This window comes from Sus scrofa, chromosome 15 (genome assembly GCF_000003025.6).
Source record: "Sus scrofa isolate TJ Tabasco breed Duroc chromosome 15, Sscrofa11.1, whole genome shotgun sequence".
Taxonomy (NCBI): domain Eukaryota; kingdom Metazoa; phylum Chordata; class Mammalia; order Artiodactyla; family Suidae; genus Sus; species Sus scrofa.
The window spans coordinates 136,783,715-136,855,026 of NC_010457.5; the positions used below are offsets into that span (position 1 = coordinate 136,783,715).

A 71,312-nucleotide genomic window follows, 5' to 3' on the forward strand; every position below is an offset into this window, starting at 1 on the left:
ACCTATTTAAATCAGGAGCTGGTGCCCTGTGCAATTAGGTATTTAACAATTATTCAGAGTTGACGGTGACCTTGTAAGCCTGCCAAGGTCATCTTAAACCTAAGGAACCTGAGTTCCATGCAAACTCTAAACAACTGCTTATCAACAGTTTTGACGTGCTTCGAACAGGGTGAGTTCGTTGGTCCTCTAACTGCGCCAGTGAGCCAAAATAGTTCTGTTACTAATTTTTCGATGATTTCTTAAGTAATGAGCTTCTGAAACCCCTGCCTGTCAGACACACGTTTAAGGCTTTATAACTGGGTAGCATTCTCCAAATGAGCTTTTTTCCTGCCTTTATATCATCTGTTCTCCTTTCTTCCTTAGGATTTTCTTTTTTCATCTTTTCAATTTCATCCATCATCCACGTGTCTCTTTTCGTCTCACCAGGTCGAGGTACTTGTTACACTAAAGACTGACATCCTCTGTCACCAGAAGGTCTTGATCAAGCAGCGACATTTATCTGGACAGAATAAGGAATTTACCATAAGGTTCTAAGTATGCATCCAGTGCAGGAACAAGTGAAGCACAGCTTGCACCCCTTAGCCTTTCCCTGCACATAAAAGATGCTGAGGGTCCGTTTAATTGCACTTATCATTTCTCTTCCAAATCCAGCTCGTTAAACGCTTTCCCAGCAGAGCCCTCACCAGGAGCTTTAGCCTGCGCCGAATCCTAGAATGGTTAAACCACTGCGGTGGCATTCCTCTGCGGGGATGTTCCCAGTTATTCATTTGTGATGGGACACACACAGCAATGGACCTTAGGCATGGCTCGTCCACAGGGGAGGGCTGGACGAGTGCCCGTGACTGCCCTGCACTTGACTCCCATGACAGCCTTGTGGGGTAGGGAGTTATTCCCATTCTGCAGTTGAGGAAGCTCAGGGTCAGCACACATAGCATTTAGCCAGAGTCACACAGTTGGTAAAAGCAATGAAGCCAGATCCTAGGTGCCCACAGGTCTGAGTTAAAACCTGGACAAGCAATGTGCTGTTTGTGTATCTAGTTTCCCCTTTCATCCTCCCAGGCAGCAAACATGACATGACTGCCTTCCTTTTTCCCCCAGTGCTATCCGAGGACCCTCAAAGCGGGAAAACTGATTTGTGCAACTTCCCTGGCACCAGCTCCTTACAGCTGGAGAACCCATAGACCGCCCGCTTGGTGGACTCAAGCAATCTGAGAGCAGAGCTCTGAGCAAGAAGTCCAAGCATCATCTCTCAAACCCAGAAATGACAGACTGGCCACCTGTACCCCTGGAGGCTGTCAGACTCTCTAAATTCTAGCCTCTGACTCAATGCTGAGTTCCGGTAACTCCCTTGATGCTTTATTAATTGAAAAGACACAACACAACAAAAAAGCAGACCTGCAGGAAATTAGATTCATGGAATGCTTTGGCACCTTGGGAGTGCCTTGCACTCTGGACCCCGTGTGTTTCTTTACACCCCCTTTTCAATCCCGTCTTTAAAAACCGCTCTATTGAGCCCATACCGCTCACCAGCTGCCGCGCCAAGAGCTTTCACACACACAATGGGGATTTCAGTCGTCAGCGGCTAGATGGCTGGAATGCTGGGATGCTGGCTGACTCAGCAGGCTTGCAGCAGAGATTCTGCAGCGCGTGATTGACAGCAGCACCCATCTCCCAAAGCCGTGATGTTTGAACAAGTGAAAAAGGATGCACGCTGGCTTCCAAAGCTGCTGCCCTTCTTAATCCATCTGAAGAATACAGAACATTAAGAAAACTGTCACCTGCATTGTGTTATGTTTGTGGTCATATGCTTCTCTCCCTCTAAAGAAGAAGAAGAAGAAAAAGATGAGAAAGAAGAAAAAGAAGAGGCCTTGGAATATACAGATCTTCCCAGGGAAAAACAAAGGAAAAGATGGGGCATTTAAAAGCATCCACAGACTGACGCATTATTTACATGCCTCTGATGGTGGTAGGGCTGGATCTTAAAGGTTTTTTTTTTTTTTTTTTTTTTTTTTTTTTTTTTTCATTTTTAGGGCAGCACCTGTGGACTACGAAGTACGAAGTCTCCCAATCAGAGCTGCAGCTGCTGGTCCATGCTACAGCCACGGCCACGCCGGATCCGAACAGCATCTGCGACCTACACCACAGCCTGTGGCAAGGCCAGATCCTCAACCCACCAAGTGAGGCCAGGGATCGAACCCACATCCTCACAGAGACTACGTCGGGTCCTTAACCTACTGAGCCACAGTGGGAACTCCAGATTTTGAAGTTTAAAGAAAATTGTTTAGGTGCTTTTGTTCATTGACAGGAAAACATCCTGTGGCCAGAGCCCAAGGGAATTTCTTCTCGAGACAAAAGATTGGTGCAGGAAGAGCGCTTCATAAGGGGCTGCTTTTTCAACATTATTTTGTAACAGAAAAGACCGGTCCATTTGGGTTCCTTATCTCTGAAGCTCATCCCATGCATCAGACCTAAGGTTGTTCTCAGCCCAGCACTTGGGCCCCATGGCACAGAGCAGGCATGTCCTAGGATCAGTAGAGGTTATACGTGTGGCCTCTGGAGAAGGGAGCAAACCCCACGGCAGTCCCCTCCCGCTCCTTGGCCTCCCCCCTCCTCCTCCTCCTCCTCCGTTCCCTGGCTTCTGTGTGCATGTGTCCTCTACATGCACGCAGGTGGAAAGAGTCATCTTTTATTCTACTTTAGTCTTTTTAGGGTCACTCCTGCGGCACATGGAGGTTCCCAGGCTAGGGGTCAAATTGAAGCTGCAGCTGCGGGCCTACACCACAGCCACAGCCATACCGGATCTGAGCCGCGTCTGTGACCTACACCGCAGCTCATGGGAACACCAGATCCTTAACCCACTGAGCGATGCCAGGGATTGACTCCACGTCCTCATGGATACTAGTCAGGTTTGTTACTGCTGAGCCACGATGGGACTCCAGAAAGAGTCATCTTTTAGGACCGGTCAGGCCCTTGCTTTCCCTGGATAGTCCCAGGCACACCCGCCCGTGCCGCTCCAGCCCACTGTCCCCATAACAAACTGTCATGGACTGAGGCCTCAGGTGGCAGGTGTTTATTTCTCACGGTTCTGGAGGCTGTAAGTTCGAGATAAGGATGCCAGCACGGTCGGGTTCTGGGGAGAGCCCTCCTCCCATCCTGCAGGCTGCTGCCTTCTCACTGTGTCCTCACTCGGAGGAGAGAGGGAGCTTCCTCTTCCTGTAAAAGCGCCAGTTCTCTGGGATCGGGGCTCCGCGCTCATGACTCCACTTAACCTTAATCACCCCCTTCAAAGCCTTGTCTCCAGTCACAGGGGGATTAGAGCTTGGTTCTATGGATCTGGGGAGACACAAAGCCCATAGCTCCCACCCAAAACAGCCTCCGCTCAGAGGCTTCACATGCATGACTCAGACTCCTGCTCCCCAGATTGCAGAGGATGGGGCCAAAGGTCCCACGCGTCCCACCAAAGCCCCTTCACCTGGCTCCAGGCGGGTAGGAACCATCTCTTCTGTCCCACCCAGAAGGAAGGATGCTCAGCACGTTGGCAACTGTCCCCCCAAAGGAGACCCAGCTCATCCCCCTCCCCCACCACCTGGTCTCAGTTCACATAGACTTGGGGCCAGGTCCCTGCCTGGGAGGTTTCATCACCAGGCCATCACCTGAGCAGACGGTGGCTGGCTTGCTCTCTGCTAAAACTCCAAAGCAAAAAAAAAGTCCCCTTTTTAAATATCCTGTGACCATCATGAGCATCTAAGTGATACAAGCGGATCATAAAAGAAAATGGATGGTTTCACATCATTTTTGCCTCATGAAAGTCAACATTTATAGAAACCCCCTCAAAGAATAGGTATTAAAAAATGGTGTGGGAAATAGGAATATTCCAAGATTTCTTCTCTGTTTGCTTGTCTGTCTGAAACAATTACTTTTTGCAAGGGACGTGTGTTTCCTTCATAATCACAGGAAAATACTGAAAATGTGGTTTTTCAAAATTTGAAAATAACATGCAGAAACCACCACAATGCCATTAGGCTGTACTGCTCAAACTTGAGTCATTTCCTTTGAAAGGAAAATAATTCTCATGGATTCCTATGGCTGACAAATTCTTTCATTACAGTGTTTCTTAAATATGTACAAACCTAAAGCTATAGTTATCACCTGTTATTCACTAGCAGCTGGCATTTATAGAGACCATACAAAAACAAAGGCCTTAAATATGAATAACATTCAATCAATGATATTCATTAGATATGACAGACTGTGTTATTTTGCTAAAACGAAATTGCTAGTTCTGGGTCTAAGAGTAGAAAAATGTGTTGGTGGCTTCAAGTTGACTTGTCATTGCCTGGAATATGTTTTGTTGTTTATCTTGATGGACCACTGTTTGAATCACCAATATTATGATTGTCATAATTTACCCTTTTCTTTTTTTTTTCATAGTCTCCTAGTTATTTTTAACTGCCCATCCATTATGTTGACAGGCCAATCATTTTAAAAATGTATTCCAAATGCAATGATGGGAAGTCAAAATATGCCTTTTAGTGAAAACACCCCCCCAGTCCATCTCCTGCTACATTTACTGCCAACTGACTATTGCACTGGTTCCCCGTGATGCACACACAGAGGGAGCTGGGAGTCACAGTCTCGTGAAGGTGGGGAGTCGGGACAGCCGGGGTCCCCCATCCTCCAGTCTCCTCCACCAGGTGCACTGGGAGGTCTCAATTCACCCACCCTGCTTTTCTGTCTAACCTCTGCAAATCTTTACTGTTAAGTAAAATAGGACTGCATCTTTGGCTGGTGCAGTGGTATTGCTTTCACACAAAGTATGCCTCAAACTGGGACAATGATACAAGTATCACCCCAGAAGTTCCTGCTGTGGTGCAACTGGATTCTTAATCCAATGGCTGAGGTCACTTCGGAGGTGTGGGTTAGATCCCCAGCCTGGTGCAGTGGGTTAAAATAGCTGGCCTTGCTGAAGACGTGGGGTAGGTTGCAGCTGTGGCTCAGATTCAGTCCCTGGCCCTGGAATGTCCTTATGTGTGGGTGCGGCCATTAAAAAAAAAAGGGCGGGGAGGGGGTATCACCTTGCAATTCTAGGTTTTTCAAGCTATGTCAAATCAAAGTCTTCACTGCTTAAATAACTTAAGAAATCAAAGTCTTTGTCTGTGCAGGTGGTCATGGCCTAGGAGGAATTTAGCCTTTACACCTGTTCAGGAATTCAACTCCACACAATGGCACACGGGGAAGGATGTCTCCCTGTGAAATTAGGCTTATTTTATGAGGCCACAGGGCATGACGTGGTGATAAATGTCAATGTGTGGCTTCAAATAACCCAGCAAAGGGGGTTCCAGATGATCCCAAATTTTCAAAAATGAGCATCAAAAGAGAAAACAAACTTAAAATATTCAGGAGTTCCCTTTGTGGCGCAGTGGTTAACAAATCCCACTAGGAACCATGAGGCTGCGGGTTTGATCTCTGGCCTTGCTCAGTGGGTTACGGATCTGGCGCTGCCGTGAGCTGTGGTGTAGATTGCAGACTCGGCTCAGATCCTGCATTGCTGTGGCTGTGGCGTAGGCCAGTGGATTCGGCCCCTAGCCTGGGAACCTCCATGTGCCGTGGGAAGTGGCCCTAGAAAAGGCAAAAAGACAAAACAAAAACAAAAACAAAAACTTGAAATCTTCATGAAGACCTTCCATTGTGAAATTTCCACAAAACTCATTTTTAAGCTACCCGACCCAGTAGCATGGCATGACTTGGAGGTCTTTAATTGGTCGATGCCTCACTCCACCTGTCACCTCACAGTGTCTCTGTCATCACGTGAACTTCTCCCTGTGTCTTTGGCTCCAAGTGTCCCTCTTCTCCTGAGAACACCAGTCACACTGGAATTCCCTGGTGGCTCAGCGGTTTAAGGATCGGATGTTGTCACCACTGCGGTGTGGATTTGATCACTTGCCCAGGAACTTCCGCGTGCCACAGGTGCAAGTCAAACAAAACAAACAAAACAAAACACCCAAACACCTGTCACATTGGATTTAGGACTCATCCTACTGGATCATGACCCCATCTTAACTTGATTACATCAGCAACAACCCTATTCCAAATAAAGTAAGAGTCACAGGTTCTATGCAGACATGAGTTTTGAAAGGACACCATAAAACCCAGTAAAACTATCAGCAAATTTTCTGGATCACCTGCTTAACATGGAAGAAATAATTTCATAACTCTTAGTTTCCCAGATTTCACATTCCAATGTGACAGTTCAAAGAAAACATCTTTGTACTGTCTTAGCATGAATGTCAACTCTGTTTTCAAGTTAAAGAATACTAACACGATATTGTAGATGAACTCCAATAAAAAAATTTAAAGAAACCCCTGTAAAAATTATTAATTTTTTAAAAGAATACAGTATAATTGTCAAAACATGAGTTTTACTGGTGTTTTCCTACTTTGGGGGAATATGGTGGAAGAACAATTTACTCATTCTTCATCCAATTAAAATTACTATTTTTTTTAGTATAAAGATAACATGATTTGCATATATCTTGGCAGGGAAATGTTTCAAATTCATAAGACAAGTCCTTGATCTTAAAACACTTATTACTTTTTAATAAGCCCAGGCCCAGCTCTCAACCCTGCTACAAGCAGAAGCAGCCTTCCCTACTCAGGGGATGGAATTCCTGTTTCAGGCAGCAGGAACTTCTTGCAAAGAAAGAAGAAAGAGAGCAGAGAGTCGCTTTGTTCAGGGGACTGTTTGGTAAATGGAACCTCTCAAAGCAAACTCTTCCCCCTGGAAGTCTAGGATTTCCCAGTGGGACAAAAAAAAAAAAAAAAAAAAAAAAAAAATCAGACTTCTTATTGTCAGACAGATAAAGCAGTGGTTTTTCCCACTCAAGAAGGTGTGTCCTCATTTGCCATGAGAAGACTTGTAGGATTGCCTGAAATTGGTTAAATAAAATTTTTGAGAAGAGGGAAGAACAGACCAGAGAGAATGTTTGCATAACATCAGGTAGTGATTTCAACCCCTTACGATGTTTACTTTGTCCATGCAAACATCATCATCAGTTACTTCGTGCTTTTCTTTAAGTTGATTCTTTTGAAAATTTAAATAATTGATGTCCATCATGGCAATAAGATCCATGGAAAAAACTGGCTTGATGTTCCTGTTATATGGTTTAGTTATATTTTCCAATTATATTTTTCCAATTTAAATTAAAACAATATGCAACTAAAATTTTTTTTAAATATTCATGCATCTGTCATGTAAAAGGCTCTCGAGCATCATCTGCGGAAGGCTCCCAGACTGGAGAACGCTGACTTAATGCAGCTGTAATGGTCTTGAATTCCTGCAATGAGCAACAGCGGCTCTGGACCCAACAAGAAGACATGCAGGTCACAGCCGAGGACGGGGCGAAGACAGCTCATGTGACAGCAAGCACATCCGGCTCTGCCATCCTGCAGCCCTGGCTTTGGCGCTAGACCTACGACTGAGCAGCCACCCTATCTTCTTTAGTCCTCGGTTTCCTCATTGACACAGCTGGAAAAATTCACAACAGGAATGGGAGTATTGACCCCACTCACCTGCAGGCTCTCCTTGAGCACCTCTCGTGGAGTATCGAGCACAGCACTGGACCCCCAGCCCCAAGCAAGTACCCCGTCCATGCAACTTGCCCCTGTCATCCATCATCTCTGGGCCAGCAGACCGCTCTCTATTCTTGTGCATTCCTGAGCATAAGTTAGTCGCTTTCAATCAACATCCTTTTTTTCTAATTTTCCATTTAAACCACTTCCATTTAATCCTGGACACGTGTGGACCCTCCTTGCCACTGGATGTTAATTTTTATTTGTTACACTATAGTTGATTCACAATACCATGTTCGTTTCAGGGCACAGCTTCAGATTCTTCTTCATGACAGGTTATTACAAGATGTCGGGTATAGTTCCCTGTGCCGTAGTTGTTGCGTATCTGTTTTGTGTATAGTGGTGTGACTCTATTAAACCCATACTCCTAACTGACCCCTCCCCCTCCCCAGATGTTAATTTTAATGCAGACTAATTTCTGCTTGCTTGGAGCTCCGTGTCTACACGAATCAACTCATTTCACAAGTGCACATATAATTACGATCCAGGAAAAGTCCAGGGAGCAGAGAGGCATCCAGGCATATAACCCAAAGGCCTTCCTTGGGCCAAGAACCAAATAAGATACTGTGTACAAAGCCCTTTGGAACCGCTCATTGTCCACAGTAAGCTGGTGTTGATGGTGAAACTAAAGCAGGAGGAGGAATTCCTGGTCTTTGATCCAGGCCAGAGACGCTTCTGGTGGGTTTAAGAAAGAACCCCACCCAAGCTTTCTATTTAGAAGCTAATTGTTTATTCAATCACTCCGTGAATATGGTCCCCTATAGTAAAACTGAGTTTATTTTCATTACTGTCTTTAATGAAGACTTTTCCAGTTGAGAAAAACACCTTGTCCGAGTTCCCACTGTGGCTCAGTGGGTTAAGGATCCAGTGTTGCTGTGGCCTTGGAGTAGGCCAGCAGCTAGCTGCAGTCCAGTCTGACACCTGGCCGGGGAATTTCCATGGGCCGTGGGCTCAACCATTAAAATTAAAAAAGGAAAGAAAGAAAAAACACTTTGTGATACTGCATCTAGGAGAATGTCTGGATAGTGCAGTGTAGACGCTGCAGCAGATTTCAAGTCACCACACTAATGCTCAGGAAGAGCTGACTCCATAGGGAATTTACATCATGCTGTAACAGGTGGCATCTTTTCATAAAAACCCAGAACACAGGAGTTCCCTGTGGTTCAGGGGGTTGGGGGTCCAGCACTGTCACTGCTGTGGTCTGGGTTCAATCCCTGGCCTGGGAACTTCCACATGCCTCAGGTGCAGCCAAAACAAAACAAAACAAACAAACAAAAATCAAGAAAACAAAACAAAACGAAAAACCCCAAAACCTTGAGTACATCATCACCTGCCAGTGGAAGGCCATGGAATTTGCTGGAAATATTCCAAATGTCTGCAGGTTACAAGCTTCCATCTGCATTTTATCTAACTACGATTGTAGGGCAATTACTCTGATAACACAGTCGCGATTTAAAATACTTATTTCTATTATATCTTTGATTCCATTAGACTTCAAAGCATCACCTGGGCTCGCCCACTTTGCTGCTGTAATCATGCAAATGTAAACATTTGGATTATGACTTGGATGACTGAATGGCTTTGAAGTTTGTGATGTTTTTAAAATTTCCCTTTCTCTTACAAAGGTACAGGAAAGGCAGTACTTGTTGAGAATCTTTGTCTATGTCCAAAGGGCAATTTATAATCCTTCACGACTTTCAATGTCACTGTTGCTGAGTCCGCAATCTCCCCTGTTAGCGGCCGAGCCAAGAAAGGAAATCACGGAGGAAACTTTGATGTCAAAGAAAAGCAAGTTGAATGGCAAGGAAGGAGACAATGGGCATTGCTTCCTTAGAAAAGACACGAGTGACATAAACCAGGGTGCAGAGGGCAGTAAGGGAGCCTGGAACTTCACATACCAGAACTCAGTGTTTACTTTACAATAATATCAAACAGCCATCCCTAATGTTGGACGCCACGCAATTGTACACTACTTTTTCCGACAGTATGCTCAGTTCCTTTCTTAGAGGTAGAAGCGAGCCAACTCTTATAGGAAAAATCTAAAAACCCAACACCACCTAGCTTTTGCACGAAATAAAGCGAGAATTTTGGCTCATTAAATTTTCCCAAAGAAATCTGACAATGTGACACTTGGATAGTTTTCCTAGCACCTTTTTTTCAATGCTCATCATTTGAATGGTGCTGCTAAGCTGACAGATGAGAGTTGTACAATCTGCAGACCTTCAATCAAGGAAACTTGAGAACTCCAGGAAGAGCTGACCCCACTTTGTAACTGTGTCATGTTGTCCTTCACTCATTGATGCAATCATGGATCCAGGGTTTGAGGAAACAGGTCAGCCTAGCCAGAGCGGAGACTTTGTGGGTCACCTGGACCCTCCTGAAAACTCCCCAGAGCTGCTTCTGCCTGCCCCACTCCCATCACTATCTCTCCCTTCACGTGGACTCAGACACGCTTGATGACCTGGCGGCGCGCAGAAGCCGAGGAGAAGGGAAATAGTCTCAATGACAAGAAAGGTCAATTGCGGCCAGGGGGAGAAAGAAGTTTTCAAGTACAAAGGGAAGCCTTCAAAGGAATGCCCACCAAAGCTCTCCAAGCCAAAGCGCTTGTCAGGTGCACAGCCTCGCACTGACTGATTTGCAGAAGGACTCTTCCGATTCGTAACAGGCAGGTTAAATTAGAATTGTTTCCTCTATGTTCTGCTAGATCTGTTCTATGTCGAAGTCCCATGAAGGTGTAGAGTGTTTAAAGTTTCGTCCATAAAAATTAGGTTCAATTATCTGATCATTTTTCGCAGATGAGACAATCCAGTCCCAAGGAAGGCAGATGGGGTTCCGGAATCAAGAAGTTAATGACCTGGGTGCAGCCCATCCCAAAATCTGTGCATAGACTGATTAAACCACAAACAGTGACTGAGCACCTACCATACGGAGGAGGATGAGAAGTTCTTTGCAACAAGTGGGGTGACCATTCAGAGTCCCCAAGAGGAATCCCAAGGGGAGCATTTCAGCACGACCTTGGAAGAGCTATTGGGATGAGGGGAGGGCTTGCCTGGGTGTCCACAAAAAACCTCAGGGACTATGCAAGGGGCAGTGCCCTAAAGGAGAACAGGGGGAGGAAGGAAACAAAGAGCAGAAGCCCACAAGCAGCATGATCCAAGGCAATTTTCTAGAATATTCTGAGCCCTCCCATAAGACTTTCCCTTGAGAGTCATACCCGACCCAGTGACCTTCCATGCAAGGAAAAAGGGGGTCATCTCTGTTGTGCAAAAAGTAGAGGCAAAGAGGAGGGTGAGTCCATATCATCCTTTTCCCAGATAGTAAGAACAGCAAATCACTGGGGTCCCATGTCCTGCAGGAGGGAGTGAAGGGGGCAGGGGTGTACACAGAGTGTTTGCTGACAGAAGAAGGTCTTATAGACACGGACAGGTCAACAGCCCACCTGAATCCCTCCTCCCATAGAGAAAAGAAAGGCCCCAGCACGGGTGACAGAGGACAGAAAAGGACTCTGCGAACAGCCTGTCCGCACACTTACTGCATAGTCCCCACAGCTCTGTCTAAAGCTCTGACTTACTTTTGAGAAGATAAAAGGCATCAAAAGCCAGGCACTTAAAACATATTTGAAGAGTCACCTTTACCATGTGGCCTTGGGGGTGTTTTGAAACCCTCAGTGGGCTCACAAATTTCAGAGAAAAGGCCCAGTCACAGACACTGAGCTTTCCTTGTTAAGTGGAGCCAGTACTTGAGGACGAGAGCCAGGTGCTTCCTCACCTAAGAATTTGGAAAGAAAGGAAGTGCTCTGTGGCTCAGGTAAAGAGAAGTTCTATCCCTCACGGGGATGCCCATGGCTTTATCCTACATAGGCTGGTGTCATCTCAGTGTGCAACACGGCAACTATGAAGGCAGCCATCAGACCTCAAAGAAACTTGGTGATGAGCCAGCACACAGCCAAGACAATGGAGAGATAGACGGTCCCCAATCACGTTTATCCTGCCATTTCCAAGAACAAGGGACGTCGAGTAAGGTGGACACAAATATCTGCCTTCTGAAATGATGTTCTCCGTTATGACATGAGGAGACTTCAGCTGTCATGGTGTCTTCCCTGATTTTCCCTGAATCAATATACTAACCTGCCCACTTTGCCATCTCTCTTGACTGCCCAGGTCCACGAATCCTGAGCAGGGGTCCTAGCTAGCAGTCTCTGAAAGGGAAATGTTGCCAATGGAAAAATAATAAATCGTCTTTCTGATTTATTTCATTCCTTCATACCATCAACATTTATCATAATTTCCTCTATGCCCAGTACTGTGCTACAGTTTGCTGGCATCCAAATTTGAATCAGGCACAATCCTAGCCCTCATGTTGGCATGAGACTTATAAAATCTGGCAGCACCACAGCTATATGGACAGAAGCACAGAGAAGAGCCACCTAACCAGCCTGCATGTTGGTCAGAGGTCTGAGCTAAGGCTGGATTCCTGTAGGAGGTTTTGTCTGGGCTAAGTTCTTAACTCAGCCTATCCTTTAGTGGGTAAAGGAGAAGAGGAGGTCAGAGAAGAACAGAAGAAAAAGCAGGAAGCTATGTTTGTAGCATGGCATGTTTAAAAAGGCTCAAGAATGTTGGCATAGAGTTTGAAGTAGTGAATGATGAGAAATGAGGATTAGGATACAGGAACCAGATGCTTGCAGGCAAGAGCTTCACAATAAACACGCGTGGACGCCATGGCAGGGTGGGGTTGATGGCAGAAAGCCATAGGAAAGAGATGAATGCTTGGCAATTAGAGGAAAAACCTAAACTTTAATGGAAGACATCAAAGAATCCCAAATAAAGGATGGAGATACATGTTTATGAAAAGGAAGGCTCAGTATCACAAATATGTCATCTTCCCCAAGTCAATCCAATGCAATTCTCTTGAAAGGGATTTTCTTGGTGGAACTGGAAAAACTGATTCTAGAACAAGGAGAGGAAGTTCTATGGGCTGAATTGTATTCCCCTCAAAATTCATATATTGGAGCGCTAATCCCCTGCACCTTAGAATGTGATCATATTTGAATAGAGAATCTTTATAGAAATCATTAAGTAACATAAAATCATTGCAGTGGATCTTAACCCAGTGTGACTGTGGCCCTTATAAGAAGAGGAAATGTGGACACAGATGTGAACTGAGAGTAGGGGGTGGGGAGATACAGGGAGAAGATGTCCTTCTAGAGGCCAGAGAGAGACACCTGGAACACATCCTCCCCCACTGCCTCAGGGGAAACCAACTCAGCCAACACTTTGATCTCGGATGGCCTCCAGACTTGTTAGAAAATAAGTTTCCAGTGCTTAAGCCATGCCATTTGTGGTATTTTATAATGGCAGCCCCAAACAACCAATACAGAGGATATTGTCCGATAGCTATCTAAATTTATTATAAAGCTATATAATTTAAACAGTATCCTATCAGGAGAAAGCTCAAAAAACAGACAGTGCAATAGAATAGAACATCTAGATTCCTTAGAAAGGCAACATTTTAAATTTGACAATGCTGGGAGTTCCCCCTGTGGCTCAATGGAAACAAATACGATTAGTATATATAAGGATGCAGATCCGATTCCTGGCCTTGCTCAGGCATTGCTGCGGCTGTGGTGTAGGCAGGCATCTGTAGCTCCGATTTGATTCCTAGCATGGGGATTTCCACATGGCTTGGGTGTGCCCCTTAAAAGAAAAAAAAAAAAAAAAAAAAAGATTTCGACAATGCTGGTATTGACAGGGGCTTTCCAAACGTGAGCACCTTGGCAATACAAGTAAAACTGAAGATGCACTTACCTAAGACCCAACAATTCTCCTGTTAGGTACAAATCTGAGAAAATTCTCACGTGGACAAAAAGTAATGTGTCTGTGTGTGTGCTCATTACCCCATTGTATAGCAGAAAAAGAAAGGGAAACCGCCTATCCATCAGTAGAGAAATGGATAAGCACATATATTCACTTGATGGAATCACTTTTGTGTTCTGAAAAAGCCTTTATTTCACCTTAATTTTTGAAATACATTTTCACCAGGTAAAGAATTTTTTTCTTTCCAAACATTAAAGATGTCACTCCAGGAGTTCTCTTGTGGCACCGCAGATTAAGCATCTTGGGTCCCTGCTGTGACATGAGTTTAATTCCTGGCCCAGGAATTCCTCAAGCTGTAGGCATGGCAAAAAAAAAAAAAAAAAAAAAAAAAAAAAAAAAAAAAAAAGTGTTGCTCCAATGTCTTCTCACTTGCATTGTTTCTTTTGAGAAATGGGCTGTCATACATATCTTTCCACCTCTTTATTTTGTTTAGCTTTTTCTCTTGTTGTTTTTGTCTGGCTACTTAAAAATTTTCTCTTTATCATTGGTTTTGAACAATTTGACTATTATATGTCTTGGTGTATGGGTTTCCTGTGTTTGGTGTTGCCTGAGCTTCTTGGATCTGAAGGTTTATAATTCTCATAAAATTGGGGACTTCATTCATCCTACCATCTCCTTTATTCCCACCATTTTGGGGATTCCAATCACAAGTATATTAATTTCCTTCTAATTGTTCACTACTTATTCTGTTCTCTTGTTTATCAGTATCTTTCTCTGTGTTTATGTTTCATTTTGGATTTTTCTTATTGCTATATCTCCAAATTTACCAGCCTTTTCTGCAATATCTACTATGGTGTTAATTCTACCCAATGTATTTTTAATCTCCAGGAGCTTGGTTTGTGTCATCTTTGCCTTTCATATCTCTACTAATTTTTTGAACATTGGGAATACAGTTATTATAATTATTCTTTAATGTTCTTGTCTAACATTGAACATCTGTGTCAGTTCTGGGTCAATTTTGATTGATTTAACTCCTTTATGGGTCATGTTTTTCAGCTTCTCTGCATGTCTGCAGTTGAATTTTGGAAGTTTTTGTGTTGCTTTCAATACTCTAGAGCTTTATTCGGAGATGCAGCTAAGTTATTTGGAAACAGCTTGATCCTTTTGGATCTTGTTTTAAGATCATCTAGGTGGGAACAGAGTAATGTTCAAGCTAATGCTAATTTTTTGTCCATCAGTTAAGGTGAGACCCTTCTGTGTGATCCAGCCAAATGTCTTATGAGTCATGAAGTTCTCCATCTGACTGGTGAAAGCAGGCACTCATCTCAGACTGTGTCAGCAGCAGGCACGTTTACCTCTAATTGTTTTGGATGAATTGTTTCCAAGACTGAGGAGGTTTCCTTAAATGCATATGCTAATCAGTATTCAGCTGAATTATTAGCGTGACTGTCTGTACATTTCTGGAGTTTTCTTTCTGTGAAGCCCTCTCTTCTCTACCATTCTGATGTGTGAGCTCCGGCCACCATGATTTTCCTGGACTCTCAGCTCTGTCCTCCCAACTCAGGAGCCATCAGGCTCTGCTGGGTCACCCCTGCCCTGCACATGGCCTGTAACTCTCCCAAGGCAGGAAAATTGGGGGTGGGTTGATCCCCTGTCTCACAGGATCCCTGTCCTTCATTGCCTGAAATCCAGTGTCTTGAAATTCATTGTTTCATTATTTTGTCTGATGTTTTTGTTGTTTCAGGCAGGAGGGTAAATCCAGTCCCTGTGATGCCACCTTGGCAGGAAGAACAAGGTCATTTGATTTAACAGAATATTGCAGGTTTAAGAAATGAAATAGAGTGATAATTAAATTTATACACATTAACATCTATCTTGAAACTTAATACTGTGTGAGAAAAGTCAAATTTAAAGAATACTATATTCTGCCTGACATCATTCACATAGTTTGAAAATACACAAAGTGTCCTGTGTATTGATTTTTTATACTAAAAGCATAAAATTATGGACAATGAAAGAGGAAACCAATATAACGATTATGGTACCTCAGAGAGGAGGCAGGGAATACGAAGAGGATGCAATAAAAAGAGGGCTTAAACTCTATCTGCAATGTCTTCTTTTTAAAACAAATAAGAAATACAGAAGAAACATGTAAAAATGTGAATGAGTTAGCATTACTTTAATCTGACGGTTGGTTGAGAGGATGTTTATTAATTAACTCTATTCTTTCTGTAACTTCAAATTATTTCATCATTTAAAATACTTATCATTTAGGTCATAGGCAGCTTCTCCTCTCCTTATATATAATATATATTCTTCTGCAAAGCATAAGAATTTGCCTTTGGGCCTCAGGTTCTTCGCTCACATTTACATAATTAAAAACCTCACAGAGGTGACCTCCTGGGGGAAAAAGAAAGTCCTCTTCTAAGAAGGAAATATTCAAGATAATACAGCTCTGAAGAGGCAAATTGTCCTGGGCGATTAGAGCTGTTTTTAAACGTGTAAGCAGAGTTCTCAAAGTACATCCCTGCAAAATGATTTCAACGGGAATAGAGGCTCAAAGACTCAGGAAGATCTGTGGTCTTATTCTCAGGACTATAAAAAGGAATAGAATTCATGTGACGTCCATTATGTAATATTACTTAACGTTAATTAAATAACATCCTGATACATGTAATTGCTGTTAAGACTATTATTGCACAGTTATCTTGGAATGAGACAGGGCTAGACCACAGCCCGGTGAGCAAGTATTTTCCCCTTGAAGAGAGTGTGGAGTCCCCTGGTCCAGTGTCACAAGGAGGCGCAGAACTGGGGACAGCAAATGAGGAATTGCATCTTTCTTTGTGGGAACCTCTTCCAGCGTGGCTTGGACTTGGAGGAAGAGCCTGGGCTCTGAAGGTAGTGACATTCGTAGCAACTCTAGGCATTTCCATGGCATTTTCTTTTCCACTATCCCCCAAAGTTCCCTGAGTCCTTATTAAAAGTTACCACTTCGTCTCTGCTATGCCTGGGGGCCGATACCTTGATTAGTGTCAAGGTAACCTGGAAATAATTTGAGGTGGAGCACTTTCCAGTAATTAAACTTTTCAATTGGGTTCTTTGTTGAAACATGATTTAGTCTGTAGTCATGGATGGGTGAGGACCAGGTATCTGGGCACAGCCATGAGGAAAGAAATAGATTCCAAGTTTGGAACCGGTAACGTTCTCTCCCTGCTCAGCACCAGGAAGTCTCTCCGTTTTTTTCTTTCCTAACAAATTCAACAAGTGTCCCTCTGTGCTATAAACAGGGTTAGAGGGTAAGTGGCTGATAGCAGCATTACTTTGCAGGTAACCCTGATGCTACGTCCACTTTTATAGAAAGGTAATTTTGGTGCCGGATCTTGATAAGTAATGTCTTGTGCCCTGGCCTACAGCCAATCTGTTTTTACAGGCAAAGGCAACTGGACAGGTAGCTGAGCACAAAAGAGGGGGGAAAAGGAAATAAACAAAGAATAAACAGTAAACATGCTTCTCAGTCAAGGTCTCATCAAGAAAACGGAAACCCCTCTAGGTATTTCAAACAGAGGAAACATAATACAGGAAATTGCTTAAACAGGTACCAGGAAAGAAGCACATTTAAACAGGATGGAAGGCAATGCGGAGGTGAGCCACAGAGGACAGCTGTGGTCCCCAGGCCTGGGAGGTTAGGGAGAGGGCACCCAGGGCATCCCAGGTCCTGGCCACTTGGTGGAAACTTCAGAAGTGGTAGGCAGATCCAGCCAGGGCTGGAGCCATGGGAAAGCTTGGCTGTGGCTAGAGATACCACCAGAACAAGGGAGGAGCCAGAGCACCTGGCTTCTCCTGGCCTCCTGCCCACCAACCTATGCCTCCAGGATCTGGAGGGCAGGCGGCTGGGAGATGGAGCCCCTGTAAGGTACCGCAGGGCTGGAAAGTGCAGGGGATGGTTCTGAGTATAGTTGCCAAATTAAATACAGATGCCCAGTTCACTTACAATTTCAGATAAACAACAATTATCTTTTTAGGTATAGCTCTATTCAGTACATGGTTATACAAAAATGTATTCAGTGCTTATTTGAAATTTACCTAGGCATAGTGTGTGTCTATGTGCAAATCTGAGAGCAAACAGGGAAACAAAAGATGCTAACATGGGCTCCAGATCTCCCCTTGGCTCAGGGCGAAACACCAAACAAAGGGAAGGGAATTTTGCAAGAGACTAAAAGTTCACTACAAGAAGAGAGAGAAAATTAGGGAAAAAGGTAGTTAAGGAGTTAACACATCAGAGTCTTCAACATATTTTATAGTTAGGATCAAGGGCAATGGATTCCTGCAGATGCTGAAAAAGGAAGCCTGAGACTCAAGGATTCCTGATAATGAGTCATGCCCTTGATTGAAGTCTGAAAGCAATTAGAGGGAAAAGATGCTCAGTATCAAAATTCAATCCAAATGAAGATGGTAAGGCATCATTTTGAAGGATGAAGAGGTGCAAGCTTTGATGGGACCCCTCTCCACCTTACTGTGCGGTAATGAAATAGATAAAAAACAAACAAACAAACAAAAAAAACTGGAAAAAAACTGGAGAAAAAACCAGCCCTCTCTGCATCTCAGAAGAGCTTTAGGAGTTTTGAGCAATGACAAGAGCTACCTTCTGTTATTGGAGAGGAAATTCTATCTAGATAGTTGTTAACTTTAGGATATAAGATAACCAGCAGGTCTACCAGCCAGCTGGGCTATCAGACCCAACCTCTCCCACAGGGTTGACCTTCTTTAGTCACACACACAGAGACGCAGACACACAGACACACACGCACAGAGACGCAGCACACACACACGGCGAGGCAGGTAACTTGGAAAGGATCACACTCTTCACTCACCTGAGCACAGGACGAACCTCCCTGCTACGGAGCAGCTTAAACACCCAATTCCCAGGCTCCTCCCCAGCATCACATCCAAAGTCTTGAGGTAAGGAGGGCCTCAAACATACTATAAGAACTGCTGAGGGTGGAGTCTTTGTGGCAGCAGCTAGGTTGGTCCATGATGAGAAAACCATACCATGAGTATTTAGGAGTAAGCAGACTGCCTCGTGAAAAGGGTCCTTCTAGACATTTCATCCAAGTGGTCCCAACCACAAACACAGTTGGAAAAGCTCTTGGTGGAAGGTTCAGACACGGTTAACTCTTCAAGAAAGCCATCTGGCCTGGCAGAAAGCTTTCTTGCCCACCCCAGTTTGGGTATGCCCATGAAGATTTTGCAAGAGCTTTAAAGACTGGGAAGCAATGCCAAGTCTATCCTTGCCACAGTAGAATCTCCTTCTGCCCATGATTTTACTCTATGAAGTGGGCATCTTCATAAAGGAAGTTATGGGTTAGAAGGAGTTATCCGTGGTAGAGGATGGATTCTTTGTGGCATCGCTTCCCGGTCTTTAAAGCTCTTGCAAAATCTTCATGGGCATACCCAAACTGGGGTGGGCAAGAAAGCTTTCTGCCAGGCCAGATGGCTTTCTTGAAGAGTTAACTGTGTCTGAACCTTCCACCAAGAGCTTTTCCAACTGTGTTTGTGGTTGGGGACCACTTGGATGAAATGTCTAGAAGGACCCTTTTCACGAGGCAGTCTGCTTACTCCTGAATACTCATGGTATGGTTTTCTCATCATGGACCAAACCTAGCTGCTGCCACCTGCAGCATATGGAGTTTCCGAGGCTAGGGGTCCAATCGGAGCTATGGCTGCTGGCCGACACCACAGCCACAGCAATGCAGGATACTCAACCCACTGAGCCAGGTCAAGGATTGAACCTGCATCCTCATGGATACTGGTCAGATTCGTTTCCCCTGAGCCACGACAAGAACTCCTATTTTTATTTATTTGTTTGTGTATGTTTATTTTTTTGCTTTTTAGGGCTGCACCCACGGCATATGGATGTTCCCAGGCTAGGGGTCGAATCAGAGCTATAGCTGCTGGCCTACCTACAGCCACAGCAACACAGGATCCGAGCTGTGTCTGTGACCTACACCACAGTTCATGGCAACACTGGATCTTTAACCCACTGCGCAAGGTCAGGGTTGAATCTGCATCCTCATGGATGCTAGTCAGATTTATTAACCACTGAGCCATGGTGGGAACTCCTATTTTTAATTTTTTTAAATTTTATTGGAATGTAATTGATTTACAGTGTTGTGTTAGTTTTAGGTGTACAGCAAAGTGAATCAGTTATACATACACTTATATCCGTTCTTTTTCAGATTCTTTTCCCATATAGGTTATTACAAAATATTGATTAGAGCACCCTGTGCTATACTGCAGGTCCTTACTGGTTATCTATTTTATATACAGTAATGTATATTTTTTCCTTTTTTACCTTTTCACAGCCACAACTACAGCATATGGAAATTTCCCAGCCAGGGCTGAAATCTGAGCTGCAGCTGGAGCCTACACTACAGCCACAGCACCACTGGATCCAAGTTGCATCTGTGACCTATGCCCCACAGCTGATGGCAACGGCCAATCCTTAACCCACTGAGCGAGGCCAGGAATCGAACCTGCATCCTTACAGAGACAATGTCAGGTCCTCAACCTGCTGTGCCTGTTTTGTTTTTTTGTTTTTTTTTCCCTATGGCTACTAGAAAACATAAAATTCCATGTGTGGCTGACATTGTATTTCTACTGAATGCAATCCTCTAAGTGTCTGTATAGCCATAGAGCCTACATCACTATTCACGTAAATGTATACACCTGAGCCTTTGTTCCCCGGAATTAACTAGAACAGTCAGGTGCACAGAGGAGAAAGGAAGACACACTCCCTCTCCCTGGGAACATTAAGAGGAAGAATCGCATTTTCTTCCCAAGCACTGTTTTGTTTCTTTCACTGTTAAAATCTTCCGTACCAGGGAGTAAAGTAGAGATGTTGCGAGGATAATGCAAATTATCGTTAGCAAAGATGCCCTTGTTCACGTGACGATGCCAAGGAGCTAGAGCATGGGTTGACGTCCAGATGCTTTCCCTTGAAGATGCCCAGGGACCAGTCACCCCTCCTGAAAGGGCAGGATGCAGCCTGGAGGTGACAGGCGATTGGAAAACTCAGAAGGGAACGTGGGGATAAGAAGAGTAGAGGAGCACAGGCCAGAGCGACACCCAGACGATGGCCGGGCCTATGGACAGGCTGCATATGGAGGGAGTGGTGGGGGCATCATAGCTCAGTGCTGTGACTCACTGTCCCGACCCCGTGAGCTTGCCAGACTGTGTGTCTGTAAATTATTGTCGTTCTAGTAGTGAGTATATATAATCAGCTGAGAAATGTTCTTAAAAATCTATCTCTAGCCCCTAAAATAGGAATTTAATTGATGTCTCACCCCAGTCTTAGCCAGAAGACAGGCGCCCAACAATATTAAGTAATGTTGAAGAATAAACCCAGGGAGGAGTTCCCACTGGGGTGCAATGGGATCTGCGGTGTCTCTGGAGCACTGGGACTCAGGTTCAATCCCCAGACCGGGGCAGTGGATTAAGGACCCTGCGTTGTGCAGCTGGAGCATAAGTCACAACTGCGGCTTGGATCTGATCCCTGGCCTGGGAGCTCCAAATGCTGCACAAAAAAGAAAAGAAGAAATACAAAGAAAAATAAATCCAGATAGCTGGAGTCTCACAGTTATTTATGGAGGTGATCTTCTAACTACCTGATTTTCCTTTTTCAGAAGTAATGACAGCAGCTGGAATATGTAAGGTTCATGGACTACAGAGAGATCAAAAGACTGGTCAAAGGAAGGCCAGTCTCCGACTAAGCCATGCTAGGTCATCTTAGGAAGCAGCAAAATCATACCGAGAAACGGATTTTTACTCTATGAGTCAGGGTGCAGGAGGCTGGCTGCAGTGGCCTGGGATGACATGAGGGTGGTCAGCCAAGGCTTGCCTTGCCAAGTTTCCCCTACGGCCAGAAAAGAAAGGGCCCAGAACCTTAAGAGATGAAATAATTTATTTTCTAAGAACCTAGATAACTGGCAAGGAGATCATATTAGAACCCCAAAGAGTCGTTAACAGATTAGGGTCTTTGTTTATAGAACCTCGCCGTGTCACGTGACCGGAGAGGAATTTAGTCGGTGGGGCTGCATTCCTGAGGCGGCTTAGGCCTGGGTCTCATGGCTCCGCAGACACCTCTTAATTAACCGCACCGGCAGGGAGGTCAGAGGCATCTGTGTTGAGCTGGACTGGAACCAGGGAGAACCTGCGTGCCTTCTGGGCTGGGTGGGCTGTAGAGGGAGGGTCTGCTGGGGACTGGGCAGGCAGGAGGAGCAGACACCACCGGCGTGGCTGAAGGCGCACCCCGGCAGGCTCCAGGGGAGGTCACAGGAAGCCTGGTCCAGCCCCTGCCAGGAGGGCCCTGGTGACGGCTGTCAGCGCAGGCACGCAGGCATGCTTCTTGGTCTGCACCAATTTTAGTTCCATTCCTGGAAGATGTCAAATCGGTGGGCACTCGCAGCTCTGCCAGAGTCGCTGGCCTGGGGGGGCGGGCTAGGTGACGGCGGGGCCTATAGGCGGGGCGGGGCCCAGTCCCCAGGTGAGGGCGCACTGCCAGGTGAGGTTCCCTTATCAACTTGATCCCAGGGGATGCTGCAGCCATAAGGAGGCGGCCCAAAGCCACCCCGTGGCCCCAGGAGAGCGACCCTACTGCATCACAGGTGAAAACCAGCTATTTTGACAGATAGGAAACCCTTACCTCTTAGTTGGTGTTCTTGAAACTATTTTTAAAGTACCAAATGCAGCATGTTTATTTTTTAAAAAGAAATAAAAACTAAAAATCATCTATAATCCCATCAAGCAGGGATAACTAGTAATATTTTTATAAAGCATGTTTTTATAGTGTGAATTCACTGGGTTTTGTCTATTTTTTATTATAGTTGATTTACAATATTGTGCCAATTTCTCCTGTACAGCAAAGTGCGTGTGTGTGTGTGTGTGTATACACATACTTGCGATGGTGAGAGGAAGAAATGGGAATTTCTGTAAAGGGAATTCTTGCAGTGACATCTGCTAAAATCAGGATATATGTATTTTGATGGGACTATATACCTATAATTTTTTGTTGTTGTTTAGTTTTTTTAGGGCCATGCCATCATCCCCCATCACACTGCTTTTTTAATAGGAAGCTTTTAGCATGACTTAAGCACAGATCCGCTCTGCCATGAGACTCTGGCCTCCCCTTCATAGGTCCTCAGCATCCTGGTTTGAGGGAATTCACTGTTTTAATCCTGGTTTTTGTTTCAAAACATTATTCAATGCCATTGGGCATTTTTCAGTATTGTCTATTTAACAAATGCATGATGCTCATTTTCTGATACATGTAAATTCATCTCTCCATGGTTGGGGGTTGAAGCAGACCTCACATTAAATTATAGGTATAGGAGTTCCCATCGTGGCTCAGCGATTAACGAACCAGACTAGTGTCCATGAGGATGTGGGTTCAATCCCTGGTCTTGCTCAATGGGTTAAGGATCCAGCATTGCTGTGAGCTGTGGTGTAGGTTGCAGACATGGCTCAGATCCTGCATCCCTGTGGCTGTGGTGTAGGCTGGCAGCTGTGGCTCCAGTACGACCCCTAGCCTGGGAACCTCCATATGCCAAGGGCGTGGCCCTAAAAAGACAAAAAAAAAAAAATTGTAGGTATATAGTCCCATCAAAATACATATATCCTGATTTTAGCAGATGTCACTGCAAGAATTCCCTTTACAGAAATTCCCATTTCTTCCTCTCACCATCACAAGTGACCTTCAACACAGTTGTACCACCGGGTAATTCTTCAGCCCTGGCTTATGTCTACGGATATTCGCATCGGTGGCCCATTAGTTCTGCCCTGGGCAGATGTGGGGCTGAGTCCTCCGACAACTACACTTTCTAGGAGGGATCACGGTGCCCAGATTGGACGGTCCGGGATCAAAGCTCATCAATCACACAACGATGCCACCTGGGCCCTGCCCTTGGCGTGAGAGGCAGGCAGAATTCAGTGAGGGTATTTTGGACAACAGTTGAAACTGATGCCTTATTGACACACATACACACACACACACACACACACAATGCACCAAGACCGCAGAGAGGACAAGGTGTTACAAAGATATGCTTCTCTGGGATCTCTCTGCAAGGACACTAAACACATGCGTTTCCGAAGTTTCGCAAGTCTGGGTTGCCCGTGCGGAGTAGCTGCTCTCTCAGGAGTCCAGTCATTCCCCTGGCCCCACCTCGGATCCCCAGGCAACGCACTGGGCATGCGCAGCATACAGCTCTGGCGGCCAAAGGGGGCTGCTCATCCTCCAGGGTCGTGAAAGCAAAGGAGGTTGGGGTGGGTGGTACGGAAAAGCAAAAATGTGTAACTGTGTAGAGCTAGAATAATGCTGCACAAAATCAAACTGCACCCGATCCCTAGAATTTCTGGCCTAGGACAAAATCCTAAAATTCACACCTCGAAGGCTGCCCTGCGGGACTCAGTACATCCTCTGGGAAGATACTGTTTCTCCATCCAGGAAATCGTGAAAGGCCGTTGTGTGGTTTCATGGGTGTTCTCAGGTCACTTTGTAGATGGGACTTTTCTCTCCCGGCCAAGTTCAGGAGCAGGCTCCCCTTTTTTGAACGCGACCCTGGGACAATGCAGGAGTAGGTTGTCTGCATCAAGCCGGAAATACTGGAAAAGGAGACGAAGGAAAGAATGCCCGAGAGAGCCTCAAATTCCTTTTGTTTGTATTGTTGCATTTGTAAATCGAGTTAATAAAAAGATTATTTGTGATGAAGCCTTGACTGGACTAGAATCCTTTTGAGGCGAGCGCCACCTTGTGGTTCATCTCTTGAATAGGCCCAAGAACGTAACAGAAGCGCCTAGACCTGGGGACGCGACTCCCCACCCACACCTGGACAGCTTCCTCTCACCCTCCCACCTGAGGGCTCAGGCCCAGCCCAGACCCGCCCCAAGAGACTCCTCCCACTTTCTGGAGTTAAGACCAGACATGGCTCTGGACCAGAGCACAAGTGTCCTGTCACCAGCACTGTGCCCCCAGGCCACTCTGCTTCCTTGAGTTGCCACCACACTTGAGGTCATTGTCCTACACAGCACTCGCCCTGCCCCACCTCATGGCCTATTGTGACTCAAAGCCAGCACCCCCCAGGAAATTCCATCTTCCTTCCACATTCAGACCCATCCTGCAGGCAGGGGCAGGCAAGGCGGCCTGGCAAAGGCGACCTCAATATGGGCCCAGGAGGTTGGCCCAGCTCCAGGCAGGACACCTGGCTCATCATGTATGAGACACCCCCCCCCCAACAGTGCTTTGGGGTAGCGATCCTTTCCCCATTTACAGATGAGGAAACAGGCTCCGGAGGTTTAAAATGTACTTACCTTGAATTTCCTGGACATTATCAACCTGTCAGATGAGTTCACTTTGTCATAAATGCTCAAATCCTATGGGCTTGCAGCCCCCTCAAACGGAAGCAGGACTGAGCATTCCCGCCAAGACTCTTGGGTGTATGTGGGCATCTCTGGGCATCTCTGGACCCTGGGCATCTCACATGGGCTCTCCTCATTGATGCCTCTGCTTTGGAGCCATGCGGGCAGCACCCCCGTCACCAGGGCAGAAGGTCAGTGGGGGGGGCCCTCTGGGAGAACAATCTAGACAGACTGGAGGGCCCAAGTGTCGGGGGGCCTGTCCCCCGCATTCCACACTGCAGCCAGGCTGTGCTCCTTCCAGAACTGGACAAGTAAAGTGTCCTGTCCTCCAAGACGCCATGTGTGCTGACCAGCATCCCAGCCAGAAATTGTTCCATCTCGCTCTGCCCAGAGCCCTCCTGCCACAGGGCTCGGACCCGGAGCCAAGGGCCACAGGTGCTTTTCTTCTTTATCCCTGTATTGGTTTTCTTACCGCAGGCTTAGTGGCTTAACCCCACAAATGTGTGATCTGTTGTTCTGCTGGTCAGAAGTTCAGTCCAGATCTTTGCAGACTAAAGGCTATATGCTGGCAGCTAAGTACGGGGGCCTGGGGTGGGTGGGGTCCATTTCCAGCTCATTTAGGTGTTGGCAGGATTCACTTCCTGGTGGCTGGAGGACTGATGTCCCTGTTTTCTCACTGGCTGTCCTCTGAGAGCTGGTCCCGGTTTCTGTGGAACCAGTGGCATCAACAGGTTGTCCTTGAGGGCACCCCGGGATTCAGGCTGGGTGCACGTGGGTTGTTGGTCTTCAGAGTCGCCACTCCAGTCCAACTCCCTCGGATGACGGAGCGCCTGCCCCTCTCTGCTCACTGTTTTACAGAAAGGAGAAGGTCTTTGTTTCTCGGCCGGTCCCTCTGTGTCTCGTCTGCCGCTGTCTCCAAAGCTCTACCATGCCCCTGTGCCTCTCTGATGGTTCCCACGCACCATGAGCTCTGCTCCCCAATGACTTGTGAACATCAGATCCCGGGGGATAGAGACGGCTAGACGGGGCACCCCCTCACCTGGAGCAGTCGGTTCTGCAGGCATCCCGGGACTGTGCACAGCCGAGAGCTAATGGCAGGACAGGGGACTGCAACTGATGACCTATGCCGGGGGAGGAGCTAGGAGGCTTGCCGAATGGACAGATGAGCTGCAGGTGTCCAGAGGTGGAGCACAGACCTGGGAGGGGCGATTAACTGGGGAGAAAAAGGTGAGAAGTAAGGAGGGAAAGGGAGGCCCCAGGTGACTCTGGGTGAGAGCCACTGTCGCAGCTGTCTTTAACTGTATGGAGTAGGGGAAAGGTCAGCAGCCTTTGCCATCTCCCCTCTAGGACTGGGTGAGCACCCCCAGGGTCCCGCCGCACTTTCTGTAACGACATCTGCCCACCTCTCAGACTCTCAGGTGACTCTGACCTTATGCAGGAGGCTGATGTTCCTGGGATGGGCTGTGCACTGGGCATCCAGGCTTGAGGCCACCTGCAGACAGGCAAAGGCAGACTGTGACAGTCAGGCAGACAAAAGAAGGTGTCCAGAAATGGTTAAGAGAAGAAAGCAGAATCAGGACTGTTCTACAAAACATCAGAGAAACAATAATGCAACAGAGGGTATTCATGGGAGTTATGGTGGAGGAACGACTGGGGCAAAACAGTGAAGTTAGCAGAGCCCTGATTATGGTCTTAAAAGGCTTTGCAGGAGGTAAGAGATAGGCCAGAAAAAGAGGTGTGGACACTGCCCAAGGGAATGACGAGTCTCTGTGAGCCGCAGGTGGAGACCCAGCCAGTGGTCAGGGCTGAGCTCCCCTGGTTCTGTCAGCCCCGGTTAAGACAGCTCATGTCCAGGAGGAGGGCTGCTGAGTGTGTACGTAGGGACCAATCCTGGATCGAGCAGTTTGAATTGCATCCAACAGAGATGCTTCCATCCTAGAGAGCCCGTATCCCCAAGTCTGTAGGCCTAACTCGCTCCTCTTCACGGAGGCACGGCTTGCGGGCTGTGACCAAGAGGTCAACACGCTGCTCAAATCCAGCCAGTTGGCTGGGGAGGAAGAAGGTGGAGCCTTTGCACATCACTCCTCAAGGGGCTAGCTGGGTTTTTTTTGTTTTGTTTTTCTTTTCCTTTTTTCAGCTACGCCCTCAGCATATGGACGTTCCCCGGCCAAAGACTGAATCTGAGCCACAGCTGCGGCAACCCTGGATCCTTAACCCATGAGGCCACAGCGGGAACTCCACCTCGTGGGCTAGTTTTGCAGGGATCCCCGGGAGTGCAAATGTGTTGGGATAAAGGACCAGAATGCCCTTAGGACCTCTCTGCCATGCCATGCAACGGCGGCAGGCCACACACGCTGAGGACACGTCTAGAAGGTGAGCAGGACCGCTAAGGAGATGGGCAAAGCCGTCGCCCCAGGGACCCGATTCACATGGATAAGCCCCACTGGTGCTGGGCTACACGTGGAAATAACAGCAGAGGGAGGCCCTGGTGGACTTTCCCAACATCCTCTGGGTGTTTCCATGGCGATGTCCTGATGGTGAGCTTCCAGACAGTTTTAAGCTCTGAACTTGAGCTGGATATACTGTAACCTCCCGTGCTGGGTGTCCACATGTGCGAGGCAGCTCCAGCCCATTTATCTTTCCCCATCCCTGCCTCCACGTGAGAGCAGCTGCTTGTGATCCTCTCCACTCAAAACAATACGATCACAGGCCTGGGGCTCCAGGCGCTGGACCACAAACGAGAGAGAGAGATGTGATAAATAACATTTAAAGCAGCACGAAGTTTGATTTTCCTGTCTAATAACTGCCTCTGGAGATCCTGCTAAATGTCTTTTATTCCTCTGTTCATAAATTCTTATGATAACAGCTTTATTTGGGAATTAATCCAGATTCCCATTTCTCGTTGAATTATACTTTCTGGGCGTGTACGCGCCCTCCTCGCTGTAAGTTACAAAGCTCGGGAAGCCGTATTAACTCTTTCTACGGTGATAGCAGGGTATTGCCAACGCTCAGAATTACATCTTAAAAGCCTTAATGTGGTTGTAAAGTGTTCTAAATTAAAACCAGGCGGAAAATGGGCTCTTGAGAGAATGTGATGTATACTATTGCGGGATGTTTATTTATCCTGCTGCCAGTGCCTCTGGGCCCCCATATAAGGAACTGGCTTCTCTCCTGAATCCCTCTGCAGCACACAAGCTCTGGAGTGGGACTTCCAGGGTTCGGATCTTGGTGTCGTCTCTCACTAGCTGTGTGACCTCAGTCATGTCACACAACCTCTCTGAGCCTTGGTGTCCTCCTTCGTAAAAGGGAGAAAATAAGACCCATTTCATGAGGCTGCTATAAAGATGGAATGATAGGATACACGATAGGAGCTGGGATTGCTTCTTGGCAGAGTCATATTAGCTAACATTTACCGAGGATGTCCTGTGGGCCAGGCAAGCATGTCCTTCTAAGCACAGACGGACTCACCGAACCGCTCAACAACCCTGAGGCTGGGCTCAGAGACCACTGTCTTTTGTGCTGGTTCTGACGCCCGGCATCCACTTACGGCTACTGCTGGGGGATCCTTCCAGATTTCAGCTGGGAAACCACCGCCCAACCCCTAAGCCCACGCACTCTGGGCGGGGATGATCACGTGACCCAGGTCTAAGCCAATCAGAGCCTCCCAGCATCTCCGTGGTGACTGCCTCTGTGCCCTGGATGGATGGGATGCTCTCCTGCTGTCCTTGAACCCAAGAAGCAGAGGCTGGGGATGCTGCGCTCCCCAGGGGAACAGCTGCCTGGGAGTGTGCCAGCTTAGACGACACAGAGTCCCAAGGGGGCAGGAGAACCGGGGTTCACTTGGCACTGTGAGACGCCACTCAGAGAGCCACGAAACATCTGGGCCCCGGACTCTTCCGTTTTCCTCGTGCACATCAACTCCTTTGGGGTTGAGACAGTTTGGTTGGGACGTCCAGCACATGAAGTCCTCTCTGATGCGTGTACAAAGTGTGATTATAACATATACCTGAGAAGACCAATCCCTTTCCTGCTACCTTGACCCGTAGCAAGGTGGAAGGGAGCTCCTTGGGCAAGGACGGAGAGGGACACCGAGCCCAACGTCCCTCCCCCACTGTCCCCTCCCCCCAGGAGGAGGGACCCAGGACAGCCGGGAGTGGAGGTGAGTGTTCAAGGCAAGGTAATGCCTCCTGGCCCCTCTCTTTCTATGGAAAGTAGGTTAGAGGTTCCGGGGCTGCGGGAGACGGGGGCGGGGAGGTGTAGCTTAATGACTGCGGTTTTTGGGGGGGTGATTAAAACACTGTGCAAACAGGGGTTGTGATTATACAACATCGTGACTCTGCTTAGTACCACTGAACAGCACACTTTGAAACAGAAAATCGTATGTGACTTAAGTAAAATTTTATTTTATATATTTTATCATAGCAAAAGAAATATCTTTAGCATTTTATTAACACCGGCTCTACTGAGGACAAGCCCTTTGACTCTGGAGGAGTCTTCTAACCCAGCCGGGCCTCAACAGCCTCATCTTCAGACGGACAGTAGGACCTGCCTCCTACCGAGTTTAATACTGATGACACAGCACCCAGCCTGTAGTGACAGTCTGACCAGTAGGAACAACCAGGGCAGCCCCGTATCAGCCTGCAGTCAAGGCCTCCCAAGTGGGGCTCTCACACCTGCCGCCTGCCAGCTTCACCTCCGCAGGGCTGCCTCTGTTGAGCTCCCCTGGGCCCGGCTCCTGTGCCCACCTGCCCTGCTCACGAGCCAGCCCTCATGCTCCTTTGAGGTCCTATTTCCTTCCCACTTCTTTCGCCAATTCTCCCCATTGCCTTAGCTTTTCTACTGCAGCCTCAGCTGCACCCTGAGTTTGTTCTTTCCTCGGGGCCCCAGGACAGGAATCTGTGTCATCAACCTGTTTCCAGCCCAAGGGGCAGGAAATGGCTTTGCTGTCAATACTGAGAAGGCTGCTCATGGATATTTATTGACTCAATTTGAAAATAAAGTGACCAGACCTCCAAGTGCAGGCAGGGCAGCAGCCTGAACGGTAAAGCAGGCCTGGTATCGTCCAGAGGAGGAGGGTGGGACCTCTCTGGTTAATCAAGCGGAGCCTAGCAGTCCACCGGGCTTGGCATTAAACTGTGTCTTGGGTCTGGGCGCTGTGGCCCTGGGCAAACTCTTCCTTGCCCTGATGGGCCTTCTGGGCCCCGACCGTCCTTTTCACCAGCCCAGAACCTTGAGGTCACCTAAGGCCACTGCAATGGGAAGGGCTAGACTCCTCCAGCAGCTGCCCAGACCCCTGCCCGCAGGACAGGCCTCTCCCTCCAGTGCCTCCTCTGCCCTGTGTGATGTGGAGCCTGGGGAAGAATTGCCCGAGCTCTTTCCAGGCCACCCCGCCCATCTGTAGGCCACGCCCCTTCCACCTGCAGGCCCCACCTCCTCCTCACCCATGTGGTCACCCAGTCTTGGTATCACGCCTTCTCCAACCCCTCGTTCTCCATCACCACCCTGGAGGTGAGGGGTGCAGTCCTCCAGACCACAAAGTCAGCCAAGATTCAGCCCCCAGCTGCAAGTCTAGGAATCCCTCAGAGCCACTCTCACGCAGACGAGCTGGCTACAAATTCGGGTGTCTCTATAGATACCCACCGGATTGATAATTCACAGAGCTCAGGAAAACACTTTACTTACAAGACAGTTTGATTATAGCAAATGGAAGGAAATCAGAACCAGCCAAAGGAAGAGACCCATAGGGCAGCGCTGAGGTCAGGACACAAATGTGAAGCTTCCGTGGGCTCAGGGAGGTGGTACCCTCCTGTCATCGATGGGTGACAGTCCACACAGAGCACTCCCAGCCCAGGAAGCTCACCCGTATCTGGAGTTTATGGTTGGAGTTTCATTACAGAGCCTCGACTGGTCAAATCATCACCTGCAAGGCTGAGCTCCACATCCAGCCCTGTCTGCCCCAGTGGTTGGGCTGACAGCATGCAGATCAAAGCCCCAACTCTAATCACGTCACTGGTCTTCCTGGCATGGCCAGCCCACACCCCACATCATCTTATTAACATAAACCATCCAGGGCTCCCCCAGGAGTGACCTCCTGGGCATAGACTATTGGGTGTGGTTGACCCACCGTGCTTAATAAAGAGCCTCCCATCACCCAGGAAATTCCAAAGGCTTAGAACCAAAGATAAAGGCCAACCAGATTCTTTATCACACATCATCCCTTTGGGTGATTAGGATTCTCAGGTAGGAGGACTTACATTTCAATTCTCTAACTAGATGCATATTTAACCAAACAAAAAATGTAGCCCCACAGTCATGTGCATGACGCCTCTTTGGCCTGCCCATTTGTGTGAATAACTTTTTGTTTTTCTCCCATCCCGTATTTAGTGCCAGTATCATATTCCACTGAAGGTTGTCTGTTTTGCTAGAGCTATGTTATCCATCATCCCGAGATTCGGAAACTCCGCCCTGCTTTGTCCCATCGATGAGGGAGGTGGGAACGGGTGTAACAACTGGTGAAAGCTGGGGTGGGAGGCAGCACAGGATTTTCTACTGAATTTCAGGGAAGTGGTTTCCCACAAAGCTCTTCTAAGGATTTCAAGGCTCACCAGCTGGCACAGACCTGGTAGCTCTCAAGGGAAGTTATTATGTTTGTGAAAAATACACTTTCCTCTTCCTTCGGCAAACAGGGCAAAGATTCGCTCTCTTCCCCGGATTATGTCACCAATGGTTGAACACTTCCAAGAGGTTGAATCATGTGGAAAGTTTTTGTTGACTGAAAAAAAAATGCAGAACGCGAGAGATGTGAGTTAAGTTTTATTGGGGGCAAAACGAGGACTATAGCCCGGGAGGCAGCACTTTAGATGGCTCTGAGGACCCTATCCGCAGAGGAAGGGGGGAGGTCAGCATAGATGTGATTTTGGTGAAGGGGAAGGTACATGCAGTTACACACACATTTTGCAGAAGGTTGCTGCTGGTCTCATGAAGGTTACAGCTTGTCAGAAGGAGCAGATGTTATCATGACGGATTTTAGTGCTGTTTTAGATACGAGGAGATGCAAGAATTTGTCTCATAAATTCGTCTCCTGAAAATATCTATCTGCAGACCTGTTTGTTCTTCCAGTTTTCCTAGAGCACAGAGCGCCTCCCTCCTCGTCTCCATGCTGAGCTCCTTTCAGGGCGTGTTGAGGGTTGGCAGCTGTGGTGGCTCATGATGCTATCCATGTAGAGGCAGTTGGCACGTGCCCACCTCCGGTTCACAGCCCCTGGCATTCCTGGGCGTATAGATCTGCCTTGTCACCACGTGGCTTTCTTCCAAGGTCTGTCTCTCTCTCTTTTCATAAGGACACCAGTCATTTGAGGTTTAAAGCCCACCCTAGTGAAGAATGACCTCCTCTCAGCTTGAGTCCGTCTACCAAGACCCTATTTCCAAATGAGGTCACAGTCACACGTTCCACGTGGACAGAAATTTGGGACCAGCTCTTCAACCCAGGACAGTAAGTGCACACATATTTTGGCTGCCTTGTGTTGAATTCCCCTCCATGGTAGTGTCCCTTGTCACTCTCCCCCAGAGAACCAGTCCCTCCACAGACAGCAACATGGTGTGCTGTCAAGCTTTTGAAATTTTTCCAACCTCCCGCGTGGAAAACAGAATCTCAGTGCTCTAGTTTTTATTATGAATAAAGTTAAGCATGTTCCTTGTGTGTTGATTTGGATGGTTCATGTCTTTGCCCATTCTTCTAAAGAGATCTGGTGTTTTGCCCTCAATTTTTCACATAGAACAAGTCCAGGATTTTCCCTCCATTCTTTCCTGTTGTTCTTCTTTGTGTGACTGAAATTTCATGACTAGTTAGGAAGAATTATGGCTCACACTAGCTTCTCTGATCCATGGAGTGCTTTCTGCTGTTATTCATGTAAAGTGTTTCTAAAATATGGCAGCTTGGAGTTCCCTAGTGGCCTGGTGGTTGTGAACCTGGCATTGTCACTGCTGTGGCTCAGGTTGCTAGAGTGCTGCCAGTTCAATCCCTGGCTCTGGAACTTTTGCTTGCCAAGAGAAAGCTGCCCCCGAAAATGGCAGCTTGGTTTCTGAAAATCCCTGTTTCTTTTCCTCAGTTGTATGCAGACCTCCTCTGTCCTGTTTCTCAATTGTCCCTTTTCTGAAAAATATTTATTCCACTCACAGACGTTCCTCCTAGGCATGAGGTGTCCTGGAAGAAAGCAGTGGCAGGTCCATTTTGAGAGTCAGTTGGGGCTAGGCAGCCCCACCCCCTCCAGCTTCACCAGGGACCACAGCGGCCATTGGCTGCTGAGGTTGGCAGTGCCCCTCCCTCTGTGTTCAAATCATGCTTCTGTGCTTTATCATGAAAACCCGTGGGTATTTTGGGTTTTTCCCCTTCCTGGGCCCATCAGATGACCTGTTACTTCCTCTGCTTGTTCTTGCACAGGCACAAGAACATACAAGTCTTCGCTCTGGTAATGGTTTGCTTCCATCTGCTTGTATTTTGAAGTTCTGAAGACTATCTTGTGACCCAGTTTTATTGTAAACGTCATCTTCAGCTTTCTGCTTCTCTATCGAGTCATTCTCACTATTCTTATGGAGGAATGCAGAGACACTTAAAAACTAGCTTATTGCCAATGTGACCGTCTTCACCTGTCTTGGCTCAGTTGTTCAGAATTCTTTATATGTCCCTCACATTAGCCCTGTGTTTATGGTCTATAGTGCCGTTATTTTCTAGCAGATTGCATGAGTGTCTTTTTAAACAATGTGTACGTTACACTTTGGTAAAAGAGGTTCTTTTGTAGTTTTTATATGTTCGATTTTATTCATCATTTCTTTCATGACATCTGGATTGTGATTCATCACAAAAAGCTTTTCCCCACAGAGGAATTCACTCACATGGATTTCTGGAATATGTATGATTTCACTTTTCCCATTTACAGTTCTAATTCATTCAGAGTTTTTTGTTGTGCATGGGATGAGGAATGGTTATTTAATTTTCTCAGCATCATTTATTAAAAAGCCAATCACTTTTCCAGCAAGTGAAATGTCATCTTTTTCACAGACTAAATTTCCCTATGCAGTTGGGTTATTTCTAGACTTCTGTTCTGTTGATCTGTTTTTCCATTCATGCACCAACACCATGAGTTTTCTTCTTTTAAAAATATCTTCTCGGGAGTTCCCGTCGTGGCACAGCAGTTAAGGAATCCGACTAGGAACCATGAGGTTGTGGGTTCGATCCCTGCCCTCGCTCAGTGGATTAACGATCCAGCGTTGCTGTGAGCTGTGGTTTAGGTTGCAGACGTGGCTCGGATCCCACGTTGCTGTGGCTCTGGCGTAGGCTGGTGGCTACAGCTCCGATTCAACCCCTAGCCTGGGAACCTCCATATGCCGCAGGGGCGGCCCAAGAAATAATAATAATAATAAAAAAAAATTCTTCTCTTTACTGCCTTTTAACTGAAGTATTGAAGACCGATACCAAAAGGTTTAAATAGTGATGCAGTGATGACCCGTGCACACATTACCCAGCTTAAGAAAGCCAGCATCTCCACAACAGCTGCAGCCCCTGTGCGTGCATGCATGTGTGCACGTGTGCGTGTGTGTCCTTCCCTCATCACACGAACAGAAACACTGCCAGCTTGGACTGAAGGGACTGAGAGGAATGAAAGAACAGAGCAGTTAGATCAGCAGGAAATAGACTGAGGAAACCATTAAGCTGCAAACGATTTTTACCTTTCATAAATAGAGGAAGGATGGCAGAGTCAGGAGCCCAGAGAGAGGAAGAAATCTACTCCAGGCATGTCCACCACTTGCCTAGTGGAATTTCAGAACTGCTGTGGACCAGTGGCCCCGTTATGGCTCCATTTTCCCCTTTATTGAGCAGGAATGACTGCAGTGGTTGTCCTGTGCCCATCCCACCTGTACACATGGGGGACAGGGGATTTGTCTCTTTAGTTTTGTGGATCTACAGAGTGAGAGGTACTGTCCTTGAATGACACCCAGGGGCCTTGCTTGCACCCAGATTTGATTCAGAGGGTGAGATTCTAGAGGTTGAGCTGACGTAGTAAGGAATGGGACGCTTGGGTCTCAGGAGGAGGGTGAGTGTATTTTTCATGTGCAAGGGATGTGAATCTTTGAGGGCCAGAGGGAAAACAGTGGTGGGTAGCTATCAAGACAACCTCAGTGCTCCCCCACTTCTGGTAGTCACCCCCTTGTCTGATGCTCACAGCTTTTCCATGAAGTGTGGGCTGCACCTGGCGACTTGTCTCTACGGGATGCAAGATGGCCAAGTGATGGGATATCACTTCCATCTCCATTACAAAAGGACTCTGGCTTTCATCCTTGGCACCATCTCCCACTCTGGTGAGGGGCGGCATGGTGAGGGGATCCATGCAGCGGCCGATTTGGCAGGAAAGGAGGGAGGCCTCCGACCAACAGCCCTGAGGTGCTGGATCCCACCAAGAACCGCATGGGGAGCATGCAAGGGCTCCTTCCCCAGAGGCCTCAAGGGGATTCATCACCTTAGTTACAGCCTGTGAGAGACCCTGAAAGACAGCCCAGCCGGGCCACACCAGGATCCTGAACCACAAAAAGTGTGAGATGGTAAATGTCTATTGTACAGCCTGCTATGTTCTGGGACAAGGTGTTGTATGGATAATTAATACAAAGTAGAACAGTAAATTCCAGAAGGAGAACCAGAGAAATGCTTCACAGACACACAGTGGCTTGGGGACAGAGACTGGGTCTATTTGCTGCTGAATCCCAGCATCTGGAGCAGTGCCTGGCACACAGCAGGTGCTTGGTAAAAGAATGGCTCCAGGAGGAAGAGGAACAGAGGTGGGTGGAGTGAGTAGGTCTTGGCGGGGCAGTGGGTGGAGGCAGAATGGAATTGAAAGGATCAGGAAGGACGCAGATTCATAATGTGCCCTCAGAAGTTCACCTTAGGCATAGAGTTGTTTCCAGGTGGCCGCTAGCACCAATCCCAGGAGTCACATAGGAGTGTGAACATAGCTGGAGGGAGTACCCACTGGTATTGCAGGGTCCCCCCAGTCTCTGTGCAATGCCGCTGAGAATGGGAGCTTTGGAGTGAGACATCTCCAAGTTCAAACCTCTCACACTTATGAGCTGTGTGACCTTAGAACAGTCACCTAACCTCTCTAAGCTTCGGTTCTTCATTGGGTCATTGTGAATACTGCAGATGATGTAAATAAGGTAGCTTAATACTAGGTCCTTCGAATCCAGTTGAATCCACTTTAAAAATCATCCTCAGTCCTCCTGGACTCAGTCCCAGACCCCCAGGACATACCACAGTGTTGTTTTCACTGGCCCCTCCTTTAGCCCATCAACCTCCCCAGGACAGCCAGGAAACCCCCTTCCCACCACCAAGGACGCCAGAGGAACCTGCCCAACCTTTCCCTCTGCTTCCCAACCTTCATTCAGTTTGCACCCCGATACCCCAGGCGGATCAGGACTTTTAGCAAACTGGAGCCCTGCACACACGTCCGCCTGCTTGGACCATCAGCGCAGCAATTTAGAGACGGATATAAGGCGCGTGGAAGGGGGCTCCTCAAGAGCACAGAGCCCAGGTTTCCACTTGAAAAAGTCACTTGGAGGAGGAGGAATTAACTGTCCCGAGCTGAAAAATAGAGGGTGAGATTCGGTCCCACATGAATCTTCCCTCAACCCACGGCAGGTCTAATTCCAACGGCTGGAGGGAAATTAAAGATCCTCGCGGTGCGACAGCGCCCCCTGGTGGGTCATCCTGAGATGGCACCCGGAAGGTCTCCAGGCGACTCTGCCTTTGCTTGCTTGCTTTCTCCCCTTCTAGGAGAGAAAACTGGAAATGACTTTCCCCACGACTGGGTTCCTTCCAGAAAACTTGAGTATGATATTTGCTTTCCACACTCAAAGGTTAAAAAAGCTGTGTCTTAAAACCTGGTGTGGATAAGGGGATGGGACATCCCAACCTAGCATTCATGGGACCGCTTCCATGCAATCAACAAAAATCACATTGGACTAAGACTAATCCAATTCAACCCCCAAGGCAGCCTTGCAGGGCGGCCCGGTGTTACCTGGATCTTACAGGACCAAAGCTGGACTCGAAGAGGGGCTGGGGGCTCGCCCAAGGTCAGGGGTAAGACTCTGAGGCTGGGTTCGCCACCTCATTGCTGTCACTTGCATGGGAAATGCATGACGGTTTCAGCTTTGATTCCCACATACACGATGCGTTCTGTTGGGTTTCCAAAATTCCTGCATGCCTGTCCTTCCCCACCAAAGACAGACTTTCTATGAAACAACTCCAGATCCCAGTCCGTTTCTAGGAAAGTATGAATCACCCCCCTCAGAAAGTGTATTGATCACACACAACTGGCAAGAGAGCTGGACTGGGCACTGTGGGAAAGTGAGCCGCTGGAGTTTCGCATTCCCAGCCAGGGCTGGTGGTTCACACAGTCTAGGGGGCACAGGATCACCCGGGTGACTGGTGACTCCGAGGCTAAGCCACATCGAGATGCTCTCAGCTGACAAGTCAAATGAAACCCAGAGCCCATCACCTCACATGTGCTGTGGCTGTGAACCCCGAGTTAGGCTTGGGGGTCACAGTGACTCTCAGCCACACAAAGTCTGCTGGGACTTGGGGAACCCGGAGCAAGCAGGAGGCAGGAGAGGAGGAGGAACAGGCTTGATTCCACCTCTGGAAAGGCTCAAGGTTGGGACCCTGATCAAGCTTGTGAAGCCTGGCACCCCTGTGCTGGAGTGAAGTCTCTGCCAACTACTCACCTTGGTTGCTCCAAATGGCTCCCCAACTCCTATCCTCGGGTAGGAACTGGCTGAAGTTCCTTGTTGAGGGGGATTCTGAGCCCTTGTCCAGACTCCAGTGGGAAGAAGGCTGTGATTGATTAGTAATGGCCGCAGCGGTGGCAGGATCATAGCCATGAATCTGACTTTTCTGGTACCAAGACAACTGTCTGTTCTCAGGCTGGAAATGGGGGAGGCGACCTAAGGCGCAGGCAGGAAATTCAAGAGCTCCCCATGGGCCGGGCCCCAACCCAGTGGGGATGGATTGGATCCTGGGCGGCCCTCCAGCCCGCGAGAGTGATGAAGAGAGAAGTAACCAGCACAAAAAAACGAGGAGGGGTTGCAGGACAGAAGGCAGAGGTGCTGGGTGCTCCTGGGGAGGACAGAGGGAGGGACAACGGGACGTCCTGTCCTGGGCTCTTGGAAGACAAGAACGGTTCTGGCCGCTCCCCTGTACAAGTCGGGGCACACGCAGGGAGCCGGATTCCCGGGGGTGCAGAATGGAGAGCAGCACCCAGACACCCCTTCCTCTTGAGAAAGGTCCTCTTTGTCAACTGCTGCCAGACGGAAAGCACCAGAACATCATGCTGCGAGGAAGTGGAGACACAGAAGCAAAGGAAGCAAAGATTGATGGAGAGAGACAGGGTGAGCAAGGCAACGTCCTGTTCTTTGGGAATCAATAAAAGCACAGGGAACACGTGGTCAGCATTCACTCAACAAACGTTGACTGAGCCCCTGCCATGTCACGTGCTCACAACACAAGAACACAGCCCCACCCCGTGGAGTTTGTAGAATTAAAATAAAACTTACAACGAAGAACTGCACCTTATTTCTGCTCATGTTGTCAGCCGAGAGACAGGGCTCTACTGAGGAAGTAAATAATGAGTGTGAGAAGGGACTTTCAATGATAACATTTTTCTCTGAGACACCGTGTTTCCTGGCCCTCACTGCTCTTCCCTGCTTGATTTATAATGCCTTTGCTTCTTCCACTGCCATCATTTTTTTTTTCATCACTTTTCTTGATTCTTCCAAACTTTCCCTAACATTTACCTGTCCTTAGCTCCAGGGCCTTTCAGAAGTTTTGCAAAAATGTTCTCTTTCATTATTCACCTGTGAACACAAGCATTCGTCAAAAGGGGGAGAAAAAAGAGAGAAACCAAAAGAGAAAGAGATGTGTCCTAATTTTTAAGTTTGGATTGTAAGTGTTAAGATTTGAGGCAACAAAAATCATCGTTAAAATAATTTTATAATATTTTTTAAGATCTTAAAAGAAAATAACTTTCACTCATCATTTACCCCTCCCTAACCTTACAGGAGTTTTCAGTTCTCTATTCCCTCCAATCTTTATCCATAAATCTAGTCTGGAACACACTAACAGCCAAGAGGTATACACAATATTATTTGCCATGTTTTTCTGGACATTATCTCAGACAGACTTTTACAAAGACTTGGGAATTTAATAGCGGCAAAACATCCCCTTGAGTTGACCGACCACGGCATGTTTAACCATCCACAGCTTAGACACTTAGGTCATGCTCAGGGCTTCAGCTGTTGTATTGATGTTGCTGTGCCACTTTAGCTACATTTCCTTCCTCTTTAGCAGTGGGCACCCAGGAATAAATGCCCAGGGGCAGAACCCAACAGGGAATGAACTTACACTGGAGGGTACGGTTGTGTCGCTACCTTGCTTTCCAAAATGGTAGCATCCTCCCCCAAGGTCCCACATGGGGGATGACTTTGCCAAGAGCTCCATGTGAGATTTCACCAGAGACACAAATGTCCCTCTAAGTGCACAGGCTCACCGGCAGTACGTCAACACCCACCTTCCTGATTTGGTCACATCGGCATCCCCCAAATGCCAGTTCCTCCAGAGGACCGTCCGTCAGAATTTACATGCTCCTCAACTCTGCCCAGAGTTCGCGGTGGCTCAGGAATTAAAAACAACACATTGCTTTCCCTCCTTGCCTGTGCGTCTCATCTTGCCGACAGAGGCAGCTGCCCCTTCTCTGAGTTTGCTTTCCACCCCCAGCATGAAGCCCAGGTCCTGGCCCCAGAGGAGCGCCAGTTCAAGACCGGCCTGCTTCTGCCACTGCTTCCTCGCAACTCTGATGCAGATCCACGTCATCCATAAACTCCACCCGTGGCTCTGGTCCTTTGTGGCCCATTCTTCTGCCCCAGGTCCTGCCGCATGCTGCCGATCACTTTCTGTCTCTCTGGATTTGCCTATTCTGAGTATTTCATATAAATAGAATCATACCGTATTTGGTCATTTGCAGTTAGCTCATTCCACTCAACAGGATGTTTCCAAGGTTCATCAGGTTGTAGCACAGGTCAGTGTTGTTGACTGCCCAGTAATATTCCACTGCCTAGATATATCCTATTTACTTGCTGTTCTTCAGCTGATAGGTTGTTTCTACTTCTTGGCTATTGTAACAATGCTGCTATGAATGTCCACATGCATGTTTTTGTGTAGACACATTTTCACTTCTCTTGGATGTACCCCTCAGCATAGACTTACCGAGTCATATACTAGCCCCATGTTTAATTTCTTGAGCAAGTGCCAGGCTGTTTTCCAAAGAAATTGCACCATGTGACAGCCCCACCAGCAGCGCACAGTGTGTCAGCTTCTCCATATCCTCACCAACACTAATTTTCTGTCTTTTTATTATAAACCACCACAGTGGGTGGGAAGGAGTGGCTCATTTTCGGGTCTAATTTGCGTTTTACTCACAGGTGGAGATGTTGAGCATCTCCTCGTGTGCTTATTGGCCATGTGTACACCTTCTCTGAAGAAATGACGACGTCCTCTGCCCGTTTTTAAATTTTGTTACTTGTCATTCTATTGTTGAGTTATTCTAAATCCAAGTCTCTTATCCAGCATGCAGTTTGCAAGCTTTTCTCACATTCTGTGGTTGTCTTTTCATTTCCCTGATGTGTCCTTTGAAGTACGAACATTTTTTTTTTTTTCCTTTCTCGGCCACCTCCATGGCGTATTGAAGTCTCCTGCCAAGTATTGAACCCGACCAGAGCTGCGAACTACACCACAGCAGCCACAACGCAAGCAACACCAGATCCTTAAGCCACCATGCCAGGCCAGGGATCAAACCAGCTTCCCCACAGAGAGAAGGCAGATCCACAGCAGGAACACCAAGAAACTTCCTAATTTTGATGACCTCTAATTCATCTATTTTTTCTTTTAATTCCTGGGCTTTTAGCGTCACAGCTAAGAAACCAGTATCTAACCCCAGGCTACGAGACCTGCACTATGTTTTCTTCTAACAGTTTTATAGTTCGAGCTCTTACACTGAGGTCCTCAATCCAGTTTGATTTTATGGTTGCGTCTAGTATGAGATTAGGGTCCAGGTTTACTCTTTTGCATGTGGATAGCTAGTTGTCCCAGCACCACTTATTGATAAGGCTATTCTTTCCCTCGAAGGATGGTCCTGGCAGCCTGGTCAAAAGTGTACTGGCTGCCAATGCAAGGGTTTATTTCTGGACCCTCAATCTGCCCCACTGATCTAGGTATTTTCTCTTGCTATCCATTGACCTACATATCTACACTGCGGTGATTGCTGTGGCTTTGTAGTGAAGTTTCCCCATTGAAAAGTGCACTTCTTGAGTTAAATTTACCCTTTAGTATCTTACCCTTTCGATGCTATTTTTAAATGAAGTTGTTTCCTTTTCTTCTTCTTCCTCTTCCTCTTCCTCTTATTCCTCTCCCTCTCCCTCCCCTTCTTTTTTTAATGGCCACACCTGTGGCATATGGATGTTCCCAGGCCAAGGGATTGAATCCAAGCAGCATCTGAGTCCTACACCACAGCTGCAGCAATAATGGATCCTTTAACACACTTCACTGGGCTGGGGATTGAGCCCAAGCCTACACAGTGACTTGAGCTGCTGCGGTCAGATTCTGTTTTTTTGTTTTGTTTTGTTTTGTTTTGTTTTTTGTCTTTTGCCATTTTCTTGGCCTGCTCTCACGGCATATGGAGGTTCCCGGGCTAGGGGTTGAATCAGAGCTGTAGCCGCCGGCCTATGCCAGAGCCACAGCAACGCTGGATCTGAGCTGCGTCTGCAACCTATGCCACAGCTCACGGCAACGCTGGATCGTTAACCCACTGAGCAAGGGCAGGGATCGAACCCGCAACCTCATGGTTCCTAGTCGGGTTTGTTAACCACTGCGCCATGACGGGAACTCCATGCGGTCAGATTCTTAACCCATTGTGCCACAGCAGGAACTCCTGAAATTGTTTTCTTAATTTCAGTTTGTTCATGATTGCTGTATAGAAATACAATTGATTTTGCATGTAGGTGTTCTATCCTGCAATCTTCCTGAACCCATTTGTTAATCCTAGTATTTTTCAGTGGATTCCTTAGGAGCTAGGTGAGATTCCGGGGTTCTGAATTAGCCATCCTCCCATTTCCAACCTCCTCAATGACTGTGCTTCTCTGAGAAGAGATGAGAAGGGGGGCAGCTCACTCTAGGGGGCTCAGCCGAGGGTGATGGGTTTGCGACCTACCTCCTCCAGCCTCCAGGGCCCATGCTTCCCTTTAGCGTGCTGGCCCACCCCCTCATCCCAAGTGCCGTGGGAAACACAACCTCCTGCCACCCCAGAGTCAGCCTCTCTGGGGACCAGAGCTTCCTCTGGGTGCTGCCTCTTCTGAGTGCTGCGTCCCCAAATCACGGCCTTCTTTCCCACACTGCCCTTTATCACACCCCTGCACTTCTCCTATGACTGAAAGTTTGGGGGGTAAAAAGATAAGGGAAGCATCATACAGCAACAACCGAAAACTGAGTATTGGCCGGCGCAGACCTGGAGATCCAGCAGCCCTTCACCGTCACTTGGAGGTCCCCATGTCTAAGCCAAGTCTCACCTTAGACCCTTTTACTCCATCCCTCCACTCCCAAGACTCTTCCTTCCCTCTGCAGCTCCCAGCCACCAGTTCCCAAGTCACTGTGCCTGTCTGTTAGTTTCTATTGATTATAATTTAAAAATAAAATTAAAAACAAACAAAAAGTAGAGTTTCGTCCTCAGAATAATACCCCAAGCTCTACCTCTCACCTGTGATTGTATTTCTAAAGCTTCACTAGGAGTTCCCATTGTGGCTCAGTGGTAACAAACCCAACTAATATCCATGAGGATGCGAGTTCTACCCTGGCCTCAGTCAGTGGGTCAAGGATCTGGTGTTGCCACAAGCTGAAGTATAGGTTGTAGACATGGCTTGGTATCCAGTGTTCTGGCTGTGGCCAGCTCTGTCCGATTCAACCCCTAGCCTGGGAACCTCCATATGCCACAGATGTGGCCCTATAAAGTAAAAAAAAAAAAAAAAAAAAAAAAAAAAAAAAAAAAAAAAAAAGAAATGAAATTTCAGAGTTCTGAAATAACTATCTTCCCAATGAAATCTTTCTTGGCCAGAAATAGGCTGGGAGCCATTATCACATGTTGAAAATTCAAAATCTTGTTCCTCAAACTTTGTCGAATGATCTCAGAATCATTTTACCCTTAGTCCCTTTTCTTTTCTTTTTTTGGACGAATGAAAGTGTGTTGCTTTCATTCCCCCAAAATATCTCGAGTTCTACCAGCTATTTGCACACCTTCCTATTTAAGGTTTTTGGCAATTCTTTGAGCAACTTTTGCAGTGCTTTTCTTATCTCTATGTTCTATCTGAAGCATAACTAAACACAACCATTTCCACATGGAAAGTGTTGATTCTACAAAAATAATCAGTGAAACCGTCACTGTCTTGGAATCCTAAATAATTTTATCTTCGAGTATGGGTTTGGCAAGTCCATAGGGAGGACAGACACTCAAAGAGATGATTGAGGTATGCGTTTTCTGCCCTCCACAGTGTTTAAAATACCCCATGAATGCAGAATTCCCAGTCGACCCCAAATGATAGGAATTCAGCAAGACCCAGCTTAAGTACAAACAAAGTGTTACGTCTACCAATTGTGTGATTTCTGTGATTCCACATGAGTTAAATGCACTTATATTCGCCTTTAAAATTGGCTTCGTATAATATAAAGACAGATGGTAAGATGCATGCTAATAATTGAAATTTTTGCTTTTTCCCTTTCTTAGAATATTAAATAGCAAACTTTAGAATGCTATGAAAAGTTGAAACACTGCGGAATAAGGGAAAAGCTTTAGATTCTATAGCCTTTACGGGTAATTTCCCTTCTGCTTTTTGAACTAGTGATGTGCGTTTTCAATTTGCTTTGGGCTCACAAATCCTGCGGCTGACCCTGCAGCAGGGCGGCCTAGGCAAGGGCAGCAAACCAAAGTATAAATAAATAACGCACCATACAACGTTCGTTAGGACTGCGCAGAAAACTGAGGAGGCCAGGATGGCTGGAGCAAGTCGGAGGGATCTGGGGATTTGATCTGTGAGCGATGCCAAAGACTCTGGATTGTTAGGGATTTGAGCAGAAGAATAACAAGACGACTTAGGTTTCAAAAAGCATCATTTTGGCTGCGGTGGCTGTCCGGGAGTAGCCTGGAGGGAGGCGGAGTGAGGTCCGGAGAGGACCGAGCTCAGGCCCTGTCGGGTGGTCCACGCTGGCGCAGCCGCTCTCGGATGGGGGGCCTGCAGGAGGGGAGCCCCCAGGAAGGACCGCACCGCCTGCACCGAAGCGGGAGGGCTGCTGAAGGAGGAGGCGGGGGGAGGAACCGAAAGCTGGGTTTTGAACTTTAAAATTTCCGTGGCCTCAGAGTAAAGGCAGCGAAGAGTCCGCAGACCGGCCCCAGTCCCCGCCCTCCCTGGCTCCGAAAGCCGCGTCCCCAGACGCCAGGCGAGTCCTCCAGGACATAGAGTGCACGGGCCAGAGCGGCAGCGACCCCGCCAGGCCGCAGCGACGTCTAATGACGCGCCGGAACCGATGATGCGCCTGCGCACGGGAGCTCGGCGGCGACGGCGGCTTTTACGTCATCGCGGGCGCGACGCCCGGAGGGACAAGTCTGGGGTCCAGCTAGAAGGGGAGGTACGGCGGCGGGACCGGCCGGGAAGATGCCAGTGGCGGTGATGGCGGAAAGTGCCTTTAATTTCAAAAAGTTGCTGGATCAGTGCGAGAACCAGGAGCTGGAGGTAGCCATTCGCCTTTCGGGGTCGCGCGTGGCCTTGTGCGGCGCCGGTCTCCAGGGTAACGGGGCCCGAGGCCCAGGGCCCGCCGGGCTGGGGCGGGCGCGGGGCCGGGCGTGTGGAGCCCGGGACGCCGGGCCTGCTCCTGGCTGAGCATCCAGGCCTCGCCTCCCCGAACTTGCTGGGGGCTTTTTGTTGTTTTGTCTTCAGCCAGTGAGCCCGAAAATGCTGTGCGTCTTTGCTCCTAACACTCTCCAATATGCTTCTCGGGTTAAAGATGTTTCCTCCCCGTCGTGGGGAGAGGTGAGGGAGTCTGTGTGCGCGTTGTAGCCTGTTCCTAACTCGGAAAGTCCTTAGTCTCATGTCGCGGAAGCTTGCCGTCTTAGCTTCATTAGGACTGGTGAAATTATTTCACGAAGGTCTTAACAGTAAGGGTTTTTTTTTTTTTTTTAATTTTCTTAGAAAGGCACTTACAAGCATGTACAGTATCAGTATAAAAAGTTAATTAACCCAAAGAGACTACTGCCAGAAGCAGCAGCTCACTAATAGACACTTAACAGATGATTTTCTGAATAAAGTTGAACAAGGAGAGAAACGTCTTCGTCATTCAGCTGTGACATTTCTCTCTTCGTTACTCACTTACCTAGATTTTCAACATACCTGGTGTAACGGGCAGAATCATCATACTTGAGGAATCTGTGGGAAATACTCTTGTAACAGTAAGGCCATTTAAATAAGAATTTGAGAACTGGGAAAGGGATCCCACTGAAATGTTCCCGTGCATATATAAACTCAGTGGCCCAGAGGGAGATAATTCATAGCTGGTGACAGATCTAAACTTATCACTCTGGCTTTTAGTGTGTGACACTCTCTTTTTCTCCATCTGTAAGGGTAAGTACTATGAAATATGCTTACTTTTTAGATGCTTTGAAAAATACAAAAGTATACAAATAAATGAGCTTTTTCTCTTTTGTTTTTGGCTTTAAAGGCTCCAGGAGGAATTGCTACACCTCCAGTGTATGGTCAGCTTCTAGCTTTATATCTGCTCCATAATGACATGTAAGTACTTTCTACCTAAAGCTAAGAGAAACAGCTTCCTGAAGAAATTATTCTTGCGTTGAAGTAGCATCACTAAAACATAGACAGAAGGAGCTTTACATTTTATTGTAATAGTATATTTATTTCATATACTGAATCATGGCTTAAATCGTGATTAGGCTGAGTTAAAATGCACTTCTTTTCTTATATCTTTCTTAAAATTTTTCAATCTGTTACGATGAACTACAGTGTCAGTAAATTCCTTTAAATCTGTTAGTCTCTTCTCTTTTGTTTTGTTATGAAATGTCTGTCTTTTATGACCTGTTTACTTAATGTCACATGTGATCGATAGACTAAGAGAAACCGAAAGGGAAAATTGAGAGAGCTAAGAGGAATTTGTTACTGTCATGTATGCGATTTCTTGAAAGGTTTTGTTTTTAATTATTCCTCATTCACGTTCATTGAAGACAAGTCAGTATAACTGCGCAAAAAAGAGTCCTTATGTTCTGAAAGCCATGATTACTGTTCAGTTTTGTTTTAAAATTCTTGTAAACCTTCTTATTTGGCATCTTTTAAACTAAACTGAGATTTTTATTACTCATCTATTGTATAAATTATGTTTCTTGTTTTATAATCATGTCATTATATGTTTGTTATCGTTCAAGATTCCAAACTCTTAAAAAAAAAAAAAAAAAAAAGAAACCAAAAAATCCTGCCTTGAAGGTGTGGTGGCTCTGTAGCCACTGGTAGGAGGAAGGGTCATGAGATGGAGAAAAGCACTGTGTACCTGTATACTGTCAGGGAACAGCAGTGCCTTGAAAGTGTATGAATCTGTTTATTTTTATATATGACTAAATTATTTAGGTAGTCCTCTTTAAGTCTTTGTACTGTAACCTTAATTTAAGATCTGGATTATTAATTTAAAAATTCACTAAAAATGGCAAAATGTTACTTTGGTAAAATATTTCATGTCTTTTTATCTGGGAAACCGCTCTCATTTCACCTGGACAAAGTCATGTACAACTAAATTTCACCCTGTTTAACGTAGAGTATTTCAGAGTATACTTGTGTGTGTTTGCAGTGGGATCTAGAATTTTAGACATTTACTAGGATGATTTTTCTAAATTGCTTCTTCTTTCTTGGGGGATATAAATTAGGAATAATGCAAGATACCTTTGGAAAAGAATACCACCCGCTATAAAGTCGGTAAGTACTCTTGTGATGAATCTTACTACTTTACTGTAGTAATGACATTCACTTAAAAAGCAGTTTCAGCGAGTTCCCCTTGTGGCTCAGCGGTCGCGTATCCGACCAGCATCCATGAGGGCACGGGTTTGATCCCTGGCCTTGCTCGGTGGGTTAAGGATCCAGCGCTGCCATGAGCTGTGACATGGGTCAAAGACGGGCTCGGATCCTGTGTGGCTGTAGCTGTGGTGTAGGCCGGCAGCTGCAGCTCTGATTCGTCCCCTAGCCTGGAACCTCCATAGGCCTCAGGTGTGCCCCCCAACCCCCCAAAAGCAGTGTCTTACGAATTCTCTTGTGACTCAGCATGGGAATCTGCGTCGTCACTGCGGCCACTCGGGTTGCTGCTGTGCGCAGCTTTGACCCCTGGCCCGGGAACTCGCCCATGTCGCATGTCGCGAGTGCAACCAGAAACCCCCAAAACAAAAAGCAGTCTCGTAAAAGTTTGTTTTCTTTTCCTTGTGGCTCACAGAAGTAGTTATTAAACTGGTAATAAAGTTTATGAACAGATCTATAAATTCCTCTGATGAGAAATTGTAATTTCTGTTGGATGTTATAGAAATCTGTATATCTGTAAATATAAATAAAAATCTTTTTAAAAAGTGTTTAAGGTAACCAATTCCTGGACTACTTCTGGACTATTTTTGGAATGCCTTCTTGTGCCTTCATTTTCTATTATAACAAAAATCCGTAGAAAATGTGCAAATAAATTTTACAGTACCATTCACAGCGTTTAAAGCCCTTTGACAGTGATTGGGGTGAAAAAGTAATTACACTTTTTAAATGCCGAGTTATCTTTTAAGATACAGCTGTTGTTATGTCTGCAGAGTGCATATTCTCAGAGGCAGTGATGTTTCTTGCAGGCAAATTCTGAACTTGGGGGGATTTGGTCAGTGGGACAGAGAATCTGGCAGAGGGATTTCCCTGGCGTCTACAGCACCATCAACGCCCACCAGTGGTCCGAGACGGTCCAGCCCATCATGGAAGCACTTAGAGGTAGTGTTTCTTTGTGGTCTAGAATTAAGTTAGGCTAGACCTCTCTCTCAAGTCCTGCCGCGTTGAAGTAAGTCAATGGTGTGTTTTTAAAAAAAAGTATGTTCTGCCAAGTGGATGAGGAAGTTTTCAGAATTCTTTTTTAGATTTGCTGTAATTGTACTTTGATTTCATGTTGCTTGAGTTTATATTATCAGCTGAGGACCTCACTGTCTCAATTTAATTCTAGATTGAAATTGCTCTTTTCAGTCAAAGGCTCTTTTTGGTTCTGAGAATGGAATTTTGTAATAGTCTAGTGAGTTGGGTAAGGTTTTTAAACCCCACACGTTGAAAGTACACACTGCTCTGGACTCTGTGGGCCTCAGGCTCTCGTAGGGATTGCCTCCAGTTTCTGGATTTATGACTCATCAACTCAGTACATAGATCCTCAGATTTTTTTTAAATCACTTTGATTAAAAAAATGACGAGTCTGGTGCAGCAGAGCTCCAACCCTACAGTAGAACTCGACCCTGCTCTCTCTGTCTCCCACCCTCAGCATTTGCTTCTGGTCTTGGTTTGCTCTTTCATGTGTGGTTATACCCTTCTCACCTGTCCCCTTGCCTCTGTGGGTAATAGCTGCCTTCACTGTCCGTCTGCCTGCTCTGGGGGAGTCAGTGAGCAGGGAGGGTATCAGCTTTTCAGGGGACAGAAGGTGAAGACTGCTTCGGAAGTGTACCTCGCTCTTGGCACGGTAGGACGGTGTCAGCATAAAACAGACACTGCGGGTGGCAAAGCAGGGGTCAGCTTGCTTTGAATTTGGGGGAAATGAGCCGGAGTGCAGGGCCAGCAGCTGAGCCGGGGAGGCTGTGGAGGAAGGTTGCCTGATGGCAGGAGAGTCACGCAGGAAATACCTTTACCTCTTCCCATGAGCCCGGGGAGTTTGGGCGTCGTGGGCTGTCCTGGGGCCCAGCTCAGGACACAGGCCCTGTGCCTTTTCCCGGGTTCACTGGCAGGACTGGGGCCAGGTCTCCTGACTCAGTCAGCAGGTGTTCCTGTACCTTGGGCGGGCTTGCTGCTTCTCCCTCCCCTTCCCTCCACCTGCAGGCTCTCCAGTAGGATAAGAACTCCTGTGAAAGCAGTCAGTGGGGTGGGCCCCGGACGGCGTGCACCTGACGGGTGGGAGCTGGCACTCGAGTTAGACTTCTCGAGGTCAGGTCTGTCCCTGCTAGGAGTGACCCATCTACGCCTCATTTTCCACTTTATGAAATGGGATCGTAAGCAGTGCTCTCCTCCGCTGGTTGTAAGTAAATTAACATGGATAAGCACTTCCTTGTTCTAAGCAGACTCCTCTCTTCACCTGCAGCTTGGAGGTCCTGAGAGTTTTACAGGCCCCAGCTTCATCAATGGTGCCATGGTCCCTCCATCAGTGCAGCCTGGGGAGGGTCCTCTCCTAACAGATTGGATTACTGCTGAATGTAACGTCTTCTTTTTTAACGTGTCATTGCCGCAGCAGCTGGCAGCCCCTTCCTGCTAGGCCGGGCTCTCCGGGGCTTGACCTTAGGGTTTGACCCTGAATGACGTTGCAAGTTCAGAGCAGACCCGAAAGTCAGGAAGAGAGCTCCAGGTGTACGGCTTGTCCTGCAGCTCCCTTTGTGGTCCTGCAGCAGAGACGACGCTGAGGAAGGGCAGCTAGTTACAGGAGTAGTCGTTTCTGCTCCGTTCATGCCAGTGTTTAGAAGTGGGATAAAAGGGAAATTTAAAAATATACAGCCTAAGTGTACCCCCATTTAAATGAGATTTTCTCAGGGTTGGAGTCTTGTGTATATTAACTTTTTTCCGTCTTTGTGGTATGTATTGTCAGGTAGAGAGCTTTTGATCTAAGAGGAAGTATGAGAAAGGCATTCGTTTATTCAGCCCTGTTTGAGCCCTTTTGCATGGTAGGCACATAGATCTGTATCTGAGCACAGAAACTTTTAGGTTGATCTAGTCTTGCTTTTCAAATTTGACCAAGGACGATGAGGTAATTCAGTTGTGTGTTTCAAAAATGCCAGCTCTTTTGGTTCACTGTTTGCCAAACCTCCGCTCCCGCTGCAGATGCTACCCGGAGGCGCGCCTTCGCCCTGGTTTCTCAAGCCTACACCTCCATCGTCGCCGACGACTTCGCAGCCTTCGTCGGCCTGCCTGTGGAGGAAGCTGTGAAAGGTATTCTCGGCTTGCTTTGTGCTCTCCAAGGGAAATGGGAACGGGAGGGCAAAGCACAGGTCCGCAGTCCTTCTCTGAAACCACTGGAACAGGATACGCTTGCTTTGACCTTGGGTGGTGTTTGTTCCTGAGAAAGGTGACAGAAACGCGCGTGTGCACAGCCCCCCCACCCCCACCTCCGGCTGGGTCGCCAAGCCCTGCCGTGTGCGGACTGCCACCCGGCGGGCGTGGGGAGAGATGACACAGACCAGGTCACCTCACGTTTCACCACCACATGAGTTAGAATGTTCTGGTTTGTAGAGGCTTTTGAACTGAGGGAGGGTAAATTTCAGCTTTGCATTTACCTTTAAAGCACTTTTTACCAAGGATAGGCACCAGTGAAAGCTCTCCTAGAGCAGGAGCTTCGGAAAGGAATCCTTGGCCATTTTTATGACGTTGAAACTTGACTGTGTCTTTGAGACGTGCTCTTGTTGTCTGTGATTATCCAGCGCTTCCCTCTGGAACCTCTGGAACGCCTGTAGTTATTCCTTTCACGGTTCCCACGTTCCCACCCCTGGAGCGCCTCCGCTTTTACCTCCAAGGCCTTTATCAGCACCTGAGTCCTGGGCAGTGTGGTGAGCCCTCCCAGCTGATGCCCAGGAAGGAGGCGGATAGTGGGGGGGCGGGGGGGTGGTTTACGCCGAGCTGCTGGAAGCAGAAGGGCGAATGGGGCTGCAGCATCAGGTCCCAGGTACCTCGTAGTTTTTACAAGTCGTAGCAAGTGTGAGATGCAAGAAAACAAAGGACGTGGACGTGCATCTGCTCTTGGCTGTGCCAGCCGGGCGGGCGGGGCACATCGTAATTTTCAGCCGGAACCCGGAACGTCTTCAGGTTATTCTTTTCCTTTGCAAATTAACACACTGATACATGTTTTAGGGTTTTTTGGTCTCGTTTTTTTAAGGAACTGGGTCTTAATTGATCTCGGAGCTCACATTTAGAAATCTGAGTTTCAGCCTTCCTTGGTCAAGGCGTGTCATCGCTGTCACGGCTGATGTAGCGACTCCAGGGAGTACCGTACAGGTCTTCCTTCGGTCTGGTTTTAATAACCTTGATCTGGTTCGTGCCATCTGCCATGTACATGTGTGTGTGTGTGTGTGTGTGTGTGTGTGTACGTACATATACACGTACCTACGTGAGTAATAGGGGACTAGTCATCTCTTGGTGACTGCATCAGTCTGGTAGCTCTTTCTGAAGTATTCCAAAGCCAGGGTCCCATGAGGCTAGTGTCTCTAGTGAGCCTTTCTAGAAAATTACATTACAGGATAAGTGACACGTCAGTTCTCCCATTCGGGTCCTGTCATGGACCGATCCTAGGTCTTGTAGGTGAAAGGTTCGGGGTTTTGCGTGTTTCTAACCCTTGTTTCTGTGTGGAATCACCCATTTAGGGGTGCTGGAGCAGGGGTGGCAGGCTGACTCCTCCACGAGGATGGTGATGCCCAAGAAGCCAGGTAGGTGCGGCTCTCCGACCGTCGGAGCTCTGAGCTCTTCGACTAACTCGGCAGAAAATTCTGCTGTGCTATCAGAATGGACATAACTCACGTTAAATACAGACGTGGGACGCCGGTCACTGAGAGTGGAAAGGACCTTCAGGTCACGTAGTTTTATCTTAATTTCTTAAAGTTTGTTTCTTGTATTAAAAAACCACTCTATAAAATAAAAACCAGTCGCTTCTCGGCCTTTTGGCTAAGATCAAGTGTAAAATAAAAACCATAATCCTTTTTACAACTTACATTTTTTACTAAGTATTAATCTCCTATCCTTTTATTTGTGGGGCTATTTTTAACTGTTTTTCCTTGATATCTAAACTATTGCCTTTTAAGAAGATACTCGAAATACTCAGACAATCCCCTTTCTCCTGGTGCCATAGACATGTAGACTCATCTTCTCAGCGGGACTTTCAGTTTTACCTTGCACAAAATCAAGTTCTCTGGCCTTTTAAGCCCTTAAATGATTTGGCCAGTCCTGTCTTGATCTGAATTTGTGGTCCCTCAGACCCCTCTCTGAAATGAGCCATGGTTCCCCTCCTGCTTACCCGCCCTGTCTTTAGAGCAGGGCTCCGTGCCCGCATCATAAACCCTCTGATCGGCTCCTTCCCAGAGTGCCTCTGCCCGCTCGGAATTCTCTTGTTTAGGCATTGCTGCCCCGCAGTAAAGCAGTACATGGATCTCAGCGCGCTCAGCCCTGCGAGGGTGCAGAAGGGGTGAAACGCGGCCCCGGCCAGTCTAGATGGGGCGAGAAGGCTGCTGTGATAGAGAGACCTGTGTAATAAAATAGAGCAGAATCGTTGCTTCTGCTTGAGAATTCAATGCTCTAAATGCCTTTGCGTGAAAAATGACATGTTCTATGTGACACTTCTTTGCAATGACATCTATAAATTGGGCTCTAAATTGTATTTAGTTGCAGGTGCCCTGGATGTTTCCTTTAACAGATTTATTCCGTTGTCAGGTATGTATTTTCAAATGCTCCGTTGTTTTTCTCCATTGTAGTGGCTACTTTTTACATCTCTAAACTCTCCAACAGAGATAAAATTCTGTACTCGATGTTTAGAGCAGTACATCTGGTTACAAGAGGGAGTGAAGCAAGTTTTACCCTGAGGCAGCCCCACAGGCCTGGCCCAGAGCCTTCCAGGATCCCCTTGGGGACCCCAGATAGCGCTCACCAGCCCTGAGTCAGACCTGGTCGCTCAGATGTTGGAACCAAACTCCGAGAGGGTGGGTGGGTCCTTTGCTTGTGGGGTTTTGTTCAGTGACAGTTTCGCATTCTCGAGGAGTGCCTGGCAGGAGGTGTAAGCCCTAGCGGATTGGCAACAAGTCAGGTGGGGAGCAGTCTTTCCAGGAAGGGCCGTGTTCTCCCTGGGGAGGTGCCCCTGTTAAAAGCGGTGTTGACCTTGAGGCAGAAACTTCAGTGACAGCAAAGCCAGACATGCCTTTACTCCCATCCCAGTTTGGGAAAACTCAAGTTGAGGCTTCTTGGCTTGTTTTTTTGTTTGTGTTTGTTGTTGTTGTTTGTTTGTTTTTAAATGTCCAAAATCAGGGCACATCTAAGGAAGTTTGCTTTTTGCTAAATTAAAGACCTGGGTGGGTGCGGGTGCCAGGACAGCGCCTGGTGACCCTGGCGTCTGACCACGTGTCTCTCTCCTGTGCAGAGGCTGCCCCCGTCCCGCCCATCCCCAACGAGCAGCAGTTAGCCCGACTCACCGACTACGTGGCTTTCCTCGAAAACTGACTGACTCCGAGCTCCAGATCCACCACCAGAATCCTGTATACTGACAAATAGAGAAATGTAAGGTTTTTATTTGCAATTTTATTGGCTGGATTGAGCACCTCAGCGTTCCTTACTGAGTATGTGATAAAACACGTAGAGAAGAATATATATTTTGTCCTTCAACGTTATGCTGAATGGTCGTGGAAACAATTCTTATTTTGTGCTAGTTGACGATTTGGACGGAGCCCGTCAGTGTTAGCAGGGAGTTAGTGTTTCCTAGTGACTCATGAATGAGCTCCCTGCTGCCTGCGGCGCAGCGGCCGTCAGCTGCTTCCTCCCCGGCTCGAGGCACCCTGCGCCTGCACCGCGGGCTGGTGGCTGCACTGATGCACGGCTGTCCCCAGGGGCCTATCTGACTGTCTGGGGACCCTGACTCCCCCTCCTCGGGGCTGTGCTCTTCCCCCTCCCTGCTGAGAATCAGCCATCAAAATGCTGAGCTAGAGCTAAGAACAAAAGACCCGTTTCCGTAGTAAACCGCTTTGTTAGCTTTAGGTTGTTTGCCGTTTTTGAGAGTGTGAGTACATCCATTGCTGGCAGTGGAGGGCTTGCCGTGGAGATGGACTTATTAAGACCTTCACGAGAAGCATGAAGTTGCCGTGTTTCCTTTCGGAAGGAGACTGTGGAGTGCGTTACTTGAGACAGAAGCTGTTGAGTGATCCACTTTGTCCAGCTACCCTGCAGCCCGTTGGTTGCTTGTATTTATCCCTTGGGTCAAGTTCTGCCTTTTGAGAAATACTGTACAAGACTTTCATTTTTTGTGTGACAGCCTCTGATGTTTGAAGCTGTTCCTTGTATCTTCAGGGTGAAGCTACCCCCTAGTTCATTTATTCTGCATTTGTTCAATAAATAATTAACTGAATTCCTCAACTGTTTTACTGAAGGTAGTTTCTGGAAATTTCACGATTCTGGTCTTCCTATGGATACGTTGTCACTCTTAAAATACAAATTTCTTTTGTTTTAAGGGCCGCTCCTGCATCACAGGGCGGTTCCTGGGCTGGGGGTCGAATCGGAACTCTGGCTGCCAGCCTCCACCACAGCAGCGCAGGATCTGCGTCCTCATGGATTCTAATCAGATTTGTTTCCGCTGAGCCACGAGAGGAATTCCGGGATTGTTTTCCTTTCTCAACAGTACATATTTCTAGCTTTTTCTCTTTGAAAAGCCTGAAATGATTAGAAGCAGTAACAGTGAGAACCACCGATGCCCAGCTTGTGTCTCTAAATTGCATTTTCAGCTAAACGGAACAAGAACTTCCTTACCGAGTGCTTGAGACCAGGTCTGGGGCCGTAGTGGTGCAGGTTGTACAGTCGTGCGCATTCGCGGTAGACGACGTCCCAGGTTCCTCTCAAAGGCAAATAAGGTTTTTCAAGAGGTTCTAGAAGCCAGTATGAAGGAGCTCCCACTGGCCAAACGTGGGAGAGATTGAGCATGAAAAATTTGTTTCTTTGTTATAATTTTTTCGTCTTTTTAGGGCCACACCCGCAGCATATGGAGGTTCCCAGGCTAGGGGTCTAATCAGAGCTACAGCTGCCGGACAACACCACAGCCCCAGTAGCTCAGGACCGGAGCCGCGTCTGTGACCTACACCACAGCTCACAGCAACACCGCATCCTTAACCCACTGAGCGAGGCCAGGGATCAAACCCGCAACCTCATGGTTATGAGCTGGGTTCGTTAAGTACTGAGCCACAACAGGAACTCCAGATTTGCTTATTTTTAATATAAGTTCATAATTAGAATAACGTCATATACAAGAAAGTGCGTACCTTATTTATCAGTTTTCATAGTAACGAGTCGATTGCCCTGGTGACCTTCAACGTAACAAAATTGAACCTGCAAGGTAGTCAACTAGCCAGGGGTGGAAAACTGTCTACGGAGGAATTCCACCTCCAAAGGCAGACCGAAGGTCTGTGCTTGGCAGCCCCCGATGAAATAGTGGATCTAGGGAGTGCCTGTCAGTGTCTGCTGAGACTACAGGGTGATAGGGTGTGACAGCCCCCTCTGTGCCCTGGCCGCTGCCAGGACCAGCAGCTGCACGCAGGTGTCGCCTGACAGCACCTTGCTTTAGATTCGTTGCGTGTCACCTTTCTGCTCTGGGTCACCCTGACCCACCACAAGAGCTGCCTCCACAGACCCAGGTGGGGGGAGAGCTCCTGAGCAGTTGTGGTCGTGATGCGGTGACTGAACACGCCCTTGTCCTGGGAAGCCGTCAGGGTGCACACCACAGTCTATACCCGGTTCCTGGAAAGACCCCAGGAAGACCGAGCTTTGGTGGCCCACTGTCACCAGTCTGCAGCATGGCCTGGGATCGATTTCTTTCCCAGTTCCCTGTCTCTGTTTCCAGGGATCGAGAGCAGAGATCTGTCTCCACTCACAGGCTTTGCGATAGCACCTGGATGCACCTGTTCTTAGCATCACTAGCCATGGGACAAGTGGGCCTGGAGTGGAGGCGTCGTAAACATATAGCACTGACCTAAAGGTTTCCTGTCAGAACACCCCTCACCCAAAAAAAAGGACGTGAATCTCATCCAGGTTTTAGGTTTAATTGCCCTTTTACATGAAATGTGGGAATTAGACAAACAGGGTAAAACACCCCACTAAGACAGTCTGCCAAATCTAGAATGTGGGGACTTTAGCGGAACCAGTGAGTGAGTTTCCTTAGAAAAAAATCACTGACATAAAAAGAGTGGTGCAGATGGTGACGGGGAGGCGAGGACCTCTACGACTGGACTTTCAGGCAGACACAGTTGTGCCGAGAACTACAAAAAGAATGTGTACAAAAATAAATCTCTTTAAAGGCATCAGAAAAGGTCTCCGATGGCTCGGAGGGTTAAGGATCCAGTGTTGGTCACCGCTGTGACCTGTGTGGCTACTATAGCTCGGGGTTAGATCCCTGGCCCAGAAACTTCACATGCCCCAGGTGCAGCCCCCTAATAAAGATGCTTAAGAAATAGGGAGAAAAGGCATCAGCTTCTGAAGAAGGAGGAATTGAAGAGCCAAGACTCGAGAGAATCATAAGGTTATCGGCAGCAGCAGCAGCCTGACAGCCTGGGGTTAGCCAGGTGCCCATAAGCATAAACTGGAGGATGCTGGAGAGCATTTAAACTGAAGTGCAGAAAGAAAATGCAGCTTGCTGGAAAGAGCACTAGAGACGGTAGCACCCAGCAAAGAGACAGACCGTGTGTGCAGTCAGAACCCAAGAAGAGCGAGAAAATAAAGCCGGAAAACTGCTTGAGGAAGTACTGGCCAGGGAGTTTCCAAAACTGATGGAAGAAGTCGAGACACATTCAAACAGCTGAGAAAACCCCACACAGGATAAATACAAAGACTTCCACACCCTGACACATCACAGTAAAACTGCTAAAAGCCAAAATCAGAAAATACTAAAAGTATGGGCGTGGGGGAAGGGAGGGGTTCTCTTCAAAGCAGCAGCAGTAAAGCCAGAAGACCGTAACGTGGCATTTTAACGTGTTAAAGAAATCTGAACTGCTGCCATACGGGGGGGCACACTGTTAACTTTCAGTCTTCCTTGTTAAGTTTAAGTGTTGGGAAACACTCCATGCAGATACTGGTGTAGCTCTGGTAGCTTCGAAAAAGTAGACGTCGAGGCGCAAAGCAATATTAGAGAAGGACGTTCTGTGGGAAGGGGCCTTGGCTTCCTGTTGCTGCGGTAGCAGGTTACCACACACGTGACGGTTTGAAACAGCAGGGTGTGCATCTGTCAGCTTACAGCTGTGTCGTTCGGAAACCTGAGCTGGGTCTTGCAGGCTCACGTCAGCTGACAGCAGGGCTGCGTTCCTGCTGGGGGTGGCGGGGACGATCTGTCCCCTGCCCTTTCCAGCTTCGGGAGGCCACCTACCTTCCTTGGCTCCTGGCTCTCTTCCTCCATCTTCAAAGCCAGCAACGCTGGGCCAAGCTCTTCATTCTGCCCCCCAGCCTGGTGGTCACATTGGTCCCTGTTTTAAAATAGACTGATGAGCAACCTTCACTGTATCTGCTGTCTTAATTTCTCTGTTTTGTGTAACCCAGCATGTGCACAGGTTCCAGGGCTTACGATATGGACGGGTTTAGGGGCATCCTTCCTGTTACAGGGATTGGTCCTGCAGCCAGGCATGTGTAATTCTAAATGTGTAATCTCAATCTCAGATTCTGTCTGATCAAGCAAAATTGACAGCTGCAAGGAGAGTCCTCTGCAGTCATGGTGGGGCTGGGGAGCAGGTGCCGAGACAGAGCAGAGCCCCTGTAATTAAAACAGCAGGGCACTGGCGTGTGAGGAGCAGCTGGCCTGGTAGGCTAGACTAGAGGTGAGAGACCCGAATAAACGTCAGGTTGTTCTAGAGTGTAGAGGTGGCAGCTGAGGTCACTGGGCTAAAAGTGGACTTCACTAGATGGCTCTGGGAGAGCTGGTGAGCCCTTGGGAAAAGACAGAGCCCAGTTACATAAAGTTCAAATAGAGCAAGGATCTTGATGTAAAAAAGTAGAACCACGCCGGTGCCAGAAGAAAAACGAGCGAGTGCTCCTTTGACCTAGGTGAAAGGAAAGGCTTCTGTGGCTCGAAATTCTGTTTAAAAGAATAATGATCAATTTGGGTACATAAAAATAAAACACTTGCAAGCCAATAAAAGAAAACCCAAACAGATGTCTGACAAAGGAGGAAATACTACAACGTAAAGGGCTGGTAATATTCCTAATATATAAATTGTGGGAATTGGAAAAACAAAATGATTGGAGAAAATGACAAAAGACGTAAACACAACAATTCACAAAAATTTCACGAAAGTGGCTTTTTATATATGTTCAACTTTATTTATAATAAGAGCAGTGCAAATTAGAGACTCTGAATTAACCCATCCATTGGCAAAAACCAAGGAGCATAACTGTGCGTTTTGTTGCCAAGCTCTGGGAAGACAGGTTCTCATGCTTTGCTGGTGGGAGTTGACATTAGAACGTTCTTATGAGGGGCTGGGGGGGGATTGGTGACATCTAAGGACTGTGTAAGCATTTGCTTTTTATCCTAGCAATCTAATTTTTAGGGATTTCCCCTGAAGATTCAACTCCCACAATATAAAAAAAAATACGCTATTGCAGCCTTGTTTCTAATTGTAAAATATTTCAAACAGTTCGTGTATATAACTTGATTGTAAAATAATTGCTTATACATGAGCCCACGATGATATACCCATGTAAGGGAGTCCTGTGTATCTATCATAAAGAATGACGGAGCGATATTCAGGATATATTGTTTAAGGGGGAAAAAGAAGCAAAGTGCATAAAAATGCCTAGAGTGTGCTGTTTTTGTGTAAGGAAAGAAGAGACAATATACATGTACTTGCTCAGTGGGGAAATTACACACAGAAAGGAAACAGAATAATGGAATTATTTGTTTTCACAGTGTGTAGAGTGAGGTGGAGAGGACAGAAAAAAATGGGGATTAGGGTCACTTCTGTATAATTCTGGCTCTTGAATTTGTTGAAGTTTCACATGCTTCAAGAAGAAATAAATGGGGTGGGGGGTGTGGAGACAGTCTTTTTTCAAAAGAACATGAGTGACCTGAAGATGAGGAATATAAGTCAGTTTTGAGGGTACTACTTAGATTATATGTCCAGAGGTTAAAGACAAAAAGAACTTTAAACATACATCAAACTTCAGTTAGTGGGTTTCTTTTTTGTAAAAAGAAACGCCAGCAATTCTAACACTGCTTTGTGTGTGTTCTAGGATCAAACAAATACATAAGCGAATGTAGACGAGATGCAGGGGCTCCAGTTTTTTCACTGTCAGAGGACGTAACACTCACAGAAGGAGGAGATGTTAGAATGAATCCTGCAATGTTGGGCTAAACTAGGGATGTTGCTATAGACTGGTTTTTAGGATGGGTAGATGGGTGGGTGATGGATGGATGGAAGAATGTGTGTGTGGATGAATAGGTGGGTGGATGGATGGACAGAAGGATGGACGGACACTCGGATGGGTGGGTGGGTGGAGGGATGGGTAAATGTTGGTGGATGGATAGGGAGGGACATAGACATAACTCCTAGTTCTGTCCACTGAGCAGGTAGAGCAATGACGTCCACCCTCAGGTCACTGCTTCTAGAAGCATTCTCCACAAAGAGGAGCTAGTGACTTCCACTTTCATGTGTCTTCTGATAGAAAACAAAGAAAGCTTGAAAAACTGTTCCAGATCAAAGGAAACTGTAAGAGGCACAACAACGAAGCGCAGTGCTATAGTAGATAAAAGTGCCTTGCAAAGCCTGTGGTTGGGAAGTTGACGAAAGCTGAGGAGGTTATAGATTACATTAGGGATTGGCAAACTATAGCCTGTGGCCAAAACCAAGCTGCCACCTGTTGTCCATAGAGGCTTATTGGCACACACCCGCCGTTTGTGTGGCTGCTCTTACACTGCAATGGCAAGCAGAAGTTGTGACAGGCACTGTGTGTCCTGCAAAGGCTGAAATATTTACTGTCTGATCCTGTATAGACACTGTCCCAATTCTTAGGTAATTTCGTGTTAACATTAATTTTCCTGATTTTGTTGATTTTACTGCAGTAACAGAAAAGAGCATCTTTATTTTCAGAAAATAAACTTATTTAGAGAAGAAACATAAACATAGTATGTGTGTGTGTGTTTATACACATATATGCCCTTGTCAGTAGTAAACATTAGAGCTAGTGTTACTCACAGGTTTTCCCAGTTTCCTTTGTCTTTCATGAAGTGGCGAGTGAAGGGTGCGGAGCAGGCGTTGTGCGCAGTGCCCTTCCTTTGGGGTTTGCCTGATGCTCCTCGGTTACTGGATTCAGGACGTCCGTCTCTGATATGAACCCTGTAGGAGCGACGTTGTGTGCCTTTCAGCGGCTTGTTTCGGAAGACACACAAGGAGTTCCCGTGGTGGCTCAGCAGGTCAAGGACCTAACGTTGTCTCTGCAAGCATATGAGTTTGATCCCTGGCCTCACTCAGTGGGTTAAGGATTCAGCAGATCCCAGATACGGCTTGGATCCATTGTGGCTGTGGCTGCAGTGTAGGCCTGCAGCTGCAGCTCCAATTTGACCCCTAGCCCAGGGAATTCCATATGCAACAGGTGTGGTTGTTAAAAAAGGTCGGGGGGCGGGGGGAAGCACATGAATCTGGACATCCACACTTCCTTTTAGAGGAGATGCTTCTAGAAGCAATGCTGAGGGCTCATGTGCTTTTTGCTGCTGGGGTGCCATTGCCATACTCTCTCTCGGTGGACAGAGCTCAGGCTCTGGAAGTGGACAGAACTAGCAGATACATCCATGCGTGTCATTAACTATCGATGCATTTGAAATATCGAAAAGGTCTCCTGAAAATTTTGATACTCCCTGCTTCTACTTGAGAAGTATTAAGTTAGAGCCCTCTAAAAATAAAACGCCTCCAAACTTAGACATTGCTGTCATCTGGTGTGTTATTCCTCAAATCACTGAAGTATTCAAGGAGGAGAGAGACAGATTTATTTCATTTTATCTTATTATATTTTTTTGTCTTTTTAAGGCTGCACCTGCAGCATATGGATGTTCCCAGGCTACAGGTCCAATTGGAGCTGCAGCTGCCAGCCTTCAAGCCACAGCAACGTGGGATCCAAGCCACATCTGCAACCTACACAACAGCTCATGGCAACACCAGACCCTTAACCCACTGAGCGAAGCCAAGAATCCATCCTGCATCCTCATGGATACTAGTCGGGTTCGTTACTGCTGAGCCACGATGAGAACTCCCAGGTTAATTTTAAACGTTTAGGTTAGAGGTGCATGTTCAAGGCTGGAGTTAACATCAGCTTTTCCAGTGTCCTTAATTAAACGTCTGGAGAAAACATCTCAGTCTAGAACAACTAAACTGTGGTGTAGAGTATTAAAACTATTTTTTAAGATATACATTGATGAGCTGGCAGACCAGGGAGGTCCTCAAAAGCCAGAAACAACTGGGACCAGCCCTGGGAACATCTGCCTATGTTGATGGGCTAGAGCCTGAGTTATTTGGGGCCACTGATGGGAAGGACGGAGGAGATAAAACCTGACAATTGATCAGGTAAGAGCAGTAAAGTCACATAAAACAGATGCCTTAAAGGTAACGCCCTCAAAGGACCACAAGCAAAATCCACCCCCCCACCAGAAGGAGCTGCTGCAGGGGAAGGAGTGAGAAGTAACAGAAAGGGATCCAAGTCTGCCCCCAGAGATTCGAGAGCTCCTCCCAGAAGCTTGGCAGAGGCACAAGCAAACATCTCCAGGAATCCTTTCAGCTCAGAGCCGGAGGGAATTGCTACAGTGGAGGGTTCCAAGACAGATGAGTCCACAGTCCAAAACTAAAAAGCATGCAGTAAACAAACCACTGTGAGCAAGAGTCAGCATAGACTCAAAACTAGAGGGTTAATCCCACAGACATTTTAATAGGTATCAACATTATACAAATATTGCAAGTGTGTCTAGTATGCTAAAGTGTTAAACGATTTAAATTTATATAAATTTATATTTAACGTACGCAAAGAAATCAAGGTATAGAATACATAAAGAACAAGAGACAAAAAGACAGCATATATGAAGAAGAAGGAACTAGAATCTCTCAAAAAGAAAAATATAATAATTAAACTTAAAATCTCAAAGTTCTCGGTGGCTCAGCATTTTAAGGATCCATTGTTGTCACTGCTGTGTCTCAGGTTCAATTCCTGGCCCAGGAACTTCATCCTGTGGGTGCGCGGGGGGTGGGAGTGGGGGGGGGATTAGAATCTTCACTAGATGGGCTATAGATTAAAATGTCTGTGTCACAGGATGGAAAGCCCAGAAATAGCCCTGTGCACCCACAGTTAAATCCTCCACAAAAAAAGGCCAGAATGTGCCATGGAGAAGTCTCTTCTGTAAGTGGTGCTGGGAAAGCTGGAGCGCTCCATGTATAAGAACGAAGTTAGAACACCCTCTAACGCCACGAACAAAGATGAACTCAGAGTGGGTTAACGACCTAAACTACAAGACCAGATACTCTAAAACTCTTAGAGGAAAACATAGGCAGAACACCCTCTGACATAAACCACAGCAGTATTTTCAGATCCACCTCCAAGAGTAAGGAAAACAAAAATAAGCAAATGGGACCGTTACATACAAGAGGAGCTGTGACAGTGGGTGTGAGGCCATGAATGCATTGATTTTAAGTCAGTGCATTGATTCTAAATCCTCACCTATAAGGACCCAGCCTAATAGCATGGTGGCTCGTCCTGTTCAAGGCTCAGCTACTGTGTCGTGACTTGATAACTGGGATGCTTCTGTCCGAGTCTCGGAGTGTTGACTGAACCGAACCACAACTGATGTGATGCTGCGTCCCCAGCAGCTAGAAGACGGGGCATGAGAACAGCATGAGTGGAGACCCTTCCCATAACCCTAGAGATCTATTCGCAGAATTTCTGCTTTTCACCTAAGGTTGTAAGAACATCATCCACTCTCCAGTTCCTACAGGTTAAACTCAAAGTGACCATCCGCAACTCTCAAGGGCTCGGATGTTTCACAGCGCTGACCAGCAAAGCAACATTCCCTGGAGCACCCAGGGAAGGGCACCCAGGCTTATTGAAGAAATTGCGCAGCGAGTCAGCAGCCATGGTTTATTAGTCTCCAAGTTCTGGATAAATGATCTTTAACACATGTTGCAGGAGGAATGTTTTTGAGGAGGGCTGTTCAGCATGAGAAGAAAAGAGGGCGTGGAGATGGTGATCCTTTTCAAATTTCGGACTTTCACTGGAAAAATTTTGTTTATTGCTTCCAAAAGCAAAGTCAAGGGACATTTAGAAAAGGCCAGTTTTGACTCAACCCGAAAGGGAACTTTTAAATCGTCTAGACCAGCATATCTAGTAGAACAGAGGTGAGTCACAGACGTACTATTACATTTCCTAGTAGCCGCAGGAGAAATGGAAAACAGATGGCATTAATTTGTACATATTTTATTCAGCCCAATCCAATATGTATCAGTTCAAGATGTCATCGATATTGAAAATAGGAATGAGCTTATTTTACCATTCTTTTCTTGATACGAAGTCTTTGAACGCCCATGTGGATTTTATACTCAGAGCACACTCAGTCTGGACTCTCCACTGCTCACCAGCCATGTGTGACCTGCACACATTAGGGCAGTGGTCGGACTGTCTTGAGATGCTGAGAGTCCCATCAATCAGGTGTGGTGGAACCGAGTGAAATAACCACTCATTAAGGACGTTTGGAAGAATGTCCATGCACTGTGTTGGGGACAGTTTCCTGGTCTCTCCTTCCCTTAGCTTATCCCCTGTAACAACAGGAAGAACCTCACCTCACCTGGCAGCATCCAGCCCCTCTGCCTTCATCCACCTGAATGATGGCTTCTGGAAAAGATTAACACTTGTCTGGGAGTCTCCTAGCTCCCAATCAGTTGGAGGGACTTTTTTTTTTTCTTTTTTAAGGGCACATCCATGGCATACGGAGGTTCCCAGGGTACTGGTCTAATCAGAGCTACAGCTGCCAGCCTACACTACAGCCACAGCAATGCAGGATCTGAGCTGTGTCTACAACCTACACCACAGCTTATGGCAATGCCGGATCCTTAACCCACTAAGCGAGACCAGGATCGAACCCACAACCTCATGGTTCCCAGTTGGATTTGTTTCCGCTGTGCCACGTCAGGAACTCTGGATTTTTCAGACAGCATGCATTGAAACGCAGGAAAACAAAGCATCTACTGACTCTGCAATTCCTGACATGGAGTAAGTGCAGTTGCCTTTTGAACCACACGGCTTTGAACTGCATAGTTCTACTTATACATGGATTTTTTTCAATAAATACATTGGAGCATTCTTTTGGAGATTTGTGACTATTTGAAAAACCTTGTAGATGAGTCGCATAGCCTAGAAATATTGAAAAAAATAAGAAAAGGTCATGAATGCATAAAATAACACATATATACTGGTTTGTCCTTACATACACATAGGTAAGTGATTTTTCTTAGCACCACTCTAACCAACGGAGCTAACCAGCCAAGTAGTAAGTGATACTTAATATGAGATTAATGATATGTTGGTTTTCTTACTGTTTCATGACTTTCCTTCCGAAGAAATACATCCCTGTACCATATGCCCCTCTGTCTCCTAATTAGAGAAACTGCGGATCCATCTGTCATCACAGTAAGTACTTTCTTTAAAAAATGTAACAATGTTTCCAATACCGCATTATGAATATGACTGTAATGCTTATGCCATACAAATTTTGTGGTGCTTCGTTCATGAAGGCATAGGTTAGGCTACTGTGAAGGGCTCAGATTTATGCCAGGTGACCGTAAGCCATCACATTGCTGCTTATTCCGATCAGCGCGTGAGCTCTTATGCCTGTACATAAGCAGGAGTTTCTTTTTCACTGTATCCTTTCGTTTTTGATGTCTCGTGTTAGTCACGTGCAAAACATCGACTGGGTTTCGTGTCATGTTAGACAATATTGGCGCAGATACTGACAGACATATAATTCATCTTGCAAACATGATGTAAACTTAGGGTGTTGATAAATACAATACTGTAAATGTATTTTCTCTAACTAGGGATTTTCTTAATAACACGCTCTTTTCTCTAGATTATGGTAAATACCTATACGAGGGAGGGATAAATTGGGACCGTGGGGTTGGCACAGCACACTAACACGGACCTGTTATACATATCTAGGGTTGATAACTAACGGGGACCTACTGTGCAGCACAAGGAGGCCTAATCAATATTCTGTAATAATGCGTGGGAAAAAGAATAGCTCCATGTGTATGTATAACTGATTCACTTTTCGGTAAACCCAAAGCTAATCCCATATTGTGAATCAACTATAGCCCAATAATTTTTAAAAATTAAAAAACGCATATATAATAGATATAACATACAAAATACAAATTAACCAATTGTTCATGTTATCAGTAGGGCTTCCAGTTAGTACTTAACTTGGGAAAATCAAAAGTCATACATGGATTTTCAACTGCACTGGGCGGCCGGCACCCCCAACCTCCAAGTTGTTCAAGGGTCAGCTATGCCTCCTTTTTAGCCAATGCGATGCCTGGTATCCCCTCCCCTGAGAACCACTGCCATGGGAGGAAGACGGAGGCTTGCCTTTTGGATGGAGTTAAAAACTGGGTAATCTGATCATATTTTTTAAGCTTAAGCAAACTAATAACACTCTGATTTTGTTGCCTCTGTGGGAAAAGGAAGATTTCAGAAAGCAGTGGGAGAGGCAATGTAATTTTATCTAAATACGTAAAGACAAAAGCTAAAACCAGGGTGAACACTTTCTTGATTTAAGCGATCGATGATGTTCTCCTGGGTCCATTGCGATGGGGTGGGCAGAGGGGACCAATTCTTTCAACAGCTTTTCAAGAAATGAGTGAACTTCATTGATCATGGGTATGCAACCATCTGACCAAAGCGTGTGCATCAGGGTAGGCATCACGAGTTTTCTCCTGGGTGGAGCTGTAGGAAAAGGTTTCTTCCAAGAGGAACCAGGCCATTTTCCACTTGTGAGTCACATGATGGGAGGAATCGCCAGTTCTGACTTAATGATATTCTGCCTGCACGTAGATTCTAAGAAGAACCACTCAAGACTGCCAGCAAACATCCACCCATACCAATCCATCTGGTACCCCGTGTCAGTTAAATAACATGATTTAAAAACTGGAGCAGGCTGTGTGTGAGGCTGGGTGGTGAGTGATTTCGAAGGAAATGATCTAAGAAACCACAAACCCCTCTGGCAGCTTTAATCCTACTGGATGCCTTCCCTTAAAATCTAGGTTTCTAACAAACTGCTGCACAGGACTCTGCGCCCACACCCCCCAAAGAAACACAAAGAACGTGGATTAAAAATATGGAAGTGTGTCCTCAGCTGCTTTAGTCTTACCCAAGACACTTTAATATGGACTGATTTCCAAAGATTAGAAAGCTTTTGTTCTCAATACTGTCTTAATATGATCAACGTTGTCTTAGCTCAATATTTGTTTGGATGCTGCACCTGACATCTTTGCTATGCCCAGAGCTGTTGTTGTTGATTCGGAACCCGGGACAAGGAAGTGTTTCTTCCCTTCCACCCACACCCTCCTCAGGGCAGTCAGGGCCTCCGACCAGGAAAAGCAAACCCTCGGGTGACTCTGAATCGTCTGGAGCAAATGGTTGATCCAGAGCCAGACACTCTGTTTGATTCTTTCCCCTCACTGTCACTTGGTTTTCTAACTGTTTGAAAAATGTTATTGCAATTCACTTGGTGGTCAGAGCCATCCCTGTGGCTCCAGGCTTTGGATATCAGGTCACTTTCACTCCTGGCAAACAAACAAACAAAAAAAGTCTCAGCATAGAAATCTTTTCTAAAGGCTGGAGGAAATGTTGTTAGATACCCAACGTTCCAAAGGATGCTTCTCCACTTAGTGACTGGGGGTCGTGGCAGCAGGATTGTTCCCAGTGTGGAGGGAGCCCCCAGTCCTGCAGGGTCATGGCTGCTTCTGCGAAGAGCTGGCTTTTGGCCATGGGGACATCAGGTCTCTCCACTTTCCAGCACAACCACATCGGCCCTGAAAACCAATGTTCTGCTTCACTGTTTATAAAGTGGTGCAGAAAGATCACAGTATCTCCCAGTCCTTGAAACATGCTTCTAACAGCCATGGCTAGTGTTCACTCTGACTTCCAAAGTTTTAGGAACAAAAGTCTTCAATGTTTTAGAAAATCAGCCTCTAAATCTGATAAGCCCTCAGCGTACCTTCCTATTCATCACCCCCCAGAATTCTGATTGCCCACCAAGTTTCAGATGTCTGAAAAGAGACATGCATATTTGGTTATACACTTCTCTCAGTGAATTCATTCTTTGGTGTTTCAAATCTAGCTTAAAGTGGTAGGAGACATGTTTAGAAAAAGAAACCCATTGTTTCAACATTTTAAAAAGAAGGATCATTTTTTTGCTTAAGGTGCTACCCCACTGATCTAGTTAACCTGTCTTAAAGCCAGCCAGCCATGACTGTGGGGTCTCACAGCAATGCCCAGAGCACCTCTGCTGCCAGGGCCTTTCCAGCCAAGAAATCATGCCCTCTTGGGCAGCTGTCCTCCACAGTGATGCTGTTGCTGCTGTGGCCCCAGCCTTAGTGGGGACCCTGCTCTACTCCATCTCCATCTTCCCTAATCCTTATAGCATGGCAGAGACCCATCTACACATTGTAATGCAACTTGCTAAGAGCTCAAGGATATGGTAGGAAAATGTACTGAAGTCAGTGACTTTTCCTGGTGTCAAACAACTGTGGAGGCTGCAAAGAACAGAGAGCTTGATATGGGGCGGGTCTTAAAAATTATAATCCAGGAGATACGGAATTGGATAAATCCCAAAGCATGTTCTAGGTGAGAAAGGATCAGCGGTTTCCAAAGACAAAACGCACGAGGTTGTTAAAGTTGCCTGGAGAGAACTGTGATTGACAATGACACAAGCTAGAAATACTTGTCCTTCGGGAATCACAAGCTATTTATTTTAGGGCAGGGTCTAATAAGTAGATAGACTATCACAAGTTACTTTAGGGTAAGGGTGAGACGAGGGAGTATCTCAGGCAGGGAAGTGAGTGGCCAAAAGGTCACACTGGTGAAAATGGAGGCTGAGAGGAGACATGACTTCAGAGAGTCACCAAGTGGTTCAAGGCCAGGTACGCCCTCCCCGCCGCCTGGGCTGTCGGCCCACCCCCAGGGGCCTCAGCCTGTGTACCCTTGTCTGAGCCGGAAACAACTCCCCTCCTCAAAGCACACAAGAGAAAGGGGTGCCTGCCTGGAGTGAGAATTTTTTTCCATCTAAGTCAGAGTGTTATGATGCCAGGTGTGTGTGTGTGTGTGTGTGTGTGTGTGTGTGTGTGTGTTGGGGACATTTGAAAAACAGAGCTGATGTGCTGAGTGAATTTTTGAGGGAGTCACATGGCCCTTTCCCTGTCCCCAGGGGTCCACTTTTTATGGAGTTTGGCTAAAACCAGCCTTAATATTGCCTGCAAGGTCCACACAGCCTGGCTGTGGTACAGCACCCTTCCTCTCTTTCTCTCTGTGACCCACTAATCCTCCATTTATAAGACAAACCAGCCCCAGTGATGGAACCAAAGCTGTTCATGGACACCAGCGCTGGTCATGACAAAGTCCTCGGCTTCCTTCTGCCTCTTTTCTGCCAGAAGCTTAGAGAGATTAATAATCTACTTAACTTCAAAATACATTCAGAAACTCTGGCACTTCCAAACCCATCTTGTAATTAAAAACATAAAGAAATGAAGGTTTTTCCATTGTTAAAAAGCATCGGTTTAGACTAATTGAATTATTTTGTCATTTTCTGTGTCTAGTTTGGTCTAGACAAAAATTAGGAAGGGCACTAAATGCTTAGTCTGTTTTCTAACATCATAATAGGATTGTAAATGTTAACAGACTAAATATCCTTCATGTCAATCCCGGAAAAGGAATCTGCAGCTCTTCAAAAACTGAAAATTAAAAAGGCCCAAGTCTAGAAATGCATCTCCTCAGCATTTCAAGAAAAAGACAGAACCAGCGATTTTGTCAAATTGACTAAACTTTTCTACCAGGCAAAGGATTTTGTTTCTTCCGAGTTTGAAGTGTAAGCCTCGAGCCCCTCCGGCATCGTCCAAATTTAAAATGCTTTATTCTCCTATGCACTGTCAGGTACATATGGATGTGTCTACACACACAAAAGCACAAGATCACCCAGGAAAAGTAAAAGCCTAGCAGAAATAATCCACCCCAACTCCGCTCACTTGTTTCTTTTCCCCTGCAGTTTCTCTTCCCTTCCCGTGCATCCTTGCTGACTGTCCTACCAAAGCCCAGCCCTCACGGGCGTCCTTTCTGGACAGAAGTCCCCTTTGGAGGGGGGATGCAGGTGTGGGTCAGCAGGGGAGGTGGGGGAAGGGGAGGGGTGCCGCTGGAGCCGGGCCTTTAAGTCCCATCCAGCCCAGCCCTCCTGGCTTCCCCCGGGGACCAGCGGAGACCACCACCCTCCACCAGCTTCACTTTAAGGGTTGATAAAGGGTTCCCATACTGACCAGTCCACACCCGGGCTGCGGGTCCCTGAAGGTCACGAAGTGCATGCAACCATGGGGGCAGGCACATGACTTCCCTTCCTGTGTCTCAGGAGGACACAGGATTGAAACACCTGGCTGCAGGCCAGCCCTGGCCAGGAAGATCAACCCTCAGCCTGGATCCCACCCAGTCCTACTGGGGAGACCCAAGGCTGGTCCAGGACCCCTGGGTTCCACACATCCCACTCACCCTCGAGTCTGAATTGGACTTTGGATCCTTCTGTATGAATCTGAGCCCAGGGTCCCAGGAAGGCCCCACCTGAGGCTCCCTGGCCACCCTCCCCGGAGCCACCCCAAGGACCACACCATCTCTCTCTGCCTCCATCCTCCACACCCACCCCTGCTTATACCCCTTTCCTTCCCTTGAAACTGTTTTCAGCCTCGTCCCCTCATCCGTCTCCTCTTTCCTTTTTGTGGCACATAGAGGTTTCCAGGCTAGGGGTCTCATCAGAGCTGCAGATGCCAGCCTACACCACAGCCACAGCAACACTGGATCCAAGACACATCTGTGACCTACACCACAGCTCAGGGCAACACCAGATCCTTAACCCAATGAGCAGGGCCAGAGATCGAACCTGCATCCTCATGGATGGTCGTCGGGTTTGTTACCTCGGAGGCAGGACGGGAACGCCTCCTCTTTTCCCCTCTCCATTTCCTTTTGAACTGAAACTGAGATCTGTAAAGTTCAGTCTAAGAGGAGCTTTCCCTGAACCCTTGTCTCCACCCACTGACAAAGGGAAGCAGAGGCTTCTCCAGCCTCCCCAGGTCTGTGTCTCCTTGGACAGTAAGCTGTTCCAGGTCAGGGCATGGGTCACTGCTGACAAGCTGGGTCCTGTGCCAGGGAGCAAAGCCTCCAGCCTGAGCCCACCAGCCTCAGACTTTGAGCCCAGCCGTGTTCGGACACCTCGGGGTTTTATTTTCTGTAGCCTCTGAGGGAGACTCGGGGCTGTGGAGCTGGTTACCGTGCTTCTCATGAGAGAAGCCCTCGACACCAGGCTGCCTCCCCTGAACCCGTGTCCCTGGCAAGAAGCCTTCCTGCAGGGCTGCCAGCACTAATTAGCATTAACAGGGCTGCCTGCCAAACTCCCTCACTGCCTCAAAGTGTGGGACGCTTCTCTGCTTAGAAGGAGGTTTTGGTCATGGCTGCATTGGGGCCTCCATAAATCACTGGATCTAAACTCCTTGGAGAAGCAGTTAAGACAAGTTTCCTAATTTCGTCCTTTTCTGGCAGCTACAGCATTGCACTTTCCCCCTTTCCTTAAAAAAATATCAACCAATGCCTAAAGAACAGAGAGGGCTTTATTGTTACTCGGCCACTGCTCCTGATCCTTATCAACAGCTCTCCGAGAAAGGCCCTCCAAAATCTCACCGCAGCATCTTCATTTACTGAAATACCCTTTCCGGGATTTTTGTGTCACGTCAGCTCAAATGGAAACATTGCTGAAGCTGCTTTGATTCTGAGCTTGCCGCTGGGTCAGTGATGAGGTTGGTGAGAGGGGCACTTATTTCCGGGGGGTGGGGGGCGCAGACACCCCTCTCGGTCAGATTCTCCCATCATCTGGCGGAAGGAGGCAGGCGCTTCCTCCTCGCTGAGGGGCGGAGGGCCCACGCTGGCCTCTGCTCCCCTGGTGCGTGGAGGCCTCTCCTCCGCTCACTTCTCCTTTCTCCATCGCTGGTCCAGGATGACCCGCTTTTCTCTCCCACCCTCTTCCCCGGCTCGTCCCCCGCCGCCCAAGAAAGCACCTGGAAGAAACCCAGCTTCTCA

The 71,312-nt window shown here is 47.0% G+C and overlaps 1 protein-coding gene and 1 long non-coding RNA gene across 3 annotated transcripts in view; both read left to right on the forward strand.

Moving 5' to 3' along the window:
• Positions 44,508-54,344, forward strand: COPS8 (COP9 signalosome subunit 8). The gene is made up of 8 exons (XM_003133761.4): positions 44,508-44,726; positions 45,709-45,779; positions 46,916-46,964; positions 47,864-47,996; positions 50,067-50,174; positions 51,599-51,661; positions 52,611-52,658; positions 53,359-54,344. The coding sequence occupies exons 1-8, from the start codon at positions 44,649-44,651 to the stop codon at positions 53,436-53,438; spliced, it is 630 nt and encodes a 209-aa protein (XP_003133809.1). The 5' UTR covers positions 44,508-44,648; the 3' UTR covers positions 53,439-54,344.
• The window catches only part of LOC106506426, a 3,444-nt gene continuing 2,220 nt past the window's right edge, over positions 70,089-71,312 (forward strand). Inside the window, exons 1-2 of one of the 2 annotated variants that reach the window (XR_002339192.1) lie at positions 70,089-71,032; positions 71,229-71,312. The exon at positions 71,229-71,312 is cut by the window's right edge and continues 2,220 nt beyond it. This is a non-coding gene — a long non-coding RNA (uncharacterized LOC106506426). The remainder of the gene's footprint in view (positions 71,033-71,228) is intronic. The other variant, XR_002339193.1, reaches the window with a different exon arrangement.

What these genes read in the sequence shown, in the direction of transcription:
- COPS8 (XM_003133761.4), top strand. Translation starts at nt 44,649, where the DNA reads ATGCCAGTGGCGGTGATGGCGGAAAGTGCCTTTAATTTCAAAAAGTTG. An exon ending in TATCTGCTCCATAATGACAT is followed by an intron (nt 45,780 to 46,915) that starts GTAAGTACTTTC and finishes GATATAAATTAG; the next exon opens with GAATAATGCAAGATACCTTT. An exon ending in TGTGGAGGAAGCTGTGAAAG is followed by an intron (nt 50,175 to 51,598) that starts GTATTCTCGGCT and finishes TCACCCATTTAG; the next exon opens with GGGTGCTGGAGCAGGGGTGG.